The 72,089-nt window shown below is 39.5% G+C and overlaps 1 protein-coding gene and 1 long non-coding RNA gene across 2 annotated transcripts in view; both read right to left on the reverse strand.

Annotated features, from left to right (window-relative positions):
• Positions 1 to 3,532: 3,532 nt before the first annotated feature.
• On the reverse strand, positions 3,533 to 57,310 carry LOC122550637. Its single transcript, XR_006311904.1, has 3 exons — positions 57,245 to 57,310; positions 48,622 to 48,710; positions 3,533 to 3,949 (listed from the first exon to the last, which is right to left on the reverse strand). It is a non-coding gene; the product is annotated as an uncharacterized LOC122550637 (long non-coding RNA).
• Positions 57,311 to 65,147: 7,837 nt separating this feature from the next.
• Positions 65,148 to 72,089, reverse strand: part of lonrf2 (LON peptidase N-terminal domain and ring finger 2) — a 39,426-nt gene continuing 32,484 nt past the window's right edge. The window contains exons 11-12 of the mRNA XM_043691693.1: positions 71,138 to 71,287; positions 65,148 to 67,770 (exon numbers count right to left, since the gene is read on the reverse strand). Coding sequence (XP_043547628.1) covers positions 67,606 to 67,770; positions 71,138 to 71,287 — 315 coding nt within the window. The 3' untranslated portion in view covers positions 65,148 to 67,605. The remainder of the gene's footprint in view (positions 67,771 to 71,137; positions 71,288 to 72,089) is intronic.

Here is a 72,089-nt window from a genome sequence, read left to right on the forward strand (position 1 = left end):
CCACTCAGTCCTATTAAGTACAAATCCTCACACAGTAGATGACAGAGGTTGGAGGTGATGGAACAGGACATCCATAATAGTCGCTTGCAGTCTTGCAGCCAAGTGAAGAAAATGACACAGAAGCCTCTTAAAAGAGGATCTCATTTATAGAATCACAGAATCCTTATAGTGACAAAAGGCCATTTAGTCCATCAAGTCCACACCAGCCCTCCAAACAGCATCCCACTGAGAGCCACCACCTTACCTATCCCTATAAGCCTGCATTTCCCATGGTTAATCCACCTAGCCTGCACATCCCTGGACACTATGGGAAAGTTAGCATGACAAATCCATGCTAAAATTGACTTCATAATTCCAGAACTACTTTGAAGTAAATTAAAATGCAGAAGCTGAAAGGACAGTAAGGATAAAATGTTGTGAGCAATAACCAACAAGTGCTCATTAAAGGCCAGGAAGTATATTAGAAATAATGTACAGTCCCAATAATATTAACTATCACCCTTTGTTACCTTTCTGTCAAATTACAGAAATAATTTGACATCATTATGTCTGGAGGTGATTACAACAAAAAAGCTTAGCTCATATCAAATTTATGCAGGAATTAGTTCTACTCAAATTTTAAAATAAAGTCTTTCCTAATTGTATGTTATATAATTTTGTTAATACATTTGGTAAAAAAAATCAGTCAAAATCTCACTGTTGTTCATCCCTAAGAATATTCACCTGACAGGTCATTGTCTAAAAAGAAAATAAATCACCATAGAATAAAATTCAGAAATTCTGCCTATATACAGAAATGTATGCATCTTTCAAGCAAAATAATATGGCTATAGATACTATTTTGCTCCATCTAAATTCATGAGCTCTTCTCAGTGGCAGCGGGCGTTGTGCTTGAAGTGGATTGATCTATTTCTGATAAAGCTTTACAAGATGTGATTTCTCTGGTGACCACGTTTAATTAGATATTAAATAAAGTGCTTATCTTTCAGCTCCCAGAGTTGGAAGCATAGTATCTTTGGAATTGTAATTCTCAGAATAAATGAGTAGTAATAGGCAGAAACAAAATTTATTTCTGCAACTTTGACATTTCTTGTGTGTTTTTCTGTGCAATAAGATTTGTGAACTGTGATATATTAGGCAGAAATTCTTGGGGAAATCACTGAAATGTTGGCAAATTAGATTTAAAAAGAAAATAAAAGGTCTTCTTTCCATTTGTGCATTCAAAGGAACATTTTGGGTTTATTTTAACAATTACACATTTGCTGGTGTTGAAAAGGCAAAACTGAAATATTGGAAACTGAACTGAAATCCAGAACATTTTTAATAGAATTACATAGCGTCGGCATCTGAAAAATATAGGTTACCTAAAATTGAGAAGAGGTGTTTACACCACAAATGTTCTTCTCCTTTAGATGTAGAGAAATTTCTGTTGCGTATTTACACTATTTTACTTCTTAAAATATTATACGTCATGCATGGAATTACTCTCACTATACCAGTGAGGAAGTAACGGCCAGTGAGGTGGCAAAATAGGGTGAGAATGAAATAAAATGCCAGATTCTCAACATTGACAAAAACTCATTTGATTTTCCCCTAGTGTGTTCAGAAGTTCACTCTTATGTAGTAATGAGCTTATTTCCATGTATTAACATATCAGGTATATTTCCCGCCCATGTGGGAAATGGGCAATTGAAGCCTCCATTGTGCTGGGTCGCTACAGAATAGTCAATGTGATAGGGAGCAATTGCAGATAGTAGGATGAACCTCATAGTTAATGAAAGGGGATTGGGAGCTCTGGAAGAGGAAATTTAAGCAAATCATGGTCATTTTAGTCTCTACCTGGGGCTTTTAGTACCAACAAGGGCACGGGAACTTTTGGAGATATGGGCTTTGGGAGTAAAAAAGACCCATGTGATTGTATGATTTTTTGAATGACTTTTGAGATTCTAGGTCAGCATACTGATGATTGAGCACTTGCTCGATATTTGGTGATGCCAAAATGACACTGAATGAGCATTTGAGAGACCTTCTCTCTGAGTGAAGTTATAATAACTAATCTTTCATTGTAGAATGATACCTCATCAATTGTACTGAAGGGCTTTCTATGCTCAAAGTAAGTTTTAATAACCATACCACCAGATCATTGATTTGGCCAACCTCTATACAATGTTAGTGGATTTGATGCCCTCCTAATGAAGTTGCTTGAGTTTATTTGAAATTCTGGTTATAGTACCAGATTGAATGTATAACTCAATATCTTTGAACCAAATACCTCATCATGTAAGACCATCAACAGATAGTCTAGAGAGTACATCTATTGTATTTTGTAGTTTAGTTTGTACATAATCATTTCATAAGCAAATCTCATCAATCCCAATTGAAATTGTTGTATTCTTATAGGCATTCTTGTGAGTTTCTTCTTGTCAAGTAAGGACACTAAGGATCTGTGGTCTGTCTCAATAAGCACTTTTGGACCAATGATTTAGTTTGAGAACGTCTTCATCAATGACTATGGGTTTTTTTTTAGGTGTATAAAGACATATAGATTTAGCAATTTTCTCAATCTCCCCAGGCCTCAAAGCGGTTTCCAGTAATCCTTTTCAAGGTGACTATTGACCTTCTGTTGATTTAACTTCTTTGACTTTTTAATGAGATTTGGGTCAATATCGAATCTTCTGCTCAACAGTGATCATTACTGAATATGCAATAAATATTAAATTTTCTATTATGTTTTCCCTTATAATAAAGATTTGTTATTAGCATTTTACTAACCAAGATTCACTGTCCAGCAAGCCTGCTAAACTTGCTTCGGTGTCAAAATTGAAATTCATTAGTTACACATTGATATAAATATCTGTGTGCTAAAAGGTCTAAGCAGAATCATTGATCTCACATTTGAAGACTTTCCATTTATCTTCAAATGAAAACATTATAACTTTGTTGGTAACTTTGCATGTTAAGTCTTTGTTTTGGTGTCAGTGTTTTACACATCTACTCAAAATTATCTACTTCCTTGTAGTATTCTATTTTAATGGCAGGATACTGTTCACTGTTGATGTATTAGTGGTGCCACAGTGTTGTCAGGGACCTATGACACCTTGTGCTTAACATTCCAGTATGTCTCCTTTTGTTACTGTCTTGCTCTTAAGAAAATTAGTTGATTTCTGTTGATCTCCTATAATAATGTTTTTCTTCTCCTTTGAAGGTTGATAAGTTCTCCTTCCAAACCAATGCTTCTACTGTCAACTGGATGGCTTTCTCAATAGTGAGGTCTTCTCTTTTTTTAAATTAATTCATGAGATATGGACATCACTGGCTGTGCCTGCATTTGTGGCCAATCCTTAAATCCCTTTAAGAAGGTGATGGTGAGCTGCCTTCTTGAATCACTGCAGTCCATGTATCACTGCAGTAGATGCACAATATCCCAACTGGGGAGGGAATTCCAGGATTTTGAACTAGCAACATTGAAGGAAAGGTAATATATTTTCAAGTCACCTCAGAGGGGAACTTGCAGATGGTGGTGAAACCACCTATTTGCTGCCTTTGTCTTTTGAGATGGAATTGGTTGCAAATTTAGAAGGTGCTGTATAAGCAGCCTTGGCAAATTCTTGCACAGCATCTTGTAGATGGCACACACTGCTACTACTAAGTGTTGGTGGTATAGGAGTGAATGTTTGCAGATGTGGAGCCAATTGAGCAGGCTGCTTTGTCCTGGAAGATGTCAAGCTTCTTGAGTGTCGTTAGCACTGTACTCACCCAGAAAAGTGGAAGTATTCAATCACACTCCTGACATGTGCCTTGTGGATAGTGGACAGGCTTTTGGGAGTCACAAGGTAAGTTAGGCATTGCAGGATTCCCAGCCTCTGACCTGTTCTTGAAGTCAATTTACAAGACAGTGTACACACCACCTGTTTTGAATACGGCTCGATAGTTCATCATCTTTGTCGGTCTGAAAACAAATGTTTTCACGGTTACATTTTACTACTGTAATATTCAAAATTATATAAAAATGAAAATGTAAGTTCATAAATCATTTAATTGATCAGTGATGTGACATTGGTACTACATATTTTAGTAGATGTTCATCAAACGTACTTTATACGGCTCACTCAAAAGAAGAAAACATGAATTAAACATATCTTCAGATGTGCAAACTTCTTGGGTTCTCCTCCTATGCTCTTGTTTGCAGTATATTTTCATCTTGCTTCTAGAGGAAAAGGAATAAAGGGAAAAAAAACTACAAAAACAACAGCAATCCTGTGGAGCTCTGTGAATTTGACAGATGACTTGGATAACAAAAATATGAGTCTGTTCAATCAGGTACTACAAATTCATGCTCGCTTGACATATGAACACTTGGATCACAGGAGAGAATGAAATTAAATACATTAAAACAATCGAAAAGATGTGCATCAGTCTGCAACAGCACCTTTCATTAAAACTATATAGTGCATAAAAGCAATTTCATTTATGCACAGATATAAAGTAGCAAAATCACACAAGAAAGATCATACATGAACTAAAAGTTTAAAAAAAAACCTTTCACAGACTGAAAGTATTTCTTCATTCACCAGCTCCTGAATTCACCAGCTTCTCAACTAGGAGAATGCAGTCACCAGAAGCCATATATTTCAAAGAGTCTGCTAAATCTTCAGGTTGCTTCTAAAATTCCCTCGACCTAATAACCTTTCTGTGGACAAATGTAGTGGTTAGAAGATTGACCACTACCCACCTCTTCACCAACGAAGCATTTAGAAAATGACATTTTCAGACAGATTTTGGTGTGTATAAAGAATAAACTTTGTTTGCTTATTTGTGCATTGTAACACATTGCTCAGTTGAGCAAGAAATGTAATTTAGTCGGTGCAGGTGTATCTTTGCTTTCAGCATCCTGTAATGCTGTATGACAGACATCAGCAATCAGTGAACGTTACTCTTTAATCAGCTTATTAACTAAAATGATTAATTCCCAGTTCTATCTGACCAATGCAAAAAATCTTTCACTTGCTGTAGTTTTCTGTTGTACTATTTTGAACATTTAACTTTTATTCAACATATTAGCCTAATGCCCATAAAATGATTAAAGTCAAAAGTCACATGACACCAGGTTATAGTCCAACTGGTTTATTTGAAATCTCAAGCTTTTGGAGCACTGCTCCGTTGTCAGATGAAGTGACTTCATATGCTACAGGGAATTGATGAGACCACATCTGATGTATAGTACACCATTTTGGTCTCCCTATAATGAAAGGATCTGCAAGCAGTGGAGATTCCTATGCTGAAGGCATTATACTATAAGGAAAGATTGGACAGGTTGTGTCTGTCCATTAGAGTTTAGAAGAGTGAGAGAAGGCCATAGTGAAAGTTGTAAGATCTTGAGTAGACTTGAGAGAAGATGCTGAAAGATTGTTTCCTCTTATGCAGATACTAGGGGATATGGGTTTAAAATAAGAGGTCTCCCATTTGAGACAGAGATAAAGAGAATTAATTTCTCCTGAGAATTGTTAGTCTGTGGGATTCTGTTCACCAGAGAATAGTGAAGTTTAAGGTAGATACATTCTTGATGAACAAGGGAATAAAAGTATATGGGTGATAGGAAATAAAAAGCAATAACCAATTCAGCCTGTAACCAAAATAGAAATTTCTTGAGAAATTTAGCAGATCTGTCAGCATCAGTAGAGAAAAAGCAGTGTTAACTTTTCAAGTCCAGTGACTCTTCTTCAGAACTGTTAGTAGCTAGGAAAAGGTAATATGTCTGATGAAGACAGGGGTGGGGTAGGAGAAAGGAGAGCACAGATGGGGGGTGACGGGGCCCAGATGGAGAAATAAAGTTAGGTAAACAAAGGGCTAGTCAATAGTAAGCCAGGGAAAAAGAAAAACAGATAATGGGGCAATAAGTGCATGAAAATGGGCTGGCTATGCTAAATGCAGCCCATGTCATGATAGGGCCTGGGTCATTAGAGTAGGTAAAGGGTGTAGAAGGTGGTGTCTAGGCCCTAAAATGATTGAACTTGATACTGAGTCCTGAAGGCTGCAGTATCCCCAAGTGGGAGATGAGATTCTGTTATTCCAGTTTGTGCTGAGCCTCACTGGATCACTGCAGCAGGCCCGAGATGGAAATGTTGGCCAGGGAACACGGTGGTGTGTTGAAGTGGCAGACAACTGGAAGCTTGGGGTCATTTTTACAGAGAGAATATAGTGTTCCACAAAACAGTTACCCAGTTTGTGTTTCATCTCCCCAGTGTAGAGATCACGTTGTGAGCAGCGAATACAGTAGAATCGATTGAGCGAAGTGTAGGTTAATTGCTGCTTCACCTGGAAGAAGTGTCTGGAGCCTTGGATGGTGATGAAAGAGGTGGTAAACAGACAAGAGTTGCATTTACTCCAATAACTTGAGAAGATGCTGTGGGAGGCTGGGGAGATTTTGGGAGTGGAGAAGCAGTGGACTAGGGTGTCCTGGAGATAACAGTCCTTGTAAAATGCTGACAAAGGAGGGAAAGGGAATATGGGTCTGATGTGGCATCCTGTTGGAGGTGGTGGAAATAGCGGCCTTTAATCAGAATAGCAGAATAGGCCCGAGGTCTGAATTGTCTACCTCTGGTCCAAATTCATAGGCTCATTTGTCCCTCAGTCTCCTGCATTCAATGACTGACAATTATGAAGGGAGTGCAACATACCCTCCAAAGGAGGGTTTCTCAACAATTGCATAATACACATAATAGTCACTCGAACAAAATAAATTTTGATGTCTATAAATATGCATATAATAAGTGGCTCCGCATACATATCACCATTCAGCTGTCAATACTACTAAATTTTCTTTTAGAAGCATTAGAATTTTTTGCGAAACTGTCATCAATGGCTAATAAGGAGGCAGGCTGCTGACAGTAATCAATCTCTTCCTATGAATATTTGCTAATCCACCTGTTTAGATGTGTTATTACACATCACCAGTGGGTTGTGAACCCAGGTCTGCTGGCCAAGAGGTACAGACACTACTGCTGCACTACAAGAGCTCTGACAATCCCTTGCTACATCATTGTATGTGGGACAAGTGCCAGGTGCATGCACTTACAATTTACATTGTTAATATACATGTGGCAGACTTTGATATGTTTGTGGAAGTGCCAGACAATTCCTCTCCTGCTGTTATGAACTGCATTCTTCTTACTAAACTCTGCCTATGTAGCAAATGGTGACTCCATTCTTCCCTCATTTTAGTAGAGCAATCAGTACAGCACAGGAACAAGCGTTTCTGGCCGACCATGATGCAATTCAAAATTGATCCCATCTTCCTGCACGTCGTCCATATCCCTCTATTCTCTGCCTGTTCATGTGTCTGTCTGAATACCTCTTAAATGTTGCTAACATATCTGCTTCTACCACCTCCCCTGGCACCACATTCCAGGTATCTACTACCCTCTGTGTAAAAACCTTTCCTTGCACGTCTCTTTTATACTTTCCCCAACATGCCCGTCCTAATTTTACATACTTCTGTCAAGCCACCCCCTTATTCCCCGACGCTCGAGTAAAAACAATCCCAAGTTTGTTCAACCTCTCCTTATAGCTTATATACTCCAATCCAGGCGACATCCTGGTACATATTTTCTGTACCGTCTCCATAGCCTCCACATCCTTACTATAGTGCGGCAATCAGAACTGTACACAATACTCGCCATTATGAACAGAATTGACAGGAGCTGCTGCTGATGATAATTGGACCAAGAATGTTATCCTGACAATCATGTGCAAGAGTGGCAAGAGAAAAATAGTAATGTTTAACGGTAGTTTTGGGATGGAGAAACATTCCCTACAGGATCAATATTGATATGATACGTACAAATGATCTAAATCTTGGTGTTAAAATTTCAAAGTTTACAGAGAATACAAAACGGGTGCATTTTAGATATCAGGAAAATAATAATGGTGTGAAGTTATAGGGACATTGACAAAATGGTGGAGTAGGGGAATCAATGGCAGATATAGTTCAATGTGGAGAAGACAATATAAAATAAAGAGTCCTGTTCTAAAGAGTGTGCAGGAGCAGAGGATCTTGGCTCTTATTTGTGCGTAAGCCATTAAAGGTGGCAGGACAGATTGACAGAGCAGTATGAGTAGAGTATTTTAGGCCTCTTAATAGGGGCATGGAGTACAAGACCAAGAACATTATTTTGAACATACATAAGACACTAGTTAGACCTCAGCCAGAGTATTGTGTACTGATGTATGTGACAAACTATAGGAAGGATGTGAATGCATTGGAGAGAGTGAAAAAGATGTTTGCAAGAATAATTCCAGCGATAAGAAACTTCAATTACAAAAAGTTACAATTGTTCTCTTTGGAGAGAATCATGAGGGGTCTAGATAGAGAGATTGGGAGAAATCAATCCTCCTTGTAAGAGGATCAAGATCCAGAAGGCTGAGATTTAAAAACTGAAAGAACTGCAGATGCTGTCAATCAGAAACAAAAACAGAAATTGCTGGAAAAACTCAGCAGATCTGGCAGCATCTGTGGAGAGAAATGACAGTTAATGTTCCGGCTCGAGTGACCAGCCATTCTAAGGAAGGGCCAATTCCGACATGAAAAGCACAACAGGCAACTGGCTGGTCTAGCTCACCACTTGCTTCTTTGAGACTCCATCTTGGCCAGCAGTCCCCAACTCTCAGGGCCTGCTTCAAGGGCAATGGCTGCCTACACCCTTCATCCACAGAGAGTGACATCAGATTTGCACCAGCCTCACCTCATCATCATAGCACATCCCTGACTCACTTAGAGTCATGGTTCACCACTTCACTTCAGTGCGCAATGACACCTTTCATTGCAATATTGCTGTGGGCCATTTTGCGCGCAGTGACAGACACCTTGTTCCATGATTGAAATAGGGCACATTCCAGAGCTCTTAGTTTGTGCTCTTAATGCTGTCTCATTTTGAAAGCTCACAATATCTCTGCCTCGTCTTAACTTGCCCCAATGCACACTGCCATGTCATTCAGAACTTCACAGTACTTCTGTCTTACCTTGACTTTTATCACAGACAAAGCCTGGTGCCTGTCATGTTTGTTGGCAATGATCATTCATGAGGATCCATCAATATGGCACCTGCAGTATGGGCCAGCAGCATATGTGGTAAATATACCGCAAGTCTCAAAATGTGAGGGGTGTAATCCTCAGTCAATTTCAATGGGATTGACATTAGTCTGGGGGCCCTGTCACAGTAAGTCAAGAGCATCATTCAATATCAGTCCAGTAGCTTGGGCACAGTCAGCTGGGTATATCGGGGGCCTGTATCATTACAGTACAGGGAGTGGACCATGGTCCATCCTAAAGGTCACTTACAACCTTCAGGAGAGCAATACGGTGTCAGTCGGAGAGTTGCATAGATATCAGTCAGGGATTTGGAGAATCATCTTTAAAGTCGGCCAGGGGGCAGCATCGTGGTCAGTCTAGGGGTTCTGTTCACTGAAAGTCAAGGTGGAGTTATCAGTAGTCACTGTTGTGGTGAAGACAGTGGAGAAAGCAGTTGTGAGGATTGGAGCAAGCATGCTGGGATGCAGACTGGGTAATAATTGTGAAGGGGATAATTCAACATAAATGTCGAAGACAGTAGAGTGGTGCGAGGGCAAAAGGTACTGCGAGAGGTAAGATTATCAGTGGCTTTAACGAGGAGACCGTGCATAAATGTATTTGGCATAAATAAAATGTGTGCCTGAGACTCAGGAGTAAAGTACAAAGATAAGCAGTTAAATAAAAGATACAAAAACAGAAATTGCTGAGAAAATCCAATAAGTCTGGCAACAACTGTGGAGAGAAAGCAGAGTTAACATTTCAGGTCCAGTGACCCTTCTTCAAAACAGACTTGTTTTCTTATCAGAGCAGATAAAAACAAGTAAATGAAAAAGTTGTTTGGAAAGATGGGGAGGATCAAAGCTGATGGGGGGGGGGGGGGCGGAGGGGTGGAGGAGGTGGGATGGATGTGGCACGATGGCTTAGTGGTTAGCACTGCTGTCTTACAGCACCAGAGACTACATCCAAAGATGTGCAATCATATGTCTTTCACAACGTGCCACTTGTCTTTCTACAAAAGAATAAACTGTGGTGGTGTTGATCTTTGTTAAGAGATAGTGGTCAGAACTCATGGATGTTTTAGCTCCACTAGTTCACCATAACCAAGATGTTCGATCAATACTCTGTGAACAGAGCCAATCTAAAACTCTCAAAAAAATTATTTCATATGTTACTTGAAAGATTGTTGACTTACATATCAACTAAATGTCAACAGAAAATGAGGCAAAAACCACTGGGTAAATTGCTATGTACTGGTATATATATATATATATAAAATATTATGCTTACTTCACGGTATATTACTTATTTACATACCTACTATAAACTCAAGAGAGATGAATATCTGCCATAAAACAATTGGAACACTTGCTGTCATAAGCAGTATTCAGTCTGTAGTTTATTGACTTTCATTTACAATATTTCTTGTACATAAATGTGACAAAGTTGATAAATGGTCCTGTTCTGTTTGCACATATATTTGTGTTAAGGAATAAATTGGCAATGAAACTGAAACTGCAGTGATCATGTCAAAAAGATTTTGTGACTGCTGAATAATTCCATCAATACAGTGTCTTGTAAACTGAGTAATTGCACTTCTGTAAATGGTCCACATTAATCTTTCTTTACCACAATGAGCTGTGTAAATTGTGTCGATCTAGAGTATATTCTGCAGCTTGTCATCACTTGATAATCAATGCTGCTGAATTAATCACTGGCAAAAATCAATGAGTTAAATAGGGGCCTTTTTCCATGAGGGGCCTCCTCTTGGTCTTCTATCATAACTTCAGTGAAAGAGCCTGAAAACCTAGATAAATGATAAATAAATAATATGTGGATCTCTTCCACTGAATTTACAACAATGATGAAAGGAACCTTTTAAAGATGTAAAATAAACTAGAGATTATTCAGGATTATTCGCTTTGGAGAGGGCACCAATATAAAGCCCCATTGTTCCTGGAGTCATCACAAGTGAACATTTAATTAAACTATCAAAAAGAAACAATTTACCTGGGTGCCTGATACATTAATAGAAATACACACCAGGTTCATAGATTTTTGAAATATTGGGGAGTTAAGAGCTATGAGGGGTTGGCACGAGAAAGGACTTGAGACCTGGGCAGATCAGCTATGATTGTACTGAATGGCAGGAGAGGTTTGAGGAGTTGGATGGCCACTTCTGTTCCTATTTCTTATATTTTTATTTTCTGGACATGGTTTCACAAATCTCCCACACAACTGAAGTGAAACCTCGCTTCTTTTGTATTTAATTCCCTTCACAAGAAATAATAACATTGTATTAGGTTTCCTAATTACTTGCTGTACCAGAACACTAACCTTTCGTGATTCATGCATAGGCCATTTGAATCCCTCTGCATCTCAGCACTCTGCAATCTTTCACCATTTAGAAAATGTATTTCTTTTTTTATTTGTCCTGCCAAAATGAGCAATTTCACATTTCCCCACACTAAACTCCATTTGCTAGACTTTTGCCCACTAACTTAATCTCTTTCCATCCCTTTGTATCTTCCTTATGTATTAAAAAAGCTGGCATGTTAGCTTAGTTCAACAAGACAATGAATTTTACAATTGGCCCAATTACTAGCTAGTTATTAAATAAACACTACAATAATAAATACTACAATGATAATTAAAAGGTATCAATTTAGGATTTTTTTTGGTAGACATTATACTTGCTTTAGGAGGGATTACATGTTCCCGAGTTGATGTTATCAAAGCAACAATTATTTTATTCATTTTTATTAGTGCTGCTTATGTAAATATTAATGTAAGCCAGTTTACGGTATAACATAACATATGCTTGCAATGTCAATAAAATTATTGCAGAGAATTAGCCATAAGAGGGAAAGTTCTTTTTGCAGAAGAAAGCAAAGTCAGATCAACATATAGCCATCGGATTATTCTCTGTCACTGTCTCACATCTGGCTCAAGAACAAGTCACTCACTCTCATTGGCAACAATAGTGAAAAAGGCTTAAAAAGTGTATACATTCATGGTAAATAAATGCTCACCTAAATGTGGAAATGCTAAGCAAAATTGCATTTGATATGATAGGGTAATAATGCATTTTCTGGATCAGTGGGGCTGGAAGAGCACAGCAATTCAGGCAGCATCCGATGAGCAGCAAAATCGACGTTTCGGGCAAAAGCCCTTCATCAGGATGAAGGGCTTTTGCCTGAAATGTCGATTTTGCTGCTCGTCGGATGCTGCCTGAATTGCTGCGCTCTTCCAGCACCACTGATCCAGAATCTGGTTTCCAGCATCTGCAGTCATTGTTTTTACCAGGGTAATAATGCAGTAGATTAGAATTCTAAAGAACTATAGCAGTAACTGAAGAAATCAAGACTAACTTTCCACTCCATGAAGTTTTCATTTCCACTGCATCTCCTTGTGAGAACAACTGCACCTGGAATTTTACCAAAACTGACCCAAACGGTGCAGAGAGGCTGGTAGCAGGTTAGGAACCCATGCATTCTGGTTCTTTAGTTCAGCCACAGCATTAATTTCCCACTGCTGGGTAGCTGAATCAATGAGGAGTGCAGGATGATACACTGAGTCTATTAAATGAAGTACGTATAATTAAAGGGATCCTTACAGAAGTCAGAATGTCTGAACTGGACATCAGTTCCCGGGACTGAGGAATCATGTCAGAAACTGGGAGCAGATTTGAGAAGGCTGTTCTCCATCTGCCTTGCTGACCCTAAATGGTGTCTTTTTATCAACCAAATTGTCACTGGAAACAATAGTTCCAAGTTACTTAATTCTATAAACATTTCTTAGCCTTGTATCATTGACAGCAATGTCTAATTGAATACTGCTGGACACGGGTGAGGAAGGAATTGAAGAGGACTGCAGCTCTCCTTTGCACCATTGAGATCTGAAATAGAGATGATAATTAGCCTGCTATTCCATTGTGTAATAACTTTATGCTCTTAACAGTTTTTTGGAGCAACTGTACTCTTTCAGGATTGTCTAGATGTGCACCTTTTTGAGTATATTAAGGGTGAAAATGTTAAGAGGGTTTGTGACATTTTTCAAGTCTCAAAATGCGGTCACACCAGGGAATAAGTTTGGGAAGCACAGGCCTAACTGGCAACTCTGCAGTGGATTTCCTGCTATGCCAACCTAGCAGGCAAAGTAGGACTAGGAACATGTGCAAACAAGTGCAATAAATCTTGTGGACCTTTTGTTTTACTTTCTTTGTGCACCAGTCAAGACCACAAGAGGGCTCCACAATGAAAACTTAGACCTAATCTGCCACAGGGTGATTGAATATTAAAATTGAGCCTAATTGGCAGTTACTTCAACACAAGTCAATCTACCTCAAAAGTAAGATAAACCATAGTACATAAACCATATATTTCTCAAACTGATAGCTTTCACTTACAAGTTCCCCACCTTCACTTCTATTTTTGTTTTCAAAAATATGTTCTGGTAGCAACAAAGAAACAGAATCTTAGTTTTATATTTAGGCTTTATATTGCAAATTATATCAATTTGCTTGCATGGTGGAAAAAATACATTTGAGATATGTTGCTTCATTAAATTGTGTAGTTTTAAAAAAATATTTGTTACAATATTTCCACATTTACTCAATGTAACAATTTATTTGTATGATTTAATTATCTTCATTTATCTGTTTTTAGGAAAGTTTTTTTTCTGTTTGATGTGAACTAATTTACCCTACTTTGACCACAATATCGCTTTTATTTTACATTGACTTCCAGATGCAAATACGCAGTACAAGTATGAACATTGGCAATTAATTTAAATAATTAACAAATGATATCAGTCTATCATGCGGTCAACGTCTATTTCAACTATTTAATGTGCTAATCTTCACCAATTTCTGAAAAGTACTCCCCAATTGAAAACACTATCTGGCAGTATAAATATTACTGATTCTTTTTAATGCTGAGGCAAATGGGATTTCCAGACTTCCACAGATATCTTTACATAGAATCATAGAGTGATAGAGAAGTACAGCATCAATTCAACTCGTCCATGCCGACCAGATATCCTAACCTAATCTAGTCCGATTTGCCAGCACTTGGCCCATATCCCTCTAAACCCTTCCTCTTCATATACCCATCCAAATACCTTTTAAATATTGTAATTGGACCAGCCTCCACCACTTCCTCTGGCAGCTCATTCCATATACATACCATCCTCTGTGTGAAAACGTTGCCCCTTAGGTCTCTTTTATATCTTTTCCCTCTCACCCTAAACCTATACCCTCTAGTTCTGGACTTCCCCACCCCAGGGAAGAGACTTTATCAATTTATCCTATCCATGCCCCTCATGATTTTATAAACTTCTATAAGGTCACCCCTCAGTCTTTGATGTTCCAGGGAAAACAGCCCCAGCCTATTCAGCCTCTCCCTGTAACTCAAACCCTCCAACCCTGGCAACATCTGTGAAAATCTTTTCAGAACCCTTTCAAATTTCACAACATCCTTCCAGTAGGAGGGAGACCAGGATTGCACACAATATTCCAAAGGTGGCATAACTAATGACCTGTACAGCTGCAACATGACCTCTCAACTCCTATACTCAATGCTCTGACCAATAAAAGAAAGCATACCAAACGCCTTCTTCACTAACCTATCTATCTGCAACTCCACTTTCAAGGAACTATGAATCTGCACTCCAAGGTCTCTTTGTTCAGTAATACTCCCCCAGACCTTACCATTAAGTGAGGTAAAAACAATGACTGCAGATGCTGGAAACCAGATTCTGGATTAGTGGTGCTGGAAGAGCACAGCAGTATATAAGTCCTGCTCTGAGGTGCGTTTCCAAAATGCAACACCTCACATTTAGCTAAATTTAACTTCATCTGCCACTCCTCAGCCTGTTGGCCCATCTGATCAAGATCTCGTTGTACTCTGAAGTAACTTTCTTCGCTGTCCACTACACCTCCAATTTTGGTGTCGTCTGCAAACTTACTAACTATACCTCCTATGTTCACGTCTGAATCATTTCTATAAATCACAAAAAACAGTGGACCCAGCACCGATCCTTGCGGCACACCACCAGTCACAGGCCTCCAGTCTGAAAAACAACCCTCCACCACCATCCTCTGTCTTCTACCTTTGAGCCAGTTCTGTATCCAAATGGCTAGTTCTCCCTGAATTCCATGAGATCTAACCTTGCTAACCACTCTACCATGAGGAACCTTGTCAAACGCCTTACAGAAGTCCATATGAATCACATCTATCGCTCTGTCCTCATCAATCCTCTTGTTTACTTCTTCAAAAAACTCAATCAAGTTTGTGAGACATGTTGACTATCCCTAATCAGTCCTTGCATTTTCAAATGCATGTAAATCCTGTCCCTCAGGATTCCCTCTAACAACTTGCCCACCACCAATGCCAGGCTCACCAGTCTGTAGGTCCCTGGCTTTTCCTTACTACATTTCTTAAATAGTAGCACCACATTAGCCAACATCCAGTCTTCCAGCACCTCACCTGTGACTATCAATGATACAAATATACAGCAAGAGGCCCAGCAATCACTTGCCTAGCTTCCCACAGAGTTCCAGGGTACATCTGATGAGGTCTTGGGGATTTATCCACTTTTATGCATTTTAAGACATTCAGCACCTCCTCCTCTGTAATATGGACATTCTTCAAGATGTCACCATCTATTTCCCCACATTCTACATCTTGCATGTCCTTCTCCACATCTGCTTTAAAGAAATACTCAAGAAACTCACTAAAAAGCTTCAAGTCCCAGTTGTTGAACAGGTCTACAGTGGTAGCATTGGTGCAGGCTATTCAGAGCTTTCACCATCTCCCTCAGACAGAGCAATGCTCACTGCCCAGCTCTCCTCCCAACTCCCCATCCCTCTCTGTGTCAAACGTAATCCGAGTCCAAAAGTGACCCTACGCCAACTTACCAGCCGTGATGTGCCAGCCTGTAGAGCACTGCTTTCCCCCAAAGTCTGAAGAATTCCTGAAGTGTCATTTCACAGAATACACTGACCAACGGCAACTGGCTTCAGACTTCAATTTCCACAATTCGAGACATTCTCAAAAGGGGAATGACGCTTTCCAACACTTGTCATTTTGTTTTCCTTATAACACTTCTATATGTGTCAGGATGTATATTATATTTGAAAAAAAGTTGATCCATACTTGGGGTGTAATATGTACCCATGTACAGCTAATTTACTTCTTTTCCTTGTCTCAAGACTTACTATAAAACACCCTTTCAGACACATAAAACCCTTTTTTTAATTTTTAATTTTTGTATTTGTAGTAGTAGATCTTTCAAAATAAACCATGGCAGACCATGTGTGTCCTGACAATTTCAGGTACTGCTGATGCCTTGTATATAAGGTAAGGTTGGCATTGTTCTACTGAATTATAGGCTGCTCTCTCATTAGAAAGAGATAACTAGTGTGGTTTAACTTGAGGGTCACCAACTTACCTGTAACCAATTTTTGACATCAATTTCATTTGCTTAAAAATATTTGTTCTAGTATAGCTGCAGCACTCATATCTGCCCAGCAAAAATTGTCCAGGTATGTACTGTCCACAAAAGCAAGACAAATTCGGTTCAATACTTAAACCCCATCAGTCTAACCTTGATCATCAACAAAGCTATGGGAAGTGTTATCAATGGTGCTACAAAGTGGTTAAAAATGTGTTGCTAGAAAAGCGCAGCAAGTCAGGCAGCATCAAAGGAACAGGAGAATCGATGTTTCGGGCATAAGCCCTTCTTCAGGTGCGACAAAGTGGCGCTAACACAGCAATAACAACCAGCATGAGTCCCATCAGGTCCAACCTGCTTTTCACTTTATTTTAGCATTCACCTAAAGATGGATGAGAGGCCAGAACTCAAAAGGGGAAGTGAGATGCACTGTCCTTGACATCAGGCACCAATTGGTCCTTGGAAAGTTGAAGTCAATGGAAATTGGAACAGAACTCTCCACTGGTTGGACGCCTTCAGGCGTAACAGAAGATAATAGGATTGTTATCAGTCCCAGCACTCCCAGGGTGTTTAATCAAGGTTTACCATACCTTCCCTTATTTTGTAATCTATACATATAATAAAATAAGGAACACCTTATAATAGTGTTATTAACTTCCCTGCCACCTTCGTAGATTTGTGCCATCTCTCTGTTCTTATGGCCTCTTTAAAAATGTAGTCATTTAGTTTTTAACTGATTCTTCTTATTTTTTCCTTAAAAACACTGCATTTTTAAAATCAAAACTTCTTGGCTTTCAAATTTACATAACATCTCCAATAAGAAAGAAGGATTCTAGGAAGGGGATAAGCCAACCATAGTTAATCGGGAAACTTAAGGATAACATCAATTTGAAAGAAAACAGATCCAAAAAAAGGTGTGGCAAAGATTAGTGGTAAGCTAGAGAATTGGGAAAATTTTCTAAACCAACAAGAGGTAGTTGTATTATTGGAAGCCAATTACCTCAGTCCCAGCACTCCTGGGTGATTAATAAAGGTTTATCATATCTTCTTTAATTTTGTACTCTATACCTATAACAAAATGAGGAACATGAGATGAGCAAAAAATAATAGAGGGAGAAAATAAACTTTGACAGTAAAATTGCAAGTAGTATCAAAACGTACAGTAAGAGTATATTTAAATGTATAAAAAGGAAGAGGGAGGCCAATGTTCACATGTTACTCATTTTATTTTAGGTATAGAGTACAAAATAAAGGAAGGTATGGTAAACCTTTATTAATCATCCTAGGGGTGCTGGAGCTGAGGTAATTTGTTTCCAACAATGCAACTATGTTTTGTTATGCTATTTAGGAGTCCAACCAGTGGAAAGTTCAGTTCTAATTTCCAATGACTTCAATTTTCATATTGGCCTCTTAGAGAATGTGACTCAGGAAATAATAATGGGGAGTTGGATAAATACTTCACTTTAGTTTTCACAGTAGAAGACACTACTGGCATTCCGAAAGTACTTAATAAAGTGGCAAAAGGAGACAAAATAAATACAATAACTATCACTTGAGAATAAGTGTGAGGGAAAATTATGAGGCTAAAGCCTATAAACCACCTACATGGGTTGCATCCTAGATTATTGAAGGAAATAGCAACAAAGATAGTTGACATGCTGTTTGTAATTTTGCAGGAATCATTAGACTCTGGAAATGTCCCAGAAGGTTGTAACACTGCCAATGTAATATCTTCAAAAATAAAGAGACAAAAAATAGATATCTCTAGACCAGCTAGCTTACTATTTGTTATTGAGAAAACATTAGGGACTATTATAAAGGATGTTAGAGCAAAGCATTCAGCAATATATAATATGATCAAGCAGTGACAGCATGGCTTCACGGAGAAGAAATCATGCCTGACAATTTTCACCATTTGCCATGATGGAATATGAATCCAATCCTCATAGCATTAGCTTGGAATTCAAGATTGATAGTCAATTCAAGATTGATAGTCCAGTGCACAGAACAATTGGGTTTTCTAGTGGGCAGGGATGGCGGTTCTGGACTGAGGGTGATCAAGTCCTGCTTGTTGAGTCTAGATTGGGGTAATGGGAGTGTGAAGCCAGGCAGTAGGATGCAGAGAGAGTGGTGAGGGCCAGAGAAGGGGTTGGGTGGTTGGGGTCCGGGGCAGGGATAAGTGGGATGTGTCTGGGGCAGGGAAAGAAGGAGTGGCAAAGAGTGTCAGGTCCTGGGTGGAGCAGGAATGTTCAGGCCCACAGGCAGGTGAAGGGGCCGTTGTCTTCAGTCTTTCCAATTTTTAATTGTGGAAAATTCCTGCTTTTCTAACACTGATAAAAGTGCAACAATAGGTTACTTCTCCTGTTGAGTACTTGCTAACAGCCACCGATTATATTGCTGAGCTGATAGTTTTACAACAAGATACTTGAAAGAATAGCAAATGCAGGAAGTCTGCAAAATAACAAATGTTACTGTTTCTTTAAAAGGAATGCACATATCAATGTGTTTTGTGCAAAAGGCTTACAACTTAGTTGTTTGGACTAAAGGCAGTGATATACTCATAGTCATTTTTAATTCACTTTCTTACTCTTTCTTATTTGTTCTGTTGAGTTTGCCAGTTGGCTCCCAGCTTTTTGGTAATGCTGCTGTGTAAACAGTTACAAGAGTACAGTAAGAACAGTCCAACCTTTCTTCTTTACCCTGTGGAAATTCTGGACTACAAAATTGTACCATCCATGGTGTCAAAGTTGACATCAGGATTTTAACTTAATTAGGGGCTGTAAATGCTCCGTCTAACACACTGCAGCATAGTTTGTGGGACTCTGTCAGAGGTTTATGCTAGAGAAGGAAAATATTTAGTCTATTATATCTGAACTAAATCTTTGCTGTAGAAGTTCAAAATTATGCTCACTGCTCTGCTCTCTGCTCGTATCTTCCTCTGCTCAAAACATCTATCTTGTTTCCCTCAAACAATATTAAAACGTCCACATTAATCACTCCTTGAAACCAATCCATACCAGCTACTGTCTACATAGACGATTTTTCCTAATCTTTCGCTTTATTCTCATGACTACTTTAAAACTAAATTGATAATCCTTTGAATCCTCTGATTCATCAGAAAAAGTAGCCCTTCCTTACTCACTCTATGAAAGTCTTTGATAATTCCAGAAATTTCTGTGAAGTTTGATCTTAAACTTTTCTAGTGCAAGTATCTCATGTCTTTCCTCATTGTTTCTCTTCCAACTTAATTATGGCAACATCACTCAATGATTCAACCATAAATCCTACTTATCAGTTCTTCATTGGGTGAAGTGTCAGTGCTAAGATTTGTCACAATTCATTACAGTCACCTTCCCATTGAAAACCAGCAATAAAAATATTGACCCTAAAAGTCAATGCATGGGAGAGTAGCATTCCAGAATTAGTGCTTCCCTGCAGTATCAGGGAAGCTCGTTTTGTTGTTTTGTTAAGGACAAGACACTCAGGCTATTAGAGTTGAATGTAAGTGCTCACAGTTCTTCAGAGGCTAAAAATTGAGTGTCTGGTGCAAAGGGTATGAGCACCCTCTCCCTACTCCAGACCCCCCAGGTCCAACCTGCCATCTCACAGTTCCTTTTATAAATTAACTGCTTTCGGATAGGGTCTTTCCAGTTTCCAATTCTGTCTACCCTCCCAGATGGATTGTGTTTCACCATTCACCAAGTAAGGATGTCTGGTCTCACCAGGTGTACTTCCACTGACTATTATTGAATCCTTCCAAGAGCTTGAAAAGCAGGAAGATCCATTGGAGAGACTTCCTCCCTCTTGTTGATACACCCCTCCTATTCCTCTATCCCCTGCTCTTCTTACACTGATGACCTTGTTTGGAAGAAGCAGAAATTCTACCCCTATGGATCATCCTGCATACATGTGGAGTAATTGCAGCCCTTTCAGCACATGGCCATGAATCGTGAAATATCTCTAATTTTAAAACAATGCGTTTATGTCTCTCCAAAGACAAAATACCAGTAAAATATTTGATAGTTTCAGAACATTGTAAATATTTTTGAGTCTATTGGCTGCAAAAAGGCATAATTGAAATTGTGATTACATATTGAAAGGAAGTTGGCCAGCTCCTGAGGAATGGGAATTATTTATATTAACAGCTGCCAGGGGGATTAGGAAGAGAAATTGGGTGATTAGAAGTTTAGTTACAAATGGATTGAGAGAACAGGAAATGGGCCTGAATAACAATTGAAATCATGTGCACATAGTGTTACATATTCAACCTTGAGGGAATAAAATGCAGCTTGATGGGGGATATGCTCAGGAAATGTTTGAAAATGTTCACATTTTTATTCTCAGTGGCCAATCCAGGAAAACAATTCATTTCTTTTGATAAATTGGATACAATAATGTGTGAGATACTCTATTACTTTATTAAATTATCTGTCAGGGCTTCAAAATTAATTTAGTATAAAATTTTGGAACTTTAATTAAAAGGACAGAAAATAAGGAGGACTCTCACCAACAAAGTCCTTCCAAAAGCTTTGCTTTTTATTATAGATTTATTGTGCAAATTCTCACACTTAATACAAAAAAGGATTATTTCGCGCTAACAAAGGTGACTTGCAGGTTTTGTTTGCATCCTATTCAATGGTTTTGGCAACAGCCATGACATACTTTATATCACTGAATAGAGAATGCTCCTGTTTCTCAAAAACCAACATACTGACCCACAACTGAACTCCTACATCTCTCATACCATTTACTTTACACTTTAGGTACTTGTTATGGAACACTAAGGTTGTGAAAGAAGTGCTACATAATTACACAAGCAACAATGGAAATAAGTGTTCCTTCTTGGATTGGGTTTGCAAAATGCTCATGAAATTTATGACTTTGGTTCGGAACATATTTATTTTAAAGATCCAAGTTTGTTTATCTTGGAAGTATTGTCCCAGCTGATGTTATTACTGGAAATGCCAGACCCCAGACTGAAATATGGGCTTGATAGATCATATTTTGTTTTGCTTTGGTTACAGCAATGTGATAACTCACTGAAACATAAACCCGACATTTTGCAGATTTGGTTTTAACAATAAAGTTTCTTTCCCAAAAGAAGTAAAGATAAAATTTGTACAAATTAAACTGGTTGTGCACAAGTTTATGATTTTGAAAGATATGATAAAACATAATCTAACTACAAAACATCTCTATACAGTATCTGTAAGCAATCTTCAAATGGATCTCCCACAGCGGAAGCAAAATACTCTTTCTGTAACATCTCAATCATCTTACTTTAACTCTGACTTCAACCTCCAATTGGAAAAATCTGATAGCCTTTTACTGGAATGTTCATACACATGAGCTTAGAGGTAGTCCTTTTCAAATAACTTCTTAAGTGTTTCATCCAAACACTCCTGGTCTGGAACTATATTCTAAGCCCCTTATGCTAACTTAATCTATTCATCTGATCTCTTCTTAACCTTCTTCTCCTCTCTAATCAAACAGTCACAATCACTCCAATCTATCCTTATAACTGAAGGTTCTCACCCCTGATACTGTTCTTTTAAGCTTCATCAGCATCTTCTCAATCGTGTTCACGTTCTTGCTATAGTGTGGTGCACAGCACTGCATGCAATACTCCAGCTGAGGCCTAATAACTATCTTATATAATTTCGGCATAACTACCTTGCTTTTGTGCTGTATGCCTTGACTATTGAAGCCCAGGATACTCTATGCTTTAACTGTTCCCTCCACCTGTTCTGCCACCATCTATGATCTATGTACATAAGAAAACCTAATCCCTTTAGTATTGTACTCTTTATCTTATATCATTTATCCTTGTTCTCCTTGCAAAATGCATTATCTCACATGTCTCCACACTGAACTACATGTGCCATATCTGCTCACTCCACTAACTTAACTTATCCCTTTTTGGAGTTCTCTCTCCCCTTCAGAGTTTACAATGTTTCCAGGTTTCATTTCATCTGCAAAATTGTCCCCAACACCATAGAATCAAGATCATTAAGGAAAAGATGAAGAAAAGCAAGTCTCCCAATGGTGACCCCTGAGGAACTCCTCCCACACACCCTCCTTCAGTTAGAAAAATATCTATTGAGCCGTTCTTCTTTCCTATCACTCAGCAAATTTTGTATCCACTTTATGACAACCTTTTTTATTCCAGGATCTATAACTTTGCTTATAAATTTGTTGTGAAGCATTGTATCAAATGCTTTTTGAAAGTCCATGTCTATGATATCAACAGTTTTACCCTTTTCTGTCACCTACAATCACAAAATAATAGAATCATATAGTACAGAAGAGCCCTTTCAGCCCATCAAGTTTGCACTGCCAAAAAAGACTATTACATATAATAGTCCAACTTTCCTGCAGTAGGCCCAATAGCTTTGAATATTATGACACTTCAAGTGCTCATTCAAGTATTGTTTTTAAAGTTGTGATGTTGTGGCCGAACTAAAGTTCTGTACAACAGCAGGAAAATCGACATTTTGGGCAAAAGCCCTTCATCAGGAATGGAGGCAGGGAGCTGTGTTTTTCCAGCACCACTCTAATCCAGACTCTGATTTCCAGCATCTGCAGTCCTCACTTTTGTCTAAAGTTCTGTAGAACTACATTTCTAAGCTGCCCTGCCACTTTCAGGGATCTGTGGACCAACACCCATGATCCCTCTGTTCCTCTGAGCTTCCTACTGTCTTGCCATTCACTGAGTGCTCTCTTGTCTTGTTCCTTCTTTCAAAGTGCATTACCTCATGTTGATGAGAGTTTTTTAATGTATATATTTATTGAAAAAATTTTTCCCTTTTTTCACAAAAACACATACCAAAAAAATTATAAAAATACGAAAGTACAGAAAAGTAGAAATGATATTATGCTATTATGTTATATTACAGGAACGTTAACAATAAACTGCCTACTATTCTCCATACAAATCATATTTACTTAAACTAAATTATTACCAACTCAAATTAAATATAACACTAAATTAAATTACAATCCACAAAAAGTAAATTACACTACCCTGTACTATATTACATTACTCCACTTGTCGCACCTCCATCAAGGCTCCCGTCCATGGGAGCAATAGTAATTATATTACTGTTTTTTTACTTGGCCTTCCCCCACTGGGGTCCCCGGACCGCCATATACGGCCTTCGTGACTATATAAAGGCCCTAATCAATACTGCCGACAGATCCATGTCTACATAATTTAGAAAGGACTGCAATATTTGATTAAATTGCACTGTTCTGTGGTGCACCATACTTGTTAGGTAATCCTGAGGGACGTGCTCCATCACAAGTCTATGCCACCTTGCAAGAACTGGACTCTCTTCTGATATCCAGTTCATTAGGATGTTCTTCCTTGCACAGTATGTCAGAATATAAAACAATCTCTTCCCATGCTCATCCAGAGAGGGAAGATACGGTAGACCCAAGAGGAGGGAGACCAGATTCCCTCTAGCTCATTCACTATGGCCGCCACCCTCCAGTATCTGCGGATCTTGTAACAGGACCAGAAACAATGTATGAGGGTGCCAATACTGTTTTTACATTTGGGACATTTCGGGGAGGATCCTTTCTTAAATTTTACTAATCTCTTTGATGCCATATGGGCCCTGTGGAGGATCTTCAGTTGCATCGCTTGCACCCTGTTGCATATTGAAATCTTCTTTACATTCATCCATATATCCTCCCATGTTTCCAATAAGACTTTATCCCATAACTCCTGATTCCAAATCTCATGGAGTCTCTCCATATCCCCCAAGGCATTCCCTCTCTGCAGATGATATATAGTATTAACTGAGACAGCAACCCCACATTGGAGCATCTACGTTCTATATCTGACTTGTGGGGTTGAGTCAAGAGCATAGATTTCTTCTGTATATAATCCCTAACTAGGAAATATCGGAAAAGGTCCCTATTAGGGATTCCGTATTTCTGACCTAATTGGCTACATAACATCAAGACCTCTCCCTCAAATAGATCTCCCAGACATGAGATTCCTTTGCCCTCCCAAGCTCTGAAGCCGGAATCCATTGACCCTGGCATAAATCCTGGAGCTCCCACTAACGGGGTAAATGGCGAAGTCTTAAGCAAATTGCCGTTACCCTGCCACATTATCTTCCATGCTTTTACTGTATTTATGATAATCGGACTCTCACAATGCTCAACTACCGACCTCATCTTATCCATGAACAGTAAGTTTATGAGGGGACACTTTACCAGTGAGGCCTCTGCATCAAGTCATATCAATTTCAGATCATTGTGCACCCATTTGCCTGTTTGATATTTCTTCAGACCTGGGAGGAGACCCCCCCCCCCCCCCCCCCCACCATATCCTGCGGAAGTTGCAACTTGGTAAATTTAATTAAGGGGCACCAACAGCACCAAATAAATGATCCAAATCAACCTGCAAACCTCAGCAGCACATGTTTGGGTAGTAATAGCAGGAGCACCTTCATATGATAAAGCAACCGAGAGAGAATATTCATTTTAATCAAAGCTACATGGCCCAGCCATCATATGGGTAGTCCCTCCCAGCGCTGCAAGTCCTGCTTTATCCTTTCAAACAACTGCACAAAGTTAGCTCCACACAGCTGCTGGAAGCGAGGTCTGATAAAAATTCACAGATGGAGAAAACCTTTCTGTGACCACGTAAAGGGAAATTCCATTTCACCTTCCAGCTTTGGTACCTCCACCAAACCCCCACATAGGCATGACTTGCGATTTTGTAAAATTTATCTTGTATCCTGAAAAGCTACCGAATAATTTAGTTTTTTGTATTAATCGAGGTATAGATTTTTCAGGGTTAGCTAAAAACAAAAGGACATCGTCTGCATAGAGAGTGATTTTGGGTTCACCAACTCCCACTTCCAGTGCCATTATTTCAGGGTCTTTTTGGATAGCCTCTACCAGTGGTTCAAGTACCAAGGTGAACAATAGCAGCGGCAAGGGACATCCCTGTCGGCTACCCTTCTGTACATCAAAGTTGCTCAACTTAACATCATTCGTAATAACTGCGCCTTAGGGTCTTTATATAACACTGCCACCACCTGGCAAAGGACCCACCCAGACCAAAATGATCTAGAACAGCAAAGAGATACGACCATTCCACCCAATCAAAAGCCTTTTCTGCATCCAGATAGACCACCAAACCCAGAATCGCTCTCTGTTAACATATTTGCACTCTATTCAACACCTGCCTAATATTATTCAAGGAGCTGTCCCCCTTGATAAAACCCGTCTGTGACCCTTGATAAAACCCATCTGGTCCTCTTTTTATAATAATGGGCAGCGCTTTCTCCAGTCTCAGAGCCAACACTTCTAATAAACTTTTAAAATCCATATTCAATAACGAGTTGGGTCTATACGATATACAATCCTTGGGGTCTTTCCCTTTTTATAAGATAAGGGAGATATTAGCCTCCCTAAGAGAGGACAGAAGGCATTCCTGGTTATATGAATGATTATACATCTCCAGCAGTGAATCAGCCAACATGTATATGAACTCCTTGTAAAATTCACTTCGGAATCCGTCTGGACTCGGTGCCTTACCACTTTGTAGCTGCCTTACCGGCTCTTGCACCTCCTGTACTGTTAGAGGTGCGTTTAAAAGGTAGGCCTGATCTACATTTATACCGGTAGGTCCAAGTTTTCCAAAAAGGATTCCATTCTCACATTTCCATCCCCACGTCCCTTCAATTGGTATAACCCTTTATAGAACTCCCAGAATCTAGGATTGATCTTCCTCAGTTCATGAGTGATATTGCTATTTCTCTCCCTGATAGACACAATGGACCGTGGAATACTTTTCTTCTTAGCCAGGTAAGCCAGTTATCTATCTGGCTTATCCCCATATTCAAACAGTCTTTGCTATGCAAAGGAGATCCCTCTCTTTGCCACTTGGGTGAGCACTGAGTCCAGAGCAGCCTGGAGAGCCGTGACCCATTGCAATTTGACCACAGATTGTCTAGTATGATGTGCCAACTCAGCTGCCTTCAACCAGGCCTCAAGCATCCACTGCTGCCCTTCCCTCTGTCTTCTTCTCATTATCAAGTATGAAATAATCAGACCCTTTAAGAATGCTTTGGTGGTCTCCCAGAGCACTGATGGATTACTGGCCGTACCCCAATTGATGTCCCAAAAAGCCTTGAACTCCCTTGTGATACACTGAACAAAGTTGTCATCCTTCAATAGAAATAGATCCATGTGCCACTGCCACATTCCTACTCCATTACCTTTGGTCTCAACATCTAAACATGCTGCGGCATGGTCCGAAATAGTTATGCTCCCAGTTCTGCAGGCTAACACCAAGTCCAAACAAACTGATGGAACAAAGAACACATCAATTCTCGTGTGGCACTTGTGCAGGTTGGAGTAGAAGGTAAAGTCTGTCCCATTGGATGGAGGCACCTCCAAACATCCACTAGCCTCAGCTCCTCACACAAGTCCACTAACTGTCTAGACTGCTGTGGTGTACCTGACAGCCTTCTTGGAATCCTGTCTATCCCAGGGCCCATGAGACAATTAAAGTCTCCTTCTATAATCAAACAATGCATCCCAAGAATCATTAGCTTAGAGACTGCATCAACTAAAAATTTGAGACAGTACGCTGGGGGACAGTAAACATTCAGCATGCCATTCTCCTGTCCGTGCATCAGCGCCTTGAGAATGATGAACCTTCCATACTCAACCTTGATTTGATCTGTCACCTCAAATGGGAGATTCTTTCATACCAATATGGCCACTCCATTGCTTTTGGAGTTGAAGGAGGAGAAGAATACCCTATCTTACCCCTACTGCTGTAATTTCAAGTGTTCCCTATTAGTCAAATATGTCTCTTGCAACAGATCGATGTCAACCCTTTGCTTCTTAAGATTTGGAATCACATTTTTCCTTTTAATAGGGAATGGCTCCCCTTTATATTCCAGGTGCACCACTAGCCATGACCGCACACTACAGCCCGCAGTCCCCTGAGAAGGTGAAGCCCTTGCAACGAGTGGAGAAAAAACGGACTTTATCAAATCTGAAAACTATTCCTACAAACACTGCCAGGATTACCAAAACGTAAAAAAAAACTAACCTCTACCTCTAACTTAAACAAATAAACACCAAAAAGCACAAATTTCCAGAGAATCCCACCCTTTCCCCTTGCCCATAGGGAGCATTCACTCCCAACCTCCTAACCATCCTCGCACCTTCCAGTTAAGGTCGTGCCCCAAACCCAAGCAAGAAAAAAACATTATTATTTACACTCCTACCAGTTAACAATGGATGCCCCCCTCCCTGCTCATCTCAGCCCACACATCTTTACATCAAAGGAGTAACCACCCTTCACCCAGCAAAACAGAACAATAGAATAACTAATAACCTCAAAATAGATATAATATCAAACATACCGGATTTTACACCTGAGCAATATCAAGCCTATAAAGCCCAAAACCCCAAAAGGGAGAAGAATAAAGAGAAAGAAATAAAGCCATGTTATATTATGCCATTGTCTGTACGTCTCTTTTCTTCCTTCCTTCTTGGCCAAAGTCTATCATTTCAGCATGTCCAAAAATTCTTCTTGAAGTTGTAGACAGTTCCCTCATAACCGAAACATAGCAATACCGGGTACCTCAGGGAGTATTGAATGTTTAATTCTCTCAGTTTTTTCCTTGCATCATCAAAGGCCTTTCTTTTCTTAATTATAACCCCAGAGAAGTAATAAAAAAACATTATTTTTGAGCCTTTATAAGCCAAAGCCTGTGGATCTTTTCCCAGTCTTCTGGCCATTTCTATTATTAAATGCTTTTCCTTATAATGATGGAGTCGCACTAGGACTGGGTGGGGGTGTTGGATCAGCCTGGATCTGTGCATTCCAACTCAGTAGGCCCGCTCCACACTCACACAGCCCGACTCGATCTCCAGGCCCAGAGACCTGGAAGCCATCCCTCGAGGAAGTCAGCAAGATTTTCACCTTCTTCACGCTCAGGTAAGCCCAAGATCTGTAGATTTTTTTTCTCCGACCTCAATTTTCAAGGTCATCTACTTGTAACTGCAGGGCCCAAAGCTGGCCTTCCAAGGTTTGAATCCGCCCCTTGGAGCTCTCAGCCGCGGTCATCTGCTCCACAGACTCCATGTGTTGATCCAAGGTCTGGATCTTCTGTTCATGCATTACCAGCATGGCAGTGATTGGTTCCAGCACTCCCTCAATCTTTTCACAGAGATTTGTAAACTCTGTTAGTAACTGTTGCTGCTCCATTGAGCTCCAAGGGCACGGCCACGGGACTCGAGCTAACGGCTGTGAGTGTACCTGACATAGTACAGGAGTGCCCTGCCTGCTGCACTCCCCTAGCTCCTTTTCCCTTCTACGTCTTCATATCACCTCCAGATTTTCCAAATCCTGATTTAAAGGGGCTGTAGGTATTCTACTCATTTTAAACTATAGTCTTTTCTCAGGGGTGACTAATTGAGATGGGGGGAGGGGAGTAGAAGCCCACCTTGCCTAGGGTATGGCACAGAACCTAACACAGCACACTGTTCACACTGCCGCCATCTTGAATCTCCACATTTCTCAGAGTTAAATTCCACCTGCCATTGATCTGCCTATCTGCCTAACTACATTACTAACCTGCCTTGCCACTTTCAGGGATCTGTGGACCAACACTGAAGATCCCTCTGTTCCTCTGAGCTTCCTACTGTCTTGCCATTCACTGAGTACTCTCTTGTCTTGTTCCTTCTTTCAAAGTGCATTACCTCACATTTATCAGAGTTAAATTCCATCTGCCACTAATCTGTCCAGTCTGTTTGTATCCTCCTGTAACCTAACACTACCTTCCTCACTGTCAACTACCAGGCCAATCTTTATGTTATCCACAAACTTACTTATCATTCCTCCTACATTCTCATTCACATCCACATCGTTTATGAATATCACAGACAATATTCCAGTACAGATGCTTGTGGTACAACACTGCACACTGGGTTCCAGTCACACAAACACCCTTTTATTGCCATCCTCTGTCTCCTGTCACTAAGATAATATTGGACTAACTTGCTAAGTTACCCTGGATTCCATGAGCTCTGAACTCCTTTATCTGTTTCCCATATGGGACATTGTTAAAATCTATTTGCTTGAAATCTATATAAATGACATCAACTACCTTCCCTCATCAAAACACTTGGCCACCTCATCGAAACATTTCACTACACTTGTCAAACATGACCTCTCTCCAGCAAAGTCATGCTGACTATCCCTGATCAAGCATCACCTCTCCAAATGGAGATTAATTTTCTCCTTTACTATTTCCTCCAGTTGATTCCCTACCACTGATGTTAGACTCACAGACCTGGTCGATCTCTGCCATCCTTTTTGTAAGATGGAACTACATCAGCTGTCCTCGAATCCTCTGGCACCTCTCCTGTGGCCAGAGCTGATTTAAAAATTTGGGTCAGGGCCATTGTAATTTGCTGTCTCAGCTCCCATGGAAGTCTGGGATACAACTCTACTGGAACTGGGACTTTGTCCATTTTAAATCTGCCAAAGCCGCAATACCTCCTCACCAATTATCCAGTCTTACGGCACCATCGCCCCTCCCGAAAAGGAGACTGAAAGATTGTGGGCGGTGCCTCTGCAACTTCCACTTTTATTTTATTTAAAATCATTGGAGGCATCTCACCGATCTTGGTGCCTTGTCAACTTTAAGAACCAACAGTTCATACAACACTTCCTTCTTAGCAATTCTGCATGTTTCTATTGACAGAGCTTCCTCCTCTGTTCCCACAGCTGGAATAGCATCTCCCTTTTTGGTAAATAAACTACAGCATATTTAATACCTCAGCCAAGCCTAATGCCTCCATTTGTTATTTCCCTTTGGAGTAGGGTTGATGTGCCAATAAAATACTGTGGGATTCTCCTTTATGTTGGCCACTGATAGAGACATAGAGCTGTACAGCGTGAAAACAGACTCTTCGATCCAACTCATCCACTCTGACCAGGTATCCTAAATTAATCTAGACCCACTTGCCAGCATTTGGCCCAGATCCCTCTAAATCCTTCCTGACACCTTTTAAATGTTGTAATTGTACCAACCTCCACCATTTTCTCTGGTAATTCATTCCATAAATGTACCACCCTTTGCGTGAAAAAGTTGCCCCTTAGGTCCATTTAAATCTTACCCCTCTAACCTTAAACCTATGCCTTCTAGTTTTGGACTCCCCTATTCTGGGGATAACACCTTGACTATTCACCCTATCCATACCCCTCATAATTTAGTAAATTTCTATAAGGTCACCCCTCAGCCTCTGATGCTCCAAGAAAAATAATCCCAGCCTTTTCAATCTCTTCCTACAGCTCAAACCCTCCAACCCTGGCAACATGCTAGTAAATCTTTTCTGAACCCTTTCAAGTTTAGCAACATCTTTCCTATATCAGGGAGGCCAGAATTGAACACAGTATTCCAAAAGTGGCCTAACCAATGTCCTGTACAGCTGCAACATGACTTCCCAACTGCTACACTCCATGCACTAATTAATAAAGGCAAGCATTCTGAATGCCTTGTTAACCATCTTGTCTACCTGTGACTCCAATTTCAAAGAACTATGAGTCTGCACTCCAATGTCTCTTTCTTTTCATATCATTCTTCGTAGCTCTCCTGAAAGGCTTTTTCACTTCCCCTCTGAACCTTCCTCTTGGTTCTCAATTGTATTTTCTACCTGACACCTGTTGTAAGCACACCTTTTCTTCCTTAATTAAATTTCTATCTTTTTTTATTTGGAAACTCTGGATTTGATTGCTTTCCATATCCCGTTTCAGAGAATATGCCTTGACTGTATTCTACACAGCTCCTCTCTATCAGGGTCATATTTGTTCTTAACTCACTGAAATTGGCTCTACCCCAGTTAATTACTCTTATTCTGGCTTGATGTTGTTATTTTCTACCATCATTCTAAACCTTACAAAACAATGAATCCTGGCGCCTAAATGTTCCTGAACAGACGCTCAATCTAGTTGGTCCATCTCTTTTCCAGGAACCAGCTGTGCGTTCTTTCTTGTTGGACTAGATGCGTACTACTGCAGAAAATTTTCATCACCACTGACTCTGTCCCTGTTTACATTCAAGTCGTTAACTATTCTATAATGTAGGTATCTTGCTAAAATTTCCCTGCAGATTTGCTCCTCCACATTCTTCTCAGTGGTTTGTGATCGATAGACTATGCTGAGCCAAATAATTGCACCATTTTTATTCCTTACCGGTGACCAGATTGAGACAGTGCTTGAATCCTCTATGATGCCCTTTTTCTCCAGCACTGTAATGTTCTCTATAATCCAGCTGCCCCTGTTCCATTCCTTCATTTCCTACCTCTCTGAACATCTCTTTACCCAGGAATAGCACATAGTACTGCCCTTCTTTGAGCCAGGTCTCTGATATTGCCACAATGTCATATTTCGGCATGGAATCTATCTGAGAACCTTTTAGTCTTATTTATTGTGTTCTGTGCACTCACATAAATGCACAGAAATCCTGATTTGGACTTTATTACTTTCCCCCTTAATCTGAATTCATCTATTAACTTTATATTCTATTGCCATCTTTCTCCAAGTATGTCGTGCACCTTTGTATTCATGTGTAATATGCCTTGCTGGGTCACAAACAATCTAAGATTAACAAAAATACATTGGTGAGAATTTTGAAAATACATTTTCAAAAATGCATTAATTCTAAAACTAATCCTTTTTTTAAGAAGTCGCCATTGCTAAAGAAAAATTTACAAATTAGTTATTAATTTCACACAAACAAAACACCCACAGGATACTAACTCAAAAAACAAAAAATCCAAGCTCACAATAAATGATATTAAGAATACATATAAAGCTCACAGTGTGCGTCACATTTCTACTTCTGCATTCGCTTGCAGAATCTTACGATTATTACATTTATGGTCCTGCTTGCTAATTTTCTACATATGTCCCTAAATTGTGATTTCAGGACCACATCTCTTCCAATATTGGTACTAACGTGGTCCACGACCTCTTGCTGTTCACCCTGCTCCAGAAGAATGTCCTGCAGCCACTTTGTGATATCCTTGACCCAAACACCAGGGAGGTGCATATCACCCTTGAGCCAAGTCTGCAGAAACAGAAATACCTGTCTGTTCTTGTAACTGACTTTCCCTATAACATCACCAAATCAGAAAATTATTATGGTGCAGAAAAAGCCCATGTGGCCATTGTGCCTGCATTGGTTCTATTATTTGGTCCAGCTGTACTATCTAGTGGAATCCCCTACCTTTTCCCCATATCCTTGTACACTATTACTATCCAAAAACCCATCCAACACCCTCTTGAATGCTTTAACTGAACCTGCCTCCATCACATTGACAGGCATTGCGTTCTGTAGTCTAACAAATTGCTGTATGAAAGTTTTTTTGTGCTTTGTGTGCATGTTACTTTAAATTTAGGCTGTCTCAATCTTGTTTCTTTTAAAAGTAGAAACAGCTTCACCCTATCTATTCTGTCAAGCCCACCCACAATTTTGGAAATTTCAATCAAATTTTAATCAGGGAGAAGAGTCCCAACTTCTTCAATATATCCCCATAACTGAATATCTTATACCTGAAACAATTATAGTTAATCACTTCTGCACTCTACTCCAATGCATTCACAGCTTTCCTACAATGTGGCTCCCGTATTTGTTCACAGTACTCCAACTGAGGTCTCAGAAATGTCTTGTACAAGTTCAACATCACCTCCTTGCTCTTGCAAACTATGCCACTATAAAGCTGAGAACAGGATATGCTCTTCATTAATTATTCTCTCCACCTGTCCTCCATCTTCAATGATCTGTGCATAGATATCCCAGGTCCCTCTTCTCCTACATCCCAATACTGCTCCTCATTTCTTCTTCCTCCCTTCCTGGATAATAACTGAACTGCTGCTAGTGCCATAAATGTGGCTCTGACTGCACTGCCTTGAGAAATAAATGTCCTCCTCAGTCTCCAAAAAGGAAACCTGATAAATAAGCCAGTCCCAGGAGCCTCCTATATTATCTGTTTCTCTTGGACTGCCAGGCAGTCACCCATTCCTGTCGTTCTCCAGTCTGTGAACTGCAGCATGACCACGTCTCAGGACGTGCTTTCCACAGAACTCGCAGCCTCGTAGATGGATCGGTATGTGTCCAGCTACCGCTTGAGCTCTGTAAACCGGAACTTAAGTTCTTGCAGCTGAAAGTATAGCCTGCGCATATGGTCATATGGGATCAGGGACTTTTTTTTAATTTCAAAAATATACTTTATTCATATATATTTAATCTATACAATTGGACATGTCATCATTCTGTAAACATTCCATTTCTTTACGTATCGAAACAGGGTGATCATTCCTATTCACAGGTTGGTGCGATTACATTGAGCTGAGACGCCAGCAGAGCCCAAATGACTGCGTGGGCCCCCTGTTCTTCTTAGGCAGGCAGATGTTAGACGGAGGACAAACCTCGACAGACGCCACTGCATTCCTCTCCAGACTTCCTCTGCATTGGCACATTCCAGAAGGAGGTGTGTGACAGTCTCGTTCCCCCCCGCAGCCACTTCGAGGGCAGCGTGCGGTGCGGCAGAGAGTCCGGGCTTTTCTTGATAAATTTCTCCACGAAGGACAGGTGATACGGAACGGTCCAACTACTCGGAGCGTTCCGCGGCAGCGAGGCCAGGCCCATCCTTCGCAACACCGGGGACAGGTAGAACCTCAGTACGTAGTGACACTTGGTGTTTGCGTACCGGGGATCCACGCACAGCTTGATGCAGCCACACACAAAGGTGGCCATCAGGGTGAGGGTTGCATTGGGTGTGTTTTTTCCCCCATTGCACCGGTCTTTGTACATTACATCTCTTCGGACCCGGTCCATCTTTGATCTCCACATGAAGTGGAAGATGGCCCGGGTGACTGCGGCGGCACAGGTTCTGGGGATAGGCCAGACCTGTGCCACGTATAGGATCAAGAACATCCCACATTTTACAGGCCATTATTCCACTTGACTGTCTTGGGCTGCCATGTCTTAAACTTACCTCCCTTGTATTAGCTTTACTCTACTTCCCTTACTCTACTTTTCTTATTTATCTTACCTTATTATAATAGCTCTGGCTTTCACTTATTCCTGGCATTTCTCAGTTAAACTACTTATTTAAAAAAAAACACTTTACAGTGATTTACAGACAGTCCCTAATATAGTTTATTATCAACCAATGAACTTACTGATTTTCTGTGATGAGACTTTAGCTTTTTCTATTTTTTCTGAACTCCGAATGATCCCACTCTGACTCTGAGTGAAGTGGTTAGTTTTGACAGAACACTTTAAAAAAAGACTAAGATAAATAAAAGACTAAGAAGAAAAATTAGAATACAAGAGAACTCTAGCTAGAAATCTAAAATCCAACAGTAAAAGCTTCTTTAAACATTTGAAATGGAAAAGCACTAACAAAGTGAACATGCATCATCTAAGAAGTGAGTCTGAGGATTTAATGATGGAAAATAAGGATACGGCAGATGAATTAAACATTTATTTTGCATTGGTCTTCAATGGGGAGATACAAGCAACATCCCACAAATAGCTGTATATCAGGAAATGAAAGGGAGGAAGTAGCGATAGAAAATTACAATCGCAGAGAAATGGTGCTGAGCAAATTGTTGGAACTATTTACTGACAGGTTCCTGGTTCTTGATCGACTTCATTTTAAGTTTTAAAAGAAGTTATAATTAGATAGTTAATGCATTTTTATTCTTTATTTGAATGTGGGATTTACTTCAAGACCAACAGCATTAGCTGCCCATTCCGAATTGCCCTTGAACTTCTAGGCCATTGCAGAGGATAGTTAAGAGTCAACCATATTGCTGTGGGACTGAAGTAACATGTAAGGATGACAGATCTCTTTTCTGAAAGAATATTAGTGAAGCAGGTGGGTATTTACAACAATGGATAATGGTTAACATGGTCATTATGAATGAGACTGGCTTTCAGTGCCAGGTTTGAGGTGGGATGTAAGTTCCACCAGCTTCAGTGATGGGCATTTGAATCTGTTTTTCCAGGGAATTAGTCTAAGCCTCTGTCCAATAACATTACTCCTACATCACCATCTTCCCATTGGTTTAAGAGGAATATAAAAACAGGTTGTGTAATGCACGTAAATCTGCAAACGTGGTGAATAAGATTAGTGAGTTACAAGTGTAAATAGTCAGGTGCAAATATGATTTCATGGCAATAATGGAAATATGTTTAAAATGCTGAGGACTAAGCATTAAACATTCACAAACACAGTGTGCTTGTGAAAAGGTAGACAAACAAAAAAGATGTGTGACTGCAGTGATTAGACAATTTGTTGTGGTGTTGGAAAGAGAGGATGTTTTTAGGGCAAGAGCAGATTTCTTTATAGAAACTGATGATATTCAATGGACCTTCAGGTGTGAGGAGAGATAGAGGAACACAGATAATCACTGATGTGGAAGAACTATAGTTAGATGATATTGAGTATTCCACTGTATCAACTGGAATAATGTTTGAGAGAATGGTAAAAACAAGGGGAATTTCTGAATTGTGTTCAGGAAAATTTCTTCAACTAGTACTTTTTCATTCCAACTAAGAAATAGGCATTTCTCATTTCTGGTGCTGGGAAATAAAGTTGATCAAATAGATCAGGTGCCCGTGGAAGATTATGTATCATAGAGCATAGATCAATAATGAAGAAGAACAAGGAGCAAGCTAAAATAGAGCATCTAAATTAGAAGAGGACTAACTTTAAGGAGATGAGAAAGGATTCAGTTAGGGTACTTCTAAACAACTTTTGACAGGAGGAACAGAACAACAGGTGATCTTTCATGAAAAGTTGTTTGTGATCCAGGTAGGTACAGTCCAACACAAGCAATTGACAGGAGAATCAAAGCCAGGATTCCCAGATAACCAGAGAAATAGAGAGTATGATAACGAGGGTATGTGATAAGTATTGTTATTGAGACTATGAGAAGACCTGGATATTAGGTTTTAGAACTTTGAGATCCTAAAGCTGTCCTGCATCCGAATCCATATAACATCTTCGTATTGAAAGGTACTTAATATCATGCCGAGCAAAGTGACGAATGATATGTTATGATAACTGCTACTGTTTTGTAGTAACTAATTTAAGTCAAATTCTGGGGTTTCTACCAGTATTTTAAGGATAATATCTATGCTTGTGTTCATTTTTTTCTAAAAGCCATAAATCAGTGCTTATTGTTGCCTGAATAAACATAAAAGCAAATGGGTCTCTTCATCACTTACTCTTATTTTCTACTTCCTTCTCTGTTATCCTCTCCGGTTTTCATCATCTGGGCACTAGTCTGGCAGACTCAATTGCCAGCCCATTGTTAAACTTGTCTGATTTTCATACCATTGAAATCAACAGAATAAAACCTGAGTACTTTGTGTAAAAGGTGGATAATCCACTTTACCAGAGGAACAATACCCAGGTGGCTAAGAGACAAAATTGCATCTCTTTTATTCTCTTTTTTTCATTTAGGTTGGACATGTTTCATTATGGTATCTTTGTTTGACCCCTAAATTTTAATATTATGTTCATGAAATTTTCATAAATGAATAATTATTAGATTTTTTTAAACTAAACTTTTCAATACTATTTTGTGCTTTTATTTTATCTGCTATTTCATCCCATATGTGTCTTCCAATCTTTGATTGCTGTCTGTAAAAGAAATCAGAAATCTTTCTTTTACCGATTTTTACCGTTATAAAACTATCCCTGGCTGCATGAAGGGCTTTATTTCCTCATTGTAGCTTCAGACTGCAAATTCCCAGTCTGTAGTCCTTCAAGTAGTTGCAGTATTCCTGCTGGACTGTTGAGGTGACATTCTCACCATGGAAATCTCTAGTTTTCAACAAGATTGCAAGGCTAGCAACAAGCATCCTTGTTTAGCTACTGACACCGAACTCCAAGCCAAAACAGTGAATGTTGGAAATTTGAAAAGAAAAAGGGAAAATACTCGAAATAGTCAGTAGGCTAGGCCTACTGTTTCTCCTGTATATTGTTTCCTGTATCTCCTGAATATAAGAAGCCACAGACTTAATAATATATATGTTTTAAATATTGTAGAGCTAACCAATGCCACAGAAAAGATATGTGAGCTCAATATTTGTATTTGAAGTGAACCCCTCGAAGATAGAATCATTTAACAGTTACAGTATAGAGGAGACTATTCAGCCCATTAAACCTGAGGACACTTTCTGTAATACCAACTCACCTAGTCATATTTCCCTTGCCTTTTTCCTTAGACCTGAAACTGTTTTCTTCAACGAATTATCCAGTTCCCTTTTGAAAATCATGATTGAATCAGCCTCCTCCGCATTCCCAATCCCAATGGAGTCTGCAGAAAATGTTATTTTTTCAAATGTTGCCATTCCTTCTTTTGCCAATAATCTTATATCAGTATCCTGTGGTATTTGATCCTTCTGCCAACACAAATCGTTCATGTCTACTCACTCCACCTACATCTCTCATCATTTGGAAAACTTCCATCAAATCCTCTCTTATTCTCCCTGTATCAACAAGAACAGCTCCAACTCCTCTATTTTATTCATATAACTCCACTTCTCTTTGCCTCACTTCATTTACACTTGCTGCTTTCTTCGCCATTTGCCCAGCTCTTTGTTGCTTCCCTCATTCTGTTCACCAGTCACCCAACCCTATACTGCTAATGGTGCCATTTTTTTTTAATGAAACATTTAATAGATCTCTCAGGTGGCCTCATTGTTTTGAAGAAGAGCTGGAGAACTATCCTCATTAACCTGGTCAATACTTATCCTTCAATGAGCAGACAGCCTGACTATTATCACGTTATTGATTTTGGAACTGCTGTGTGCAATTTGGTTGCCATGTTTCCCACTTTACAACAGTAAATATGCTTCCTTGGTTATAAAGGAACTTGTCATTTTCTGTGGCTATATAAGAAGCTACATAAATGCAAGCTTTTCTCTTTTCTTTTTAAATAAATCACCTTTGGAATTTCAATCACAATAATGATAAAACATTGGATAAAAACATCTCTTTATGTCATCTATGGCTCATTATCCTAAATCCATGCCCCTCCGTTACTAGTCCTTTGAACATCAGGAACAGATACTCTTTATTTAGTCTATCTAAAACTGGAATGATTTGGATCACATCTCTTCTAATTGACCTCTTACATTCTCTGCATTCAAGGAGAGCAATCCCAGTTTCTTCAGCCTCTCCACATTAATGAGATCCTTGTAACATTTTAATAAATGTTTCTGTGTCCACTCTGATACCTTAACCTCTTTTGTCAAATGTGATGTCGGGCTTCAAGCAGGAGGAGTGGGATAGTGGTGGGGGCTTCCCAATGTGTGCCTTATTCAGAGGCCAGTCGGAGTATTGTATTCAGTTTTGGGCATCACACCTCAAGGACAGATTATTGGTCCTAGAAGGGAGCTTAATACAGATTCAGCAAAATAATAGCAGGGCAAAAGGAGTTATTTTATGAGGATAGGTTACCTTGAGTTAGAAGGCTAATTGAGATCTTTAACAATGATAATAAAAGACTTGATTTGGAGACGCTGGTGTTGGATGGGCTGTACGAAGTTAAAAATCACACAACACCAGGTTACAGTCCAAAAGGTTTATTTGGAAGCACTAGCTTTCAAAGCACTGCTCCTTCATCAGGTGGTTGTGGAGAATAAGATTGTAAGACACAAAATTTATAGCAAAAGTTTACAGTGCAATGTAACTGAAATTATATATTGAAAAAGAACCAGATAGTTTGTTAAATCTCTCATCTTTTAGAATGATTATGTAGGTTTCAGTTCTTTCATATGTAAATCGCAAAACTTTTTTAAAAAGTTACATTCTCAAGTGAAATTTAACATATGGTGTCATGTCAGCCCAGATAAGGTATTGAAGGTGTCAACTCCCTGTGAGCCTGTCTGTCAGACTGATTCTAATCTAAAAAACGGATTTACAGAATCTTACATGGATTCATGCAGTTTTTGAGCAAAGTAAAATGTAATTCTGCAAGTACAAATTCACTCCACAAACTTATATGTGTATGTCTGCGTATGGGTGGGTGTGTGTGTGGGGTGGGGTGGGGGTGGTTATGAGTGTCTGTGAGAGGGTGTGTGTATGTGTTTGAGTGTGAGTGTAAAGGAGTTTAAGTCGATGAGAGGGTGTGTGCAGGAGTGTATGACAGCAGATCTGAGTGTGTGTTTGTGTGTGTGTGTGTGTCTGTCTGTTTGTGTGTGTGTATAGTGCAATGGAGTCACCTGTAATGTGACATGAACCCAAGGTCCCGCTTGAGGCCATCCCCATGGATACTGAGCTCGGCTAAGGACGTCATCCAAAAAAAGACTATGGGGTACGATGCTCAACTCAGCGACCGCCAGTTCTGATGTGTCACAGTGAGGAACCGTAATGACCTCCTTATGAGACAGACACAAGCTGCAACTGACAGGGTACCCTTCATTGTCCAGTACTTCCCAGGAGCCAAAAAGCTATGCTATGTTCTTCACAGCCTGCAACACCTTATCGATGAGGATAAGCACTTTGCCAAGACCTTCCCCGCGCCTCCTCTTCTCGACTTTAAACAGCCACCAAATCTCAAACAGATCATTATTTATAGCAAACTGCCCGGCTTTCAGGACAATACCATACAACCTTGTCACAGTAGAAGCTGCAAGACGTGTAAGAATGTTGGCACGGATACCAATGCATGGGTCACCTTCACCATATACGTGGCAGGTACTCATGCGACTCAGCCAACATTGTCTATCTCATACACTGCAGGCAAGGATGCCCTGAGGCATGGTACATTAGCGAGACCAAGCAGAGGCTAAGGCAATGGATGAATGGACACTGCACAACAATCAACTGACAGGAGTGATCCCTCCCAGTCGGAGAACACTTCAGTTGTCCGGGACTTTGTACCTCGGACCTTCGGGTGACCTACCTCTAAGACGGACTTTGGGACAGGCAACAACGAAAAGTGGCCGAGCAGAGGCTGATAGCCAAGTTTGGTACCCATGAGGATGGCCTCAACAGGGACCTTGGGTTCATGTCACACTATAGGTGACTCCATTGCACTATACATACACACAGACAGACACACACACACACACTCAGACCCTCTCTCATACACTCCCACACACACCCTCTCACAGACTTAAACTCCTTTACACTCACACACATACACACACCCTCCCACAGACACTCATAACCAACTCCCCCTCCCCCCGCCTTCCAACACACACACACACATCACATGCACACATACACATGTACGTATAAGTTCATGGGGTGAATTTGTACTTGCAGAATTACATTTTACTTTGCTCAAAAACTACATGAATCCATGTAAGATTCTGTAAATATGCTTTTTAAGATTAGAATTGGTCTGACAATTGTGGCACAGACAGCCTCACAGGGAGTTGACACCAAATGTTAAAGTGCACTTGAGAATGTAACTTTTGAAAAACATTTTGCGATTTGCATATGAAAGAACTGAAACCTACATGATCATTCTAAAAGATGAGAGAATTAACAAACAATCCGGGTCTTTTTCAAAATATAGTTTCAGTTACATCGTCTGTAAACTTTTGCTATAAATTCTGTATCTTACAATCTTATTCTCCACAATCACCTGATGAAGGAGCAACACTCTGAAAGCTGTTGTGCTTCCAATTAAACCTGTTGGACTATAACCTGGTGTTGTGTGATTTTTAACTTAATAAAAGATTTGAAAGCTTTGATGATAGTGTGGATAACTGATCGCTTTTTATTCACTTTATGGATGTGGTTGTCAATGGCTGGGTCTGTATTTTATTGCCCACCTGCAAAAAAGGAGAACTGGAATTTATTTAATCAGAGGTCAAGAAGTGAAATGGTGGGTGAACCTCCATGGGTTTCAATTTATAATCGCCCAAAAGAGCAGCCACAAATCAGCAACGATAATATTAACCAGCTGAAACAAAAGCCAAAACCTTCGAACCCTGGGCTACACTACATTTCACAGCAATCTGTAAAGATTTTGGAAAGCTGTCACAAATTGAATGAGAAGGAATTACTGACAATCCTAAAGTATAAAAGACATAAAGATTGAGAACTGCCCTGAACTAACTACTAGGCATTTCAACACTTAGCTAAGTAGATTCACAAACGGATCATTCATATTGATAACCAAGTTAGATACTGATACATCTGTAATAATAAAAACAGAAAATGCTTGAGAAGCTCACCAGGTATAGCAGCAGCTGCAAGCAAAGAAATGGTCTGTGTATTTTGCTAAAATTTGACTGATACAAATTCACTTGCTCTATCAGTTCCTATGTATTACAAATCAACAAACTACCATAAATGTCATGCTGCTGATTCTTGTGTCTTCTCCCAAAAACTATGAATCATTACAGTGTTGAAGCTAAACCTGAGAGGTTAGATTGCATTCTTTTTAATATTATAGTTGACCCATATTTTCTGATGACCAGTTAGTCTTTGGATTACCACAGACTGGAGTTACATGTTAAAACAGTGCATTATCCTAGATACAGCAGGTTCCAGATTTGGACTTCCAATGGACACTTCCCTGTGTCTGGAAGCCTCTAAATTGGAGAATTTAGAGGGAACTGCTTCATTGAGTCTGTAGTAATCCATGAAAAGGTAGATGGTTAAAATCTACTCTAACCTTTGGGTAATGATTAAGCTCTAAATTACCATACACACACCCAGTAACACCTCCCCTGATCCTCATTCAGATACCTGACAACAACCAGCAACTAGACTTGAACAATTCAACATGACTCCAGATCCTCTCCTGAGAGCGAGCATTTCCTCCCACCATAGAACTTACCACCATCCCCCTGTAAACCTGGATGCTACCACCCTTTGGCCCCAATAACCCCAGCTCCATGCTGACTTCAAACACAGTGACCTGTCACCTCAACATCCCAATGCTGGCCCCAAAAGCAATCTCACCCTGCTTGACCTGACACTCTAATGGTTATAAAATCCTCCTTTAGCTGGCTTCCTGCCAGTTCCAATGTTGCCAACTTGAAAGTTCCTCTGCCAGACATGCCACTATCTCTGGCCCTGACACTAATAATTCCTCTCACTGTTGGTCCCAACATTCCCGTTCACCCAGCCTCAACACACCTATGCACTTAGCCAAGCACTTCCAAGCACTCCATCACTTAACTGGCACCCTAACCCCTTAACCAAATACCAACTTTACCCCGTACTGTTTTCCTGTTTAGCCTACACTACAGGGGAACTCTGTTGATTTCAGTCTTGGTCCATATTTCTGAAAGAACCAAGATCAAATCTCCAGCTTGAAATTTGGAGTTCAGTATAACAAAGAAAACAGTATGAGCTGGGTGGCAATCTGACTGTGACTGCCTCTTCTTGAAATATCCAGGCCGTTCTATCACCCTAGCCATCAAACCCATTGGACGATATCATCTAGGATCATGCAAATCTCTAAATCATTTTATCCTGTAGATAATTCTGAATGTAATAGCTTTCATTATGATAAACTGTCTGTCATACCCTTTTTTTCCCTCTATAATACCAGGAGAGTGCTATGTTTTATTGCTTTTATTGCCTTATTGTAGAACATAATTTTTGGGAATGCTGAGACTTCACACATTATTGTTAACCAAGCACATTCTTGCAAATGGTTCAGTGAGGGGAAGAAGAGGGGGAAGGATGTGATGTGCACTGTATTTCATATTGCAATTTGAACACTGGAAAGCTTCCTGTTAGAAGCAAGCATCCCATAGCAAGTGCTATCCAGGGCATCTATTTTATTAATTGTTAAATTTAATGCAAATATTCTAGAACCTGAAATTTTAATAAAATTGCATTACCACATAAACATGAGTATTTATAAGATATGCTCAGAAAGTGTTCATAGCCACTTGCAAGCAGTCCAGGTATTCCTTGTACGGCGTGCAATATATGCCTGGAGCACCTGTAAATTACATTAATTCAATAGCATTACTTTATTTCATAAGGTCAGTCCAATTGTATGATGTGAAATGCAGGTGGGGTATACAAGGCTGGAACTGGGGAATAGAGAATTCAGTTTGAAGTGTGGTTTATAGGATTGGTGGAGATCAGAGAGGAGAGAGGTCATGGGAGGAATTTAAAGCATACAGCTTAGAACTTTGAATTTGAAGCATTGAGAGAATGAAAGCCAATATTGATAAGTAGAGAGTAGCAGTGAGAGGTGACCTGCTGCACAACAGATTTTGAGTTGTATTGTTTTGATGAGTGAATTTATATTTTTTATGGAAATAGAGAGGGAAAGTCTGATTTAGACTACAAGTTAACTTATGTATAAGTTGCAAGATCCAAATTGCCTCAAAAATCGTGAAGAAAAATGTCCACAATATTCTTTTTTATTGAAGATCAATATTACAGTCTCTATTCACTACCAGTCTTGCCATGTCTTCTTGACATTCACAAATATATTCCTTCCTATTCTTTAGCATTTTAACCATTCCACATTCTGCTCGTCCGTGCCACTTTTTTTTCTTAGCTTTTGATGCTAATTTAAATTCTCTTTTACTGTTGCTTTATCATGTGAAATTGCTTCAGAGTGTAAATCAGCAGCAGATTCTGAACTTAAATCAGGGGTGAAAGTGAAAAATTGCCAGTTTAATAAAATGGCAATAGGAAAAAAAGTAACTAATGATATGATATACCGATATACAGTAGTGCTGAAAGTGTCCCCTTTGTCTGAAAGAGATAAGTGCAGCATTGGAAAGAAAACAGCTAGGAAAAACCTGAGCTGAGCTGCAATCCATGTGTAGAGAATTTCATCCTTGCCTAAGAATAAGTTAAATTCCATGTCTTATAAGTGAATATACAATTACACCAAATCAAAAGCAATAAATGATGCCAAACTATATTTATAAAGTAATAACACCAGAAATCTGCAATTATCTTTATCACCTCTACCAATGGACACAAACTAGCAATGAAGTTCAGTATTTATGTAAGCATGCTAACTTCTCATTTTTTCAAAAAGATCAACCTGATGGACCACACATCTCTGTGCTCATTGCATACATTTTTCAAAAATATTTTTATTGAGAAATGTTTTCTTTACAAAACTATTAAATTACAGAAATATAACAATTTAAAATTGTAACAATAATTATAATGAACTAACTACTACCCTACTCTACAAATCAAATCAAAACTAGACTCACTACAGCGCAACCACACCGAAGCTCCCAACCTTCGAGAGCATTAATTATTAGAGCAGAATTTATTCCACATTCTTCCTCCCAGAGCACAAGGCTTGCTAAACCTAATTATTATGGCTAAACAAATGCCCTAATTAAAATGGCAAACAAGTCTGCTTCCAGATAATTCAAAAAGAGCTGCCATGTCTTATAAAAACGTTCTGTTTTGTGGTGCACCATGTTTGTGGGGAAATCCAATAGGATGTGCTCCATAATAAACGAACGCCACCCCAGCAGCCCCGGAGGGTTCCCAGTCACCCAGCTCATTAAAATGTTCTTGCTCATACAGTAAATGAGAATGTTAAATTGCTTTTTCGCATGTGCAACTAAGGAAGATAAATTCGGCAAGCCCAAGAGAAGAGAGACCAGGTCTACCTTGGGTCCCCAGGACCCCCTCTATTACTCCTGCCAAAGCGCTCCAGTACCTACAAAGCTTGTGGCATGACCACAAACAATGGATGAGGGTACCTATGCTTATTCTGCACTCGGGGCAGATTGGAGATGCTCCCTTTTTGAATTTCACAAGATGATCTGGAGCCAAATGAACCCTATGAAGAACCTTCAACTGCAGGGTGTGTGTTCTGTTACAGATCGAGATCTTTCTCGCATTCTCCCAAATATCCTCCTATGTCCGTGAGGAGATCTCCACTCCCAACTCTTCCTACCAGACCTCACATATCACTCAATATCATTCAAGGCACTGCACCCCAGTAAGTAGTAGAGAGTACTAACAAGAGAGTGCTTATGGCATGAAGCACTCTCCTCTCTGTGTCAGACCTATAGAGGTTGGTCAAAAGCGTAGTCTTTTTTGGAGGAAGTCCTTCACCTGAAAGTAACAAAAAAGATCTCTGCTGGGCAATTCATACATGCGACTCATTTGGTCGAAGGGCCTCATGACCTCCCCCTCAACCAGGTCTCCCAAATAGGACACTCCCCTAGTTGCCCACAGTTTGAATCCAGGAGCCATCATCCCTGGCCAGAATCCCGGTGTACCAACTATGGTGTTAAGAAAGGAGGTTTTAGATAAACTGCCCTCGCTCTGTCGCATTCTCACCATGCTTTTACTGTATTAGTAATGATTGCATTTCGACAGTATTCTATAACTGTCCTCATCTTACCCATAAACTACAGACTAGTACGGGAGCACTTTGCCTGGAAGGCCTCAATATCCAACCATATTGATCACGAGTCCTCACAAGCCCAGTCACTCACGAAGGACAGAAAGGAGCTTAATGGTATCTCTTCATATCCTGAAAGTCTACTCCTCCCAACCCTTTGGGTAACTGCAATTTGGCAAACTTAATGAGGGGCCACCTGTGATGCCAAATAAAAGAACTAAGCCAACCAATGAGTCTCTGCAACATTTGCCTGGGAAACATCAGAGGGAGCATTCGCATGGATATAACAGACGAGGAAGGACATTCATTTTGATAAGGGCTATTCGGCCTAACCAAGAGATTAGAAGAACCTCCTATCTTTGAAGGTCTTGTCTAATTTTGTCAAGCAAATGAGCAAAGTTAGCCTTAAATAAAAAAAACTAGCCACCAGGATACATGAACATCAACTACCCACTTTCACTAGTATCCTTATATACATATGAGGAAGGATACCACTTCAACTGGGACAACATGTCCATCCTAGGACAAGCCAAACAGAGACACGCACAAGAATTCCTAGAAGCATGGCATTCCAACTGGAACTCTATCAACAAACACATTGACTTGGATCCCATTTATCACCGCCTGAACGGGAAATGACATCATCAACTCAGGGAAACCTGTACTTCATCCAGAGGCTCATTGATGATGTTACCTAGTATGGTGACAAAACGTCTGAAAATGAACCTAACAGCTCAGCAAGCATACCTACATCCAGAATCTCAACCTGAGCTACAAATCTTCTCAAAACTCGCTATTTATAAGTCTTTGTAGAATTCACTCGGGAGACCATTAGAGCTGGGTGCCTTCCCAGTTTGGAGCTGTCTTACTGCCTTCTGTATCTCTTGCACTGTTAAGGGGATGTTAAGAAGAGACGTCTGTTCCGAGGTCAAATCTGGAAGGTCCAGGTTCTTAAAAAACGACTCCATCTTAGCCCACCTTTCCTCGCAGCATTCCGACTGATATAGCTCAGAGTAAAAATTCCGAAATGCTGCATTGATCCTTTTCAAGTCATACGTAAGAACCCAGTGCCTTCTCTAGTTGATGTAATGGACTGGAGGGAACTCTTTTTCCTGGCCAGATATTTGCCTGGCCTATCGCAATGCTCAAACAGCCATTGTTTCATGAAAGAGAGTTCTCTCTTCACTGTCTGTGTGAGCTGGAGTTCAAAACAACCAGAAGAGCTGTGACTCATTGCAATTTAGTCACTGACGGCTATCTCAAGCTGTCTAGAACTGTGCCTCGAGCAGATGTTGCTGCTCTCCCTTCTGTCACTTCCGGCTAGCAGAATAAGAGATAACTATCCCCCTAGCTTAGCAGTCGCCCAGAGTATAGACAGGTTACTAGCCATACCCAGATTGATAGCTTTGAACACATTGAACTCGCTTGAGAAGTTTTGAACAAACTTACTGTCTTTGAGAATAAAGGATCCATTCGCCAATGCTGCAAACCTGTTCTGTTGCCCTTAATCTCAACCAACAAATACATTTGTGTGTATTAAAGAAAAAGGTGAAGTCTGAAGTCCCTACCCGCAGGGTGGAGACATCTCCAAATGTCCACCAGCCCCAATTCCACGCATAAGTCAACCAGTTGCTTGGATTGCTGAGAGATATTTGGGGGACCTCTGGGCATTCTATCCATTGTGGGGTCCTTGAGGCAATTAAGGTCTCCCCCTATGATAGTGTGTCGCATTCCAAGGGCAACCAACTTAGAAACTGCATCAGTCAGGAATTTGAGGGAGTGTGCCAGAGGACAGTAAACATTTTGGATGTCATACTGTTCACCATGTATTAAAACTTTAAGGATTACAAACCACCCATATTCATTTTTAACTTGATCTAATTACTGAAATGGACGACTCTTCTGGACAATAATGACCACTCCCCTGCTCATAGTGTTAAAGGATGAAAAAAAACCTGATCAAACCCACCCTGCTGTAACTTTAGGTGCTCCTTATCATCAAGGTGGCTCCTTGCAACAGGTCAATATCAACCCTCTCCTTCCTGAGAATTGAAAGTACCTTTTTTCTCGTGACCAGTGAGTGGCTCCCCTTAATATTCCAGGTGCACCATTTGAGGAGAGACCGAGCCATATCCCTCTACTACAATTCTTGAATCCCTGGAAGGAAGAACCCTACTCACAATGTGCCACGTGTAAATAAATGTAGAGTCATAGAATATAAAAATGCACATACTGAAACTACATCAACAAAACTTTCAAAAACTACCTCTACTAAAAACCAACAAACTAAATCAATTATAACATACAAAAAAACGCTTGATGGGAGATTCTCCCCCCTGCCCACAGGAGATGCTTACACGGCCCACATATACCTCCATAATTACTTTTAGCATGAACCACGCCCCAAACCTAGGAGAAGGATTTTAAAAAGTATTATGGACAAAGAAATTAAAAGTGGGCACTTCACCCATCCCCAACCCTACATTGACATCAATTATCACTGTAAATAAAAACCAACAACACTTTCTGTAATAAAATGATAAAGAGAAAGGAGAAGTACGTGAGATAGGGAAAAAAAGTGGAAAAGAAAAGAGAAACAGTATTGGACCATCCAGTCTATTTCAAAGTGTCCAGAAAGTTCTTTGCTTTTTCTGAGGAACCAAATACATGCACGGACACTTCATGGTTAAAACGGAGCACTGCCAGGTACCTGATGGAATATTGAATATCCAGATCCCTTAGTCTCTTCTTCACCTCTTCAAAGGACTTCCTCTTGTGGATCACAGCTGCAGAAAAGTCCTGTTAAAAAAAAGAGAATCTTTGATCCTTTATAAACCAAGGCCTGTGGATCTATTCTCAGTGATGTGGAGGCTTCCATTACCTTTTATTTGTCCCTTTAGGACTAGAATTGCACTAGGACCAGACAGGGGTGCTGGTCTGAACCAGGCCTGCGCACCACCATTGAATGAGCTCTTTTATTCCGCATCTGGCCTAGAAATCATTGCAGCCATTCTTCGAAAAAACTGGCTGGCTGCTCGCCTTCCTCTCGGTCTGGCAGCCCAAACACTTGGATGTTTTTTCTTCGACCTTGATTCTCGAGATCATCGACCTGATCTACTAAGACTCGTACCTGCTTCTCCAGAACCTGGATACATCCTGCCGAGGACTTGACTGCAGTCTCTGATGTCATGTTCTGCCGCTCAACCTCCTCTACTCGCTTCCCGAGACTTTAGCTCCTGGTCATGCTTCTGCAGCAAGGCCAGGATCGGTTGCAGTCTGGTGCAATTCTCTTCAATCAATGCTTTGATTTTCTCCCGGAGTTTCGAGAACTCTGCAGCCAGGCCTTGTTGGATACGTCAGTCCATCGGGATTTCAGGGGAGGTTGTAGCTGCGGCCACAGGTGTGCCCGATGCTGCAGGGTTGTGTCCTGCCTGATCTGATTCACTCTGTCCTTTGCCTTTAGTCATGTTCCCTTACTAAAAAAAAGGATGTAGCAATTCTACTAATATTAAACTATCGATTTTCTTCAAAATAGCTTAGATGAGGAGGGTAAAAGCACCACTTTGCCTAACGCAGACCTATAAAATCGCCGCCATCTTGGATCCCCCAGTCATCACATTCTAAGGTGGGAATCGAAGGCAGATCTACTGGCCCAGAGGTAGCGTTGCCATCACTGCACCACAACACCCTTGATCCAAATCTTTATAACGGCAAATTATCAGAACTAATACCATAGAACATGAGACACATTGCAGAACTCAGGTATAGTTAAAGAATTTCTTGTTTAGCAGTAAAATCATAGCGGAGACATACTTAAAGCAATTTACAAAAGAAGAAAATGCGATGTAAGAAAAAAGCTTGTCACACAACAAATTATTCAGGTTAGAAATGCATGGTCTGAAAATGTGGAGGTAATTTCAATTGAGGCATTCAAGATAGCATTGGATGATTATTTAAATAGGAACAATTTCAAGGCAAGAGAATGTCCTTAAGGTAATTCTCATTTGGACAGCCTGTGCACACATGATGGGCCGAATGGCCTGTGGAAATGTACAGAATACTGAAAGGCCTGGACAGAGCCTGGTCCAGGTTCTTGAGTATCAAGGTTTATGGCGAGAAAGCAGGAGAAGTGGTTGAGAAACATTATCCGCCATGATTGAATGGCGGAGCAGATTCGATGGGCTGAATGGCCTAATTTCTGTTCCTATGCCTTATGGTCTTATGAATAATTAAATATCACACAATCAATTAATTTAATTTGCTGTTATGCCAGCATGTAATAATTGGATAAATTTTGTACTTACATAGCACTTCTCATGTCCTTGGAATATCCCAAATTATTTTACATCCAATCAAGTACTTTTAAAGGAAGGACAATGGTCAATTTTCACACGTCAAGTTCAATAATCAGCAATGTGATAATGATCAGATAATCTGATTTTTACTTATGTTTACTTAAGTTACTCAATGGATAAATATTGGCGAGAGCATGGTGGTTCAGTGGTTAGCACTGCTGCGTCACAGCACCAGGGACCCAGGTTCAATTCTACTTTCAGGCAACTGTCTGTGTGGAGTTTGCACATTCTCCCTGTTTCTGTGTGGGTTTTGACGGAGCTCCAGTTTCCTCCCACAGTCCAAAGTCCAAGTTAGGTGGATTGGCCATGGTAAATTACCCATAGTATCCAGGGATGTGTAGGTTAGGTGTGTTAACCATGACGAAATGCATGGTTACAGGGATAGGATAGGAGGTGGGTCTGGGTGGGATGCTCTTTGGAGGGTCAGTGTGGGCTTGTTGAGCTGACTAGTCTGTTTCCACACTGTGTGGATTAGTTCCTCTGATCTTCCTCAAGATACTATCCAGGAATCCTAACTGCCCCTAGCTTAGAAAGCAGACAAGACTCCAGTTTAACATCTCATCTAAACAATGGCATTTGAGATACTCCCCTTAATATTGCATTTGAAGTGTCAACCTTCAGTTTGTACTCAAGTCTCCTGCAGAGTTTGAACCTCTAACCATTTAACACACAGTCAAAAATGGAGCTACAGTAGATACACCATTAACTCATACAATTTTATTTAATCATAGCCCAATCCTGCTTCTGGGGCTTTTACAATGAAAGTTATGAAGTAATTAGCTTGCATATAATAATGCTGATTATAGATATGCCATTATAATTGGGGATTTGGGTTGACATTTTGGCTGATCTTGCATCTTTACCAACAGTAATGGAATACATCTTTGAGAACAAGTGAAGTCATAGCTTCTACAAACAATGTGCCCTTTGCCTTATCATAAAAGACAGAAGCCTGGAACTATCCAACAGATCAGATTGTCTGTTAGTTACGCTGAATAGCATTCAAACTTACATACATACTTTGTATAATCTAGAGATCTCATATAGATAAACAAAATTATACCTGCATTAATTTTTCTGAGCTTCTTTCAAACATAATGCAAATCTAGAACTGAAATTTGCAAAGCTTCATTCATTCTTAACATTGATAGAATGTTCTTTATGTTGTATTTATTTGATTCCTTTGTAAACTTTAATCAAATCGTGGGCGGCACGGTGGCACAGTGGTTAGCACTGCTGCCTCACAGCGCCAGAGACCCGGGTTCAATTCCCGACTCAGGCGACTGACTGTGTGGAGTTTGCACATTCTCCCCGTGTCTGCGTGGGTTTCCTCCGGGTGCTCCGGTTTCCTCCCACAGTCACAAAGATGTGCGGGTCAGGTGAATTGGCCATGCTAAATTGCCCGTAGTGTTAGGTTAAAAGGGGTAAATGTAGGGGTATGGGTGGGTTACGCTTCGGCGGGTCGGTGTGGACTTGTTGGGCCGAAGGGCCTGTTTCCACACTGTAAGTAATCTAATCTAATCTAAATTAAGTGCTACGTTTCTTGCAGTTGTTATTGGATGGGTGGGGGGTGGAGGGGATGGAGAGGTGGGGAATGATGGGGTTCTTTCCATTTACAAGTACTTAAGAGGTGGGGATGGGGAAATCCTCTGAACTTTAATTAAGTCAATTTACAGTATCTAACTGCACCTGGCTAAATTCCCGCTGAACATACAGCCTGAATTAGGTCCAGAGTGAATAAATGAATTGACATCAATAACTATAATTTTAGGGTACAGAATAACATTGGGCATGACACTTGTGATTTTAAAATAATCTCCATATAATTTGATATCTTAGCTACATTATCTTTGTAAATTCTCAGGAGTTCTGTACTGCTTTTTGAAGAGGCATCATTTTGTGAAAAAATAATTTCTAACATCTTTTGTTTTCTCAGCTACAAAAAGAAACGATAGGTTTGCCATGTTGTGCATGGTTCTCTTTTCACAAGAGAAGTCATAGCTTTTAGAAACAATTTGTTCTTTGCCTTGTAATAAAAGACAGAAGCCTGAAAATATCCAGCAGATCAGACTGTCTGTTAGTTCCGCTGACTAGGCATGCAAACTTACATACATACTTTGTACAATCTCGCGGTCTCAAATAGATAAACGAATAAAACACATTTTATAAAGTGAATTCTTCCACTATACCACAGTAGATTTGTTTTTGTTGTATCATTTTTCATACACTATTTTCCAAGGTCAAATGTCCATATTTAGCTAATAAACCTATACAAATGGATGTAATTATAAGTCTTTAATCAGTTTCCCCTACCCCATACCCATTTACACTGCATGCAGGGAAAAAACCCAGCAAAATACAAAGAACCGGAAGTCAGTCAATCATTTGAATTTAATTTTCTGATACAGCAATATGATTCTTTTCTTTCTGTAAATGAGGCTGTCAGCATGATTTAGAATAAGCTTTTTGATCATACTTCACTGAATGGTGATGACAGTGAACAGTGAGCTTTATAAAAATAGAAGATCTTTTCTACCCTTATAACTACAGCAGCACCCCATATCTGCGTTTATGGTTCTAGTAAAGGATATTGAACTTTAGAATCCATTTATTGATTCAAAGCCATAGCAGAGAAGAAACTCGTTATCTGTCTCTTTATTTTATTAAAGGTGACTTTTGCAGTAAAATTTGTCAATATATCACTAAAAATATATTCAGTTAAGCTAACTTTAATCTGTGAAATTGTCTGTAAATTATATTCACAGATTATATCTATGTCAGGCTGTTGCTTGACTAGTCTTTTCCACAGGCCACCAGATGTTAGTAAGAACAATGTTGCAGGGTTAATTTGGCTGTCTTTGTCTTGGTTGATGTTGAATGGTCCAACTGGTTTGATTCCCTATTTTTAAGGCCTTGTTACAGTCTAATATAACTGAGTGGCTTGCTGGGCCACTTCAGATCCAACCACTTAGCTATGGATCTGGAGTCACACTTAGGCCAAACCAGTTCAGGATTGCAGACTTTCTTTCAGTGAAGAGCATTAGTGAAACAGATGGCACATCTTTTAAACAACAGTTGTTTCACAGTCAGCATGAGACTGTTTCAATTCCAGATTTATGGACCTCATATTTTATCATCTGGCACATTGATATTCAAACCCAAGTCTGGATTATTAGTCCAATGACAATACTACTACATCACCAACTCTCCTCACTTGTGTTCAGTTGAACATTCATGTGAACCTAAGGAAGCAAGAACAACAGGATTCTTTTGTTTAAGGATAGTGGTGAACTATCAGGTTATTTACAACAGGCAGAAGTGGGTACTGCAGATGCTGGAGATTACAGTCAAGATTAGAGTGGTCCTGGAAAAGTACAGCAGGTCAGGCAACATTCAAGGAACAGGAAAATCAATGTTTTGGGCAAACACCCTTCATTAGGAATGTTATTTACAACAGTCTGGCACCAATGAGATCATGTTCACCAGGATTATTATTTCCTGAACTTTAAACTGAATTCAAATTTTCAAACAACCTTGATTGGATTTTATGCACATTCTCCAGTCCTGTAAAAATACCATGATGTTACTTATATCCTGGAAGTGTACAGTTGAACAGAGACATCTGGAGGTTCGATCAGTAATTTTTTTCAGTTCATCAACATCCTTTCCATTGAATGTGTACTCTTTATTTTCTCATGCAAATACATTTTCCACATGCTTTATTGTTCCTTATTTTACAAACCAGTTGATCTAATCCTGAAGATGTTCCTGCTTATTGTTTGCCCAAACTCCCTTCTGTTGGTCATCAGCAATTTTTTTATGTTTTGTTCCATGAACCCAAACTTCCAAGTCAATATCAGTGTGAATCAGGATAACCTCACAATATGAAATGGCAGGTAAACATGTTGACACTATAATAATGTTATTGTCACTAATCATCACCTGCAGGTCCCTGAATAACCCCCTTTCTGACACACTATAGACCTGACCTGACACAGAGCATCAATCTTACTCTGGCTGCTATTATCAATAAAGGATAGAAGCAGGAAACAGAACAACTATTTAAACAATAATTATACAGCATCTTTAGTCTAACAAAATATTTCAAGGCACTTCGCAGGATTATAACAAAAAGATTGGTCAAAAGAGGTTGGTTTTAAGAAGTGTAACAATGAGGAATGCAAGGTAGACAAACATGGGGGTGAGGCCTAGCCGACTGAAGGTATGGTCACTCTGAGCAGTATAGTTATAACTGGGACAGCATGAGAGGCCAGATTTCTCAGGGGGTTGTGCGCTTATTGGAGATTATGGAATTAAGGAAGGGACAAAGCTCTGGAGCAACTTGAAAACAAGGCTAAGAACTTTAAAGTCAAGAGTTAATGAAGATCAAAAAACGCAGGTATTCAGGGGAACAGACTTCTGTGAGTTAAGACACAGGCAACAGAGTTCTGGTTGACTCCAAGTTGACGGAAGTGGAAGATCAGCCAAGTGTGCGTCAGAATAGTCAAATCTAGAGATAACAAAAGTACGGATGAGGGTTTCATCAGCAGATGACCTGAAACAGAGGCAAAGGCAACTAATGGTACAAAAGGTGAAAATTATCAGTCTTAATTCAGGACTAGGGTGGGAATGGGGGTAACATGAAAGGATATTTGACCAGGTGGGATAGTGGAAGGGAGTGACTCAGAAGAGGCAAATGATACGTTTGGCTCAATCTTTGTGAGACTGATGTCATGACTTCCTCAGACTTTTTGTTTTGAGGGTAGAAGTGACAGGGGAAAGGTGGCTTTGTTGTGTTTTATCTCACAATTAGTATGTAAGTATCCATGACATGATCATGATATCATCACTGAACTATTGCATATACCTTGAGGATGGACAAGGTCTCAAATACCATCTTAACTCAGAGCACTGGAAGCATGTCTTCTAGCGAAGCATGCTATTCTTTGTAAACAAATAACTTAATATTAGTTCAGGCATGGACATGCTTGCAAATATATGATTTGTATAGATTACAAGCTGCAATAAATATCTGCTGGACCTTCCAATACCACACATCCTAGTTTATGTTAGAAAAGGATAATGAGCTTTGTCACAACATGTAAAAACATAGCCTGGAGGCAAAATCCAATCATGATTAGCATTGTTGGCCCATCAATAAGGAAACAAGACCTCTGTCAAAGATATTTGGAAATCTCATTGAAGATCAACAGCCCTGGACATCAAATAATCCGGGCAATTAGTAAAATCAGCAACTGTGAGGACAGATCAATAGATAGGGCACTAATTATCCAGAAGACAGAACTACTTGCTTTCTGATTAAAATCTAATTTCTTTCAAGTTAGAAGCTTGTATTTCTGGTTTTTTTTTGAAAAAAAGCATGCTTCCCTGACAGTATAGCTACATTTTTCTCCTTAAAAAACACTAAAAGGTTGTGGATGTAGATTTACTCGTTGAGCTGGAAGGTTCGTTTTCAGATGTTTCATCACCATACTAGGTAACATTTTCAGTGAGCCTCTGGATGAAGCATTGGTGGTGTAGCCCACTTTCTATTTATGTATTTGAGTTTCCTTGGGTTGGTAATGTGTTTCCTCTGGCGATGTCATTTCCTGTTCTTTTTCTCAGGGGGTGGTAAATGGGATCCAACTCAATGTGTTTGTAGATAGAGTTCCAGTTGGAATGCCATGCTTCAAGGAATTCTCTTGCGTATCTCTGTTTGGCTTGTCCTAGGATGGAACCTAGTTCCAACCAGAACTCTATCAACAAACACATTGAGTTGGATCCCATTTACCACCCCCTGAGAAAAAGAACAGGAAATGACGTCAGGGTAAAAACAATGACTGCAGATGCTGGAAACCAGATTCTGGATTAGTGGTGCTGGAAAAGCACAGCAGTTTAGGCAGCATCCGAGGAGCAGTAAAATCAATGTTTCGGGCAAAAACCCTGTATTCCTGATGAAGGGCTTTTGCCCGAAACGTCGATTTTACTGCTCCTTGGATGCTGCCTGAACTGCTGTGCTTTTCCAGCACCACTAATCCAGGAAATGACATCACCATAGGATATGACATCACCAGAGGAAATGAAACCATCAACCCAAGGAAACCCAAATGCACAAATAGAAAGCAGGCTACACCACCAGTGCTTCATCCGGAGGGTCATTGAAGATATCACCTAGTATGGTGATAAAAGGTCTTAAAATGAACCTTCCAGCTCAGCGAGCAAACCTACATCCAGAACCTCAACCTGAGCCACATATCTTCTCAAAACCTGCTAACTAAAAGGCAGTTTTCAGTACTAAAGAGGCTGGCCTTTGCCCAGAGGTCATTTGATTCTGCCATCTTGTTTCTTCAAATTAGCACTAAAGTAGAAGAAAATCACATCATATCATCATTCTTGTTCTCCAATTCCCTTTTTGCATCAAAGCCAGTGAACACAATGATTATAGCCTCTGCTGTTACTGTAATCTATTTTATTTAATACTTAGTCAGTTTAACTTCACAGTATAAAACTATCAGGTTACAAACAAAGCTGCCTCAGACTAAGTACATAGACTTGGGCATTACCAACACCGGTGAGGGATAGCTAGCCAGGTTTCAGTCGCTCTGCTGAGTCTCTCCTCTGAACTCTGAGCTCAGGGTCCTGCTTCTGCAATAGTTGTTCCTAGACTATCCTGTTGATGTCTTCTAAACACTTATTTTTGGATGAAAATTCCAGGAAGTTCAACTCCCACTCAGGGTCCTTTGATTCCAACATTATCTACCCAAGAATTGTGTAGACAAGTTACATCTGTTACAGTGTCCTCTTTTCTGTCTTTAATCTAATAGCCTTGATAATCACAAAGGTGAAGCAACTTTTTAGCAAATTCCTTAACCCCAAATTCCTGCTTAATGAGCAGTGCCTGATTCTGTGTTACACAGTGGGTTACTGGTTCTGTAAAGTTGGCCACTTTTCCCTCCGATCATCCTTGTAGAGACTTACCTATGAACCATTCTGGTATTGTGTAGGAATTAAGATGCAGCCATTCAGACACACTCCGTAGCTGGCTCAAACAACTTGAAACTGCTGCACTGCAACTTTTGACTTTTGAGACTGTAGTTCTCCAAACAATTCTCTTAAAAAAGGAACCAAGTCCAGGAAAGAACAGCAACAAGAAACATGAAGGGCGACAGAGGCAAAGTACAGGGGAAACAAGGAGAGAGAAGCAAAACCAATAAAAGGAAGAAACAAACACTGCATTTAACCTCTTTTAATAAAACTTCAACAAGAAACGGAACACAATTAAATACAGAATGTCAGCAGCTAATGATACAACTCTTCAACCATGGCATGCACTTCTAAAGCTCAAGTATATATGGGTCCTGAGAAACGAGCTTTGAAAATCTTGCTTTCCAACAGCCAGAAGGACCTTTGCAGAACTCATACATCCAAATTTCAAAGACCAGCTCGAGGTAAGAGTTAACTCCAAGATTAACAGACTCCAATTCATGTCATACAGACTGCAACTTCAAGAATTGATTTGTCAGCTTGTCAGAGATGTTGCAGCAGAGGGAATAAGTGTGACTTTTCTAAAGAGGAACTCTGAGGCCCCTCTAATTAGGAAGCACTTCAACAAAAAGTAGGAAGATACTTCTGGGCAAGAAAGTGAGCATTTCAATTGCACTTTAGTTGAGAATGGATGCAAGTTTGAAGACATTGTGGCAGACAACAATTTCATGCTGCAAGCCCAGCAAATACTATGCTACTTTCAGGAAAAAGCACCCCACCTGCAAAAACTGTAGCTGACATGGTTTGTTGAAGTGAAACCATCTTCACACCTCCTTCCTTAAAAACAAAACCATCAATATACAAAGATGGCTTCATTTTAAATCCCTAAGTCTTAGTCTGTTAGTACACAACAATACATATACATTACATTGACTATAACCATGCAAACATGCACTACAAGTACACAATCCTTTATACAAAATTCCAAAATTTTTTTCTGTATAACAAAATTGTTTGGTGTGCAAACAGGTGATTCAACTCCACTCCCACTCAACCCACATCAGTCAGATGTAACGTGGTGGCGTGGCCCAGAACTAGCAGGTGTCAGTTGTGTCTCAGCACTCATACTAGTCACACGTGGGTCTGCTGTTCGGTAAGTTCTTTTTATTTCACTGGGAAACAGTCATTTATTCTGAAATCTGAAAAATTTCATAATCTGCAAAACAACTGGCCCCAAGGATTTTAGATAAAGGATTGTGTACCTATACTACGTCTGTTTACTCCTGCCATCGAATAACTCCGTTTTTAAAATCCAAATCTTGACAATATGTCAGCAATTAGGTTTTCTTATCCTGCTACATGTATAATTTTCAAATCAAGTGGCTGCAATATTAAGCTCAATCTAAACGGTTTGGAATTTCTGTCCTTAAATTTCTCCAAACACTTTAATGGATTATGGTCAGTATATATGATTGTCTCAGACACATTACTGGCAACAGAAATGTTGAAATGTAACACCAACACAAGCTCGAAGTCTTCTTTTCAATTGTCGAATATTTTTGTTGATGAACGTTCAGTTTCTTGGAGAAATATCCAATAGGTCTTTCTTTCTTCTCTTCATCTTCCTGCAAGAGCACAGCATTAACTTCCACATCATTCGCATCTATAGCCACCATGAATGGCTTTGCATAATTAGGTGTGTCTAATATTGGGGCAGTGGTTAACACAGCTTTCAGGCTATACAATACCTTCTGACAGTCTGCTGTCCACTGAAACTACTTGCATTTCATTAGTAGTTCAGTGAGTGGAGCAGCCACACTGCTATAATTCAGTATGAATTTCTGATAAAACACTGCTCTCTTCATTGATAGTATGGGAAACTCCCCAATAACCTTTGTTTTCACATTCTACGGGGGCCATCTGTCCATGTCTGATGACACAGCCCAGGGATGAAAATTGGGCTTTGGCTGATAAATTTTTTATAAAAAATGGCATGACTTTAAATTGATATATTCCATTTGGTGTTATGAAAGCTGAAATCATTTTAGCTCTTGCATTGACTTTGCCATACTCTATACATAACTATTGGGTACCATCTGGTTTTATAAGACCATAAGACATAGGAGTGGAAGCAAGGCTACTTGGCCTATCGGGTCCACTCCGCCATTTAATCATGGCTGATGGGCGTTTCAATTTCACTTACCCATACTCTCCCCGTGTCCCTTAATTCCTTGCGAGATCAACAATTTATCAATCTCTGCTTTGAAGACACCCAACATCCCGGCCTCCGCTACACTCTGTGGCAATGAATTCCACAGGCCCACCACTCTCTGGCTGAAGAAATGTCTCCACATTTCTGTTCTAAATTGACTCCCTCTAATTTTAAGGCTATGCCCATGAGTCCTAGTCTCCCCACCTAACGGAAACGACTTCCCAGCATTCACCCTTTCTAAGCCATGCATTGTCTTGCAAGTTTCTATTAGATCTACACTCAACCTTCTAAACTCTAATGAATCCAATCCTGGGATCCTCAGCCAATCATCATGTTAGGCCGACCATTCCAGGGATCATCTGTGTGAATCTCCACTGGACACGCTCCAGTGCCAGTATGTCCTTCCTGACCTGTAGGGCCCATTTTCTACTTTTGCCTCTTGTTTGTTTTTTATGTATTGAAAGAAACTTTTACTATCATTTCTAATATTACTGGCTAGCTAACCTTCCTATTTGATCCTCTCCTTTCTTATTTCTTTCTTGGTTATCCTCTGTTGTTTTTGTAGTCTTCCCAATCTTCTGATTTCCCAGTGCTCTTGACAACTTTATAGGCTCTCTCTTTTTCTTTGATACATTTCCTGACTTCCTTTGTCAGCCTGTCTGACCCCTCTCCGGATAATCTTTCTTTTCTTTGGGATGAACCTCTGTACTTTGTCCTCAATTACACCCAGAAATTCCTGCCATTGTTGCTCTACTGTCTTCCCCACTAGGCTGTGCTTCCAGTCGATTTTCATCAGTCCCTCTCTCATATCCCTGTAATTATCTTTATTTAACTATAACACCACTATATCCGATTTTGCCTTCTCTTTCAAATTGCAGACTGAACTCTACCATATTATGATCACTGCCTCCGAAGTGTTCCCTTACTTTAAGATCTTTTTAAAGTCTGGCTCATTACATAGTACTAAGTTCAGAACAGTCTGCTCCACTGTAGACTCCATCACAAGCTGTTCCAAAAAGCCAACCTGTAAGCATTCCATGAATTCCCTTTCTTTGGATCTACTATTCACCGAGTCCACCTGCATATTGAAGGCCCCCATGAACATCATGATCTTGCCCTTCTGACATGGCCTATCTATTTCCTGGTACATCTTGCATCCCTGGTCCTGACCACTGCTGGAAGGTCTGTACATAACTCCCATTATGGATTTTTTTTGCCCTTGTGTTTCCTCAACTCCACCCACATAGACTCCACATCATCTGACCCAGTGCTATAGATTTAATCTCATTCTTAATTAAAAAGTCAATCTCACCCCCTCTGCCTGTCTCCTCGATAAGTTGTAAATCCTGGAATGTTAACTACCAGTCCTGAACCCCCTGCAAACACATCTCTGATGCCTACCACATCATAATCATTCATGATGATTTGTGCCCTGAATTCAACTTCTTTGTTACAAATACTCGAGCATTTAGATAAAGCACGTTAATGCTAATTTTCTTAGCATGCTAGTTTTGGCACCATTACTATGGGTGAACTCCAGTCACTGCAATTCACTTCAATTATGTTGTTTTGGTACATGCATTCGATCTCATTTTGGGCCTGTGCCAACTTTAGAGGGTTAAGTCTAAAAGGATGTTGTTTAATTGGAACAGCAAGCACAATTAGGTTAGTATTCTCAGTTTATTTCCATATTTTTGCCCATAAAGCATCAATTCTTTCAGGCCATTTTGATTTTTGTCTGGAAGATAACACAACTTATCCCATTTTTTGGCAACTTCCTCATTGTTTAACTTAATTTGACAAATGTCCAATTCAGAATCCTCTAACCAGTGACATTCTCCTTTTGCAGTCCTCATCAAATAGTTCACCTCACTCAATCTCCTTTCGACTTGATGAGGTCCATTTATCACTGGAAATAACACTAACGCTCTGTTAGCAAAATTGCACATTGATTTCTTGTTTTCTTCCTGTTTCATCATATACTGTGATTTTTAAAATCTTGTCCAGCCAACTCCCTCGCTCTATTTAACTGTTCCCTAAAATTTGATAGTCCAAATAATGCAGGGTCTCTAAATTCTGACTCAACAATTTCTCCTTAATTAATTTCAATGGTCCTCTCACTTCACACCCAAAACCTAATTCAAATGGACTGAATTAGGTTGATTCAGTTGGTACATCTTTAAATGGCAAAAAGTACAAACAGCTTTATGCTAGTCATCTGGATAATCTTGATAAACCCATAATTCTAGATAGTATGCAGTGGATTTGAATTATTTTATTCCTAAGATGTACATAACTTCCTTGAAAACTTTTGATGTAAAATTTGAACCTTGATCTGACTATCTCTGTGGGTTGTCTGTATCTAGTGAAAAAATTGGAGGAACTCTTCTATAATCCTTTTAGTTGTGATATTATGGAATGGAATGGCCTTGGAAATCTAGTGGACATATACATTGTGAACAAATACCAATTCCCACTTTTTGTTTCAGGTAGGGGTCCTACACAATCAATTAAGACTCTTGTAAAAGGTTCCTCAAATCTAGGAATGCGGTTTTCCAATTACCTGACATGTATGATGTGTCTGGCAAAATTCGTCCTTATGCATTCTAGGCCGGTAAAGATGTTTTTGCATTTTAGCTTGCTTTTCATGCCCCTCAGGATTTAAAAAATCTCTATAAATAGGACATCATGAGGGGCATGGATAGGATAAATAGACAAAGTCTCTTCCCTGGGGTGGGGGTGTCCAGAACTAGAAGGTGTAGGCTTAGGGTGAGAGGGGGAAAGGATGTAAAAGAGATCTAAAGGGTAACTTTTTCATGCAGGATATGTGTATGGAATGAGCTGCCAGAGGAAGCGGTGGAGGCTAGTACGGTTGCAACATTTAAAAGGCATCTGGATGGGTATATGAATAGGAAGTGTTGAGGGATATAGGCCAGGTGCTGGCAGGTAGGACTAGATTAGGTTGGGATATCTGGTTGGCATGGATGAGTTGAACCAAAGGGTCTGTTTCTGCACTGTACATCTGTATGACTCCAACACAGAAGCTGCTGGTTTTATCCCTAATCAGTCCTTGCCTTTCCAAGGACATGTACATCCTGTCCCTCAGGATTCCCTCCAACAACTTACCCACCACCGACGTCCGGCTCACTGGTCTACAACTAAACCAAACTAGAAAAAAAATGCAGCACCTCGCATTTATCTAAATTAAACTCCATTTGCCACTTCTCAGCCCATTGGCCCATCTGATCAAAATCCCATTGTAATCAGAGGTAACCTTCTTCACTGTCCACTACACCTCCAATTTTGGTGTCATCTGCAAACTTATTAACTATACCTCTTTTATAATTTATATAAATTATTTGGATATGAGCATAAGGTAGTGGACCCAGCACAGATCCTTGTGGCACTCCACCGGTCACAGGCCTCCAGCCTGAAAAACAACTCTCCACCACCACCACCACCCTCCGCCTCTAACTTTGAGCCAGTTCTGTATCCAAATGGATAGTTCTCCCTGTATTCCATGAGATCTAACCTTGCTAATCAGTCTTCCATGGGGAACCTTGTTAAACACCTTACTGAAGTCCATATAGATTACGTCCATCGCTCTGCCCTCAATCTTCTTTATTACTTCTTCAAAATCTCAAATCAAGTTTGAGAGACATGATTTCCCATGCACAAAGCCATGTTGACTATCCCTAATCAGTCCTTGCCTTTCCAAGGACATATACATCCTGTCCCTCAGGATTCTCTCCAACAACTTGCCCACCACCCGATGTCAGTCTCACTGGTCTACAACTAAACCAAACTAGAAAAGAAAAGCTGAAAATATGTTGCTGGAAAAGCGCAGCAGGTCAGGCAGCATCCAGGCAACAGGAGAATCGACGTTTCGGGCATAAGCCGTTCTTCAGGAATGAGGAAAGTTTGTCCAGCAGGCTAAGATAAAAGGTAGGGAGGAGGGGTGTCAGAAATGCGATAGGTGGAAAGAGGTGGTCTGGCGATGGAGGAGTCCAAAGACCTGCATATCCTTGGTGGAGTGGAAGGGGGAGTTGAAGAACTATTTGCATCTCTACCAATTTCTCACTATATTTTATCCTCATCTCAATTAGATGGTAGAATAACAGCACAGAAACAGACCCTTCGACCCACCATGAGCTATCTAAACTAGTCCCATCTGCCTGCACATGGTCTGTATTCCCTGCATATTTCTGTCTAAATGCCTCTAAACTTTGTTAATGTATATTTCTACCACCTCCCTTTGTAGATGCAATCTAGGCCCCTAACAGCCTTTAAAATATATTCTTTGTACAACTCCTCTCTAAAACCTCCACTTCCTTCCTATATAGTGTGGTGACCACAACTGGTACATAATACTTCAAATGTGGCCTGAAGGTTTATACAATTGCAACTTTTAACTAACTCAATGCCCTGAATGATGAACACACCCCTTTACCACTATAACCACTTGCGTTGCCATCCCAAGATCCTGCTGTGTATCAATGCTCATAAGGGTTCTGTCATTTACTGTATACTTTCCTCTTGCATTTTGGGAGGTCAAATGCATCACCTCACACATCCCAAATAAAATCCATATGCCATTTCTCCACCCAACTTTCAAACTGATCTATATCCTGCTGTATCTTTTGATAACCTTCCTCTATCCATAACTCCACCAATCTGTCATTTACTTCCTACTTGGTGTTCCTATCTAAACAATTCCACCACCACAAACCCCCCACGAACAAAAGGCTATTTTATTGCTAGATGTCATGAGTGAAATGGCAACTAATACATGCAAAGATAAAAAAAAATCATTTCAGAAAGTTTTTTAATCCAAATAAATATATTTTGTACTTTTATATAATACATACATATATACACACACAGACACTAGATTGCAACATATTGCTTTATCCATTTCTGAAACAGAAAAGACATTGAATCAAAACATTTTATGACAGCATGTCTCACAGTGTAAAGATTCTAAAAAGTAAATAAAAGGATCTTAGATTAAAAAGGCCTCTAGTTACATACAAATAAACTAATGAGAAATGTCTGGCAGATTGTTGATGATAAAAAACAAATCAGTTTCCAGTTCAAGTTCAATGTTGAAGTATATGTGCAACTATTATCTTAATGTAAACTGGTCTGGGCCTAGCATTGACATACTTTCATTGCTAAAATACTGAATGCCAGATTCCTTCTGACCTTGTAAATTCTTTTGGATGCCATATTTCAGTGTGCTAAACCAGATATTTTGCATATATTACTGCCATTTATAAAAAAGTGCTCTGCAGGCAGTTGTAATGATAATACAGCCACATTTGAAAATTCTTTAGAATTGTTCACCAGTGCAAAACAAATTCTGCATCTGTCCATTTAATTCAGAACATATACCAGAACGAACACCAAAAGAGGAATACAACTTAAAATCTCAAGTGACATTATCTGGACAAACATACGTGAGAGCCATTTTCTTGTAACAAATATATATCTTTTGCTCATTTTGGTTTTAAGTTTTAGGAACAATGCATGAAGCTTGCTGCTTTAAAGCAACGCTATTATGAAAATGCCTAATGAAATTGTAGAAATTCAGCAATAATACTACAAACTAGTGAAGAATCATATAAAATAAAAATATAATCAATGTTTAACAATTCACAGTAACACGATTTTTAAAAAAATAACAAAAATCATATGTTCATCATCTTTCAGAACAGGTTTGACAAAGGCTGCTGGAAATTAGAATAAAACGTCTCAAGATGATCGCCAGTGTTTTACACCATATAAAAATACTAAATTAAGTATTTTCAAATTAATGGGAATTAAGTGGGGGAACCCCCCATCAGAAATTACCAGTAGGTGCCAAAGAAATACAACTCAGGAGGTTTAGAAGGAAATGGAAAGAGATTAACAGGTCAAGCAATATCTTTCTTGCTACAGTTAAGCAGTGTAAAGAATCACTCTAGTTTAACTCATAAGAGCTAACAAAAGTGGGCAAGAGCTAGAGAATCATTTTAAAATATAAAACGGTGAAAAGATACAGAGATTCAAAACCAAATATCTGCATACAATAATGGCACAGAATGTGGAAACTACATTGCACTTTTAAATCAAATAGCTTCTCAGGTATAACACACTACAAAAAACAGGCCCTTGTCCTTTGAAATTAAATGTTAATTTCAAATGAAATAGCTATTTGCACTTGTTTCTATATCCATAAGTAGATCAAAATTTCAATTATTTTTCTGTTAACAAACTCAAAAGGAACATAGATACATGAAAAGGTTTTTAAAAAAGAACTTATTCCAGGGATGTATCAATACAACAATTACAAATACAAGAAAAATATCTAAGACAGGTTGTCTTGAGGTTACACAATAAAGTGAAGGTGGGGGTGATCAAATTCCCTAAAATGGTATATTCATATATTCAATCAAGCAAAGATAAACTTGATAGTGGAAAAGCAATTAACAGATTTGTTAGACAACTTTGTTGGGACAGAATGCAAGAGTAGAACCAATTGATATTCATGCACTCAGCAGGTACTGAACAATAGCAAGCCCAGATGAAAATAAAACTAAAACCCTTGACATCAATTTTACCGCAATTAAAAAACGGTGGCAATGAGGAAAAATCAAGACCTTCTGCTGGTCTGGTGAGAAAAGGCACTGACCAATAGCATTGAGATTGCAAAGATGACTTCAAATCAATCAATGTCGGATTTATTTGATGGAACTGTCGGGAATAAAAACAGATGGTTCATGCTGGTACCTATCCCACCCCCATTCCTTTCCTCACCAATCTGCAAAATCAATTGTTCTGATGAGATTTTTCAAAAGCATTCCCTTTTCTGATCTCATTGTATTAGAAACCCTATTAAACCATTTTGAATAAGATGCAACTGGATTTTAAATGGTGGTGTAATAATTAATGTAACAACCAATGTGCATAGCAATTGCTGAACTGATTCAACCTAAAATGTGTGAAATATTACATGCCCAAATGATTAATTTCTAAATTTATTTAAAACTTTGAAGTTTGCTCATGATAGTTCAACTTCAACCTTGAGAATGTCCTAAATCATTAACAAATACATTTAAAAGAAAAACACTAAATTAGGTTTTAGGGCTTTGTATTTCTTGGTTGCCTGTGAATGCTTTAACAACTCTGGCTGCTTGAATAGCATAACTTGCTGATGCATTTTGAGAATCACTAATAATATCAACTATACAAAGAAGAGGATACTTAAAAAGTGCTTGATAGAAATTGCTAGCCTCAAAAGAGATCTTTGTTCAACAGTCATGAATGCCCTTAATCCACCAATGACTGCAAAATTCAAACCATACTGAACAATAAGTTTTCAACTTGAGGCACCAGTAATTTTATATCAAACTCTCCCAAATCAGAGGCAGCGTGTTTCCCCACAGCTTGCAGTGATGCAATAAAATAAATCCCAAACATTAATACTGAAATTTCTTGCCATTCCAAAAAGCAAGCATTACCAAATCCTGAGAGTGGAACAGGTAGTTAGATAACATTTGTGAAGTCAATCCAACAGCATTATATTTGAACAAAATGATAGGAATTCAAATCAGCGTGCAGCACACTATACATTCTGATTAATACATTGGACAGGACTCAAATTGCAAATCTCCAAAATTCATACAAGCACTACAAAATTGTCCCATTCATTCATTTCCACATACACAGCCTTTACTCAGAATTTCACTGATTTATTTTTAAAATATTCCATGTCTGCTACTCAGATTTTCACTATTGGACAGTTGTGTTATGCAAACTTGTATTTACTAGGAGGGACTGATTTCAGAGGACTCTAAAAATTTAAAGAAACTACTTTCCAAACAATCTCTCTTGTCTTCAACTGCAACTCTGATGAAAGAACACTTCCAACCCATGTCTCTTAGACCATTACAGATACATCTTGACTGTAGATTTAATGTGTGTCAAAAGGAATGGCTCACTACCCAGTTTAATTACACAATTCGAACAATTATTATACCTAGCTGAGTTGGGCTTTATGGTTTTCACATATGGATTAAATCAAAAATAATAATACTGATACCATTATAATTTTTAAAAATACACATTTGGAATGCAGCTTTAAATCCCATCAAGTCAAAAATCACAGTGATCGAAGCCGTTGTCGGGTTACAAATACCAATACACGGCGAATGGCAATAAGGCGATCTTTGAGTGAGGTCATTGAAAGAACAGCTAGCTGAGCACGACTTTCTAAAGGTAGTACAGCTAACAGCCACCAGCACCACGCAGGACCATTTTGACTCGACTGCAACAACAAAAAAAATACAAACAGTCAAGCGTTTTTGAACTCAAATGTCATCAGTTTCAAACGAGATGCCATAAAAGAACCGAAAGATGTTCCATACCAATTACCTCTTTGGCTCAGTCTCTAAATATGAACTGTATTTAAAATAGTTAAAATAAGCAATATTGTACATAAAAGTTATTAAAATCAGACATTCATATCTTCTTCTGGCCCTCAAAAGTTTCACAGTAGAATCGGAGACAAAAACCAAACTCAGTTTAGTCTTTATGATCATGAGATTCTTTTCCCTCCAACGTGTCTAATTTTGGTTGGAGACCTTCATTCAGTTGGTTGCTAGAGGGTAACTGATTAAGTTTTTTGTTCCTTTCTTCCCCATCATAACAAAGATTAGAACTTGAGAAACACAGGACTAGCAAGAATTACCATGGAATAAATTCAGGAGAAGTTTCTGGCATTCACACTGAGAAAGTGCTGCCCTGAAAGCAATATCACAGAACACTAACAGGACCTTGTTGAATGACAGTCCATAATGCAATACTATGCAGTTGCTATATATGCACATGAGCTCCTTACTAAATACATAGGGAGCATCAGAGCTATTACATGCAGTAGCAAGTCAATATTTAACAGGTAGCAATTTAATTTTAGCAGATATTGAAGGATCAGAAGTCTCATTCCTTCACAGATTACTGTAATCACTATCATCAAATCTTCCTCAATCTTTATTTTGGTTCATGCAGATATTTAAATTCTAAAATTTCAGACTGAAAAATTCTGGAGACATACAATCTAACTGGTTGAAAAAAAACTTTGTAATGTTTGTCTGCACAGGCATCACTGTCCCTTGAAAGCACGGTGTTAGATTAGGTGAATTCAAATAAGTCTATGCTCAAGAAAAGTAGCATGACAACATTGACTTGTTACTGGACTAATAATCCAGGGATAATTAAACTCCAGCAAAGTGGCTATGGAATTCAAATTTAATTTAAAAATTAGCATTAGTAATAGTGTCCAGGAAACTACCAGATTCTCAAAATCCTATTTGATCCCCTGACATCCTTTAAGAAGTAAGCTTGCCTTCCTCAAGTGATTTGGCCTATACGCAACCCCAGACCAGAGAAAATGTCAACTGTTCACTGCACTCCAAAATGACCTAGTGAGACAAAATGTGTTGTGAAACTTGAAAGGGTTCAGAAAAGATTTACAAGGATGTTGCCAGGATTTGAGCTATAAAAAGGAGAGGCTGAACAAGCTGGGGCTGTTTTCCCTGGTGCATCGGAGGTTGAGGGGGATAGGATAAATAGACAAAGTCTTTTCCCTGGGGTCGGAGTCCAGAACTAGAGGGCATAGGTTTAGGGTGAGAGGGGAAAGATCTAAAAGAGACCTAAGGGGCAACGTTTTCACGCAGAGGGTGGTAAGTGTATGGAATGAGCTGCCAGAGGAAGTAGTGGAGGCTGGTACAATTACAATATTTAAAGGCATTTGGATGAGTATATGAATAGGAAGGGTTTGGAGGGATATGGGCCGGCTGCTGGCAGGTGGGACTAGATTGGGTGGGGATATCTGGTCGCTATTGGTGGGTTGGACCGAAGGGTCTGCTTCCATGCTGTACATCTCTATGACCAACCTGTCACAAGTGGCAATATTGGATAAGAAAAAAAGTGATCCAAAAAAATCTTCATGAAAGTTAATTTACATCTTCATATCAAGAGCAACTTTTAGTGTGCTGTGTAGCACTATACCTAAAAGGGTTAGATTCAGAACAAGTCTAGCCATTCAAAATTGGACATGTATTAATTAGCATATTTATTGTGCTAATGATTTATTGGCACAATTTATAACATCATGGTCCAGCATATTTCTCACTGATTACTCCAATCCAGATTTAGTGAGCAGTACAGAAAAACCGGTTAGGAGCAGCACATTGTATACCTAAATGTAACTGCTGTATTGGCAAAAATCAAACTACTATTTCAGAGGAATCAGCAGCTACAAATAGAACTAAATGATCTCAGTAGAAAACTCAGTATTCCTACCACGTACACTGGTGAATGGAGGATGCAACTCTATGAATACTTCTAATTGTAATGGTGGAAAAACTCAGGTGTTTGCAACCATCTTTCACTTGAAGTGCCAAGTGAATGAACCACCTCAGCCTCCTCCCAAAGTCCCTACTATCATAGAAGCTAGTCTTCAAACAATTTCATTCCTCCATTTCAAATGTCACATCCAGAATTGGTCCTACTTCTAGCCAAGCTTTTCCAGTACAGTTACAACACCAGGAGCTTTAAAAAGAAAAACTGCAATGGTATGTTCTGTCCATGAAAAAAAAAGGGCAAATTGAAAATTTGTCTAATTTTCATCCCAGCCTCTGTGATTAAGGGGTCTTTGACAATGCCATTAAAGAGACATTCCAAAACAAGCTGCTCAGTTTCAGATCTCAATTATTGCTATTGACCAGAGGCAGGATCAATACAATTGCCCATGGCAGTGTTTTACTGAGTGAGGCATCAGGGAGCCCCTGTAAATTAAGAATCATTGGGAATCAGAGGAAAATGTTTCCAGTAACTGGTATCAAAAGGAAAATGAGTGGTTGTTGGTGGCCAAACATCACAGCCAGGAGGCACTGCATCTGGAGTCCAATCTTCAATTACTCCAATGCCCTTCCATTCATTAGGAAATCAGAAGCAGAGATGCGCACTGATAATCAGTTTTCAGATTTATTTTCAACTTTTCCGATGATTTAGTAATAGGTTGATAAAATGTGGAGCTGGAAAAAGCACAGCAGGTCAAACAGCATCAGAGGAGCAGGACAGTCAATGTTTCGGGCAGTACTCTTCATCAGGACTGGGGAAGGGGATGGAGGCTGAGAAATAAATAAAGGGAAGTGGGCGGCGATTAGATGAAATGCTAAGTTCAATGATATAGTAACTCATGCCCACTAGCAGCAAGGCCTTGATAACTTTCAGGCATGGGCAGATATATGACAAGCAACGGCAATCTCTAATAAGACAGCCTAACCACCTTTCCTTGGCATTCAAAAATGATATTACTACTGCCAAATTACATTACCTCAGGGTCAGCTTTGACCAGAAGAAATCAAAAGACTACAGCTACAAGAGCAGCTGTCAGCAAAGTGCACAGAGTGCTTTTCTTTGTTACGGAGTACAAAACCCAGACCAGTATTTAGAATTTGAAAAACATTTGCATCGTACTACTCTATAGTGCACTTATAAATGCACCAGCCCATGATTTGTTTACTTCAAGCAACTGACATTAGTTGATTAGTTCTAAAGCAATTATATTGCTAAATTATTCACGTTCAGAGAATGCACAACATAATACTTTTGCAATCAATTGCATGTACCTGAGGTATTGACTCCTTTCCAGGCATTGGTCCAAAATGATTCAGAATTTGAGTTCTCATATTGTCCTGGAGGGAACTGAACCAAGTGAAAGCTTGGTCATACACAGAGTCAGACAAACAGATTAGTTCATGATACTCTACTCCTTCCACCTGTGAAAATTACAATTTAAAAAAACAATAAGAATAACTTTGTGCAACTGAATTAATATCTACAGTTTCAAATATCTAAACAAAATTAAGCCTGCAACTATATTAGATTTTATTAGCATATCCCCAATTTAGAGAAATTGTTCAAATATCATGCAATTTAATCTTGGTGTTCCATCCGAAGAAGGAGCAAACTGCACCTTTACTGAGCAAAAACAAGAGAGTGTCTCCAGTAATCCACAATTTCTACAGTTTTGGTTTTTAAGAAATATGAAGCATTTGCCACTTGAGCTACAGGACACACATTGGAAAAGCTACAGTCAGGCCTTGGTGAGGATTGGGATTGTCTCTTTAATCCGTAGCAAGAGAGGAATTGAGGCGCTGGAGAGAGTGCGAGAGAGCGAGAGCGTGAAAAATTGTGATTTTAGTTGAAGGGGGATATTACTATAGTTGCAATGTCATTGAACTAATAATTCCCCAGTTAGTGCTTTGGAGACATGTTTAAATCCCAAAGACACTGGTGGAATTTCAATTCAATTAATAAAATCTCAACAAGAACAGATGGCAAATGAAACGGTCATCACCTGCCATTAAAATCTATTTGACTCACAATGTCCTTTAGGGACAGAAAAGCTGATGTCCTTACTTGGTTTCACATACAGGCTTATTCCAGATCTACACCAATATGGCAAACTCTCAACTGCTCAGTGAAATGATATAGCAAATATCTCAGTTCAAGGCTAATAAAAGGATGAGTTATCTAGTGACATCCACACATTATGAATCAATTAGCCCTGTGCAGAGA

The sequence above is a fragment of the Chiloscyllium plagiosum genome, chromosome 6, assembly GCF_004010195.1.
Source record: "Chiloscyllium plagiosum isolate BGI_BamShark_2017 chromosome 6, ASM401019v2, whole genome shotgun sequence".
NCBI classification, from domain to species: domain Eukaryota; kingdom Metazoa; phylum Chordata; class Chondrichthyes; order Orectolobiformes; family Hemiscylliidae; genus Chiloscyllium; species Chiloscyllium plagiosum.